The sequence below is a fragment of the Thermobia domestica genome, chromosome 5, assembly GCF_964235325.1.
Source record: "Thermobia domestica chromosome 5, izTheDome1.hap1.1, whole genome shotgun sequence".
NCBI lineage: Eukaryota > Metazoa > Arthropoda > Insecta > Zygentoma > Lepismatidae > Thermobia > Thermobia domestica.
Window position 1 is genome coordinate 225418856 of NC_137458.1, and position 72089 is coordinate 225490944.

The window sequence follows — 72089 nt, forward strand, 5'->3', positions numbered from 1 at the left end:
TTACGCAACCCGGCTAATCAAAACCAAAAAAGAAAGTGCTTTGCAACACAATTTTCTTCATAGTGTCGTGTGGATTCCATAATCTGAGCAATAAAAATCTTCAGGTCCAATGATGCAAAGGAAGGGATTGACCCCAAAAAATCCAAATTTTCTGTGTTGACTACCACTAACAAAAGGCAACTTTCCAGCAACCTGGTCAATCGAAATTTAAAAAAAAATCGGCCCACCCTAGTACTTATTCTTAGGACGCTAAATCCATTCCAGGAAAAATGCCTCAGATTGGCAACGAAAGGCATACGTTACAGCACCATAAAATTTCAGTTTTCTAAAGATTATCAAGTGCCTCGGATTGGTAACGAACGACATACATTTTAGCACCATAAAATTTCAGTTTTCTCGAGACTATCAACTGCCTCAGATTGGCAACGAACGGCATACCTTTTAGCACCATAAAATTTCAGTTTTCTCGAGACATCAACTGCCTCAGATTGGCAACGAACGGCATAACTTTTAGCGCCATAAAATTTCAGTTTTCTCGATTTTCTCGAAAACTACGCACAAGTTATTTCATATTCATGTATGTCATTTTGTTATGCTTATACATGACATTTTTTTAAATGTTAATAATATTGTAGAATTGAGACAAGGTATGTGTGTATTGAGTTCTACAAAGCTATAAATTTACTACTATAATGCTGGACCTTCGTGGTTAAGTTGTAGCTAATACGCTTTCTCTGTGTACGTGTAGGCTCGGGTTTGATTTCTGGTACGTTAGCCTATATGATTGGAATACATACACGAATAGAGGTTTGGGTCCAACTATAAACAGCAAGCCCACTTTCTGAGTAACTTCGATGTGTGTCCGTCACCAATCAATCAATCAATGTATTTCTAGTTCCATGTATATGTATAGATCAAATGAAGAGAAGTGTTCCACAGATCCATTGTGTAACTGCGTGCTACTTTAACGCAATTTTCTTTGAATGCAAACCATATTTTATACCAATTGAGGCTCGAATTTAGAGACTCAAGAGTTCGAGATAGTTAGCACAGTCGAGGACACTTTCTTTATCATATAAGGATAAGCAAATTACTTTTATTTATTTATTTTACGAACTTTGACTTAAGCAAATAGAAAAGCAAACTTATGAAGAAACAGATAGGTTCAAATTATACTTTATTAACACATTATAACTTTTATATTTATAATTACAAGTTCATATTGCCATGACAATCTCTCTTCTCTCCAAAAAAAAATAATGAACTCAGCATAGTCCACTGCCTGCATTATTTCTGACCTGATGCACAGCGCAGAGAGTTAATCAAGCTTGCTCTATTACGCTCTGTTAAGCTTGATCTTGAATAATTCTTTACTATCTTTGGCGCTGAGAAACTAAGCCCTGCGGAGTATGCAGAAATTGGATGCTTTATCTAATATACTTCCTAACTCAACATACATTTGTACACTTTCTCAATATTACCACATTTGTTTAACAGAGAAATGATTGATGTAGCATGAAAATTTGATCTTACACTTCATATGTACTCTTTCCCTTATAAATACAATTTAGTTGTCCTTTTTTCATGAAAAAATAGGTGGAAGTATTTTACAATTACTTGTTGGCTTCTCAAATGCAAAATGATATCCGTTCAATATTACATAGACGTAGTGTCTTGTAGTGTTGGACCCCTCCCCCAAAGCTTAAACCTGTCCCAACAAACATTTCTTTCGATTCCCGACGGGAGCTCATGTGGTTCGTGTTCCACGTTAATCAGTAGGCCCACGTCTCATATAGGCTCAAAATCAACTCAACTCAAACAAAAATTTCTGTGAGCGCCATGGCAGATTAGAATTTGAGAATGAAATGTTGAAATTGACTAAGAAAATAAATTTCTCTCTTGATTTTCTTACTAGTTACTATTCTATTACAAGTGTGACACAATCTGATATTTTGAATAACACAATGGAAAGAAACTTCATTTACACATTCTTAAGCATCTAAGTGTAGATTTCTTCCGTGTTTACCGATTTAATTACATGTTGGAAAGCCCACTTTCATTTACGCCATTCCAAGCGTGGCAATGAACCTGCAACTGGGCTGCCAACTGCAGGCAGACAATACAAATGTCGTGTGCATCGACAGCCATACAAGAAGGTCCTTCCCATCATCACGCACGTGTGTTGAGATGTAGTGTTTCTAACTAACCCTCATGGTCGATGCAAACGATGATACACCACCCACCTTGACATAAATTGTCACCTTGAATCTAACGAGAGGAAGCCTTATGTAACAATAGGTGTCCCAATCGCCCAGCCCGACCCTCAAAACTGAAGAAAAGTGTAGCATTCACTTATGTATAGCCATGTCTGCACATAGTAATTAGCCATTAGAATCTTGTCTTGGTATAAATACAACCCACCCAGATTAAGATCATTACATATTCAAAACAGATCTTGTGGGTTAATCATCTTTCTCCATCACAAAAATAATTAACTAGTGTTGTATATGAGCCTGAAGTGAGAACAGCATTTCGGATAATTACAAAAAAATGCCTTCGCTTCTAGAATTACTTTTAGGATGTCTGCTCATTATAAATATTGCTGCAGCTCCGGTAAGTATGATTTCAGATAGTTAATTTTTATTTTAATACCTAATAATTACGGGATGTAAAAGTAAAGATATCAGAACATTTCAATAGAAGATGGATCAAAGAGTTTCAGGGTGGCTAAGCTGTTAACATACGCACCTTTGGCCTGGAAGACCCGTATTCGATTCCCGGTAGGAGTTCATGTTGTTCGGAACCATGTTAAACTAGGTCCACGTCTCATATAACCTCTCTGCTGAAGGGACGCTAAACTTCAAATCAAATCAAATCAAAATGAATAAGGAAAAAAAGTTTTTTTTGGAAATGAAGTATTGAGGACAATGATGGGAAAATAGAAAAAAACAAGCTGATTAGTAGTGAAAGTTACATAACAGAGAGCTTTAGATTGTATAATTATAACCGAATATAGTGCGGATAGTTAAACTAAAACACCAATAATGGGCGGAACATTCGACTTCCATGATGGTGTCTGGCAGCATACAATATAGCTCGAGAGATTCAGTGAAAGTTGGGAAAAGTTTAGGAAAATACAATATAGATGCATAAGGAAACAAAGAGAAACGTTAATAACACAAGTATTGCAGAGAACTTCTGTCCAGGCCCCAACTTTCAAGGGTCCCAAAATAATTGACAAAATTACAGACGTTTAGGACACAACAAACGTTTCGAGTGCTAAAGAAAGTATAGAATTATGTAAGATCTACCGCACAAGAACAGGCATAGTTCACTCTCTGTGATCTATATAGAGTCTGAAATGACGCATGCAGTGCATAAGGGAATTAAGACGACCTTTTGGTCATTTTGGACATCTTGCATCTCTGAGGTCTATATCTAAAGGTCATCTCAGAGTTCAAAAGACTCATAGCCATATATTCTACGTACAATGTTAAATATTTTCCACTTATCTAAGAGAATCATAAGAACTTTATGACTCTTTTTCTCAAAGCTTTGGTAATTGGATTTGATTTCCTTGAGCTCTGAATGCTCTCCCCTCCCAAAAAGTGCATTATGTGGACTATAGCGAGGTCATTCGTTTCCTTACGAAGAAGGGAGTTTGTCCCATGCCAATATAATCTTGTAATCATAAATGTAAACATGGTATATGTAGAAAAGTGTGATTAACACCTGTCTAATTCATATCTGTGTCTGTGTGCATAATTTCTAAAATCAAAATAAGTTAAGCAAATAAAAAGTAAATATAGAAGTTTGTCTTTATTTTTTCTAAATTACGAAAATTTAGCCATTGTCTAACTTTGAGTCTGTAGCTTTGTTTAATATTGTAGTTCAGCAGGGATAGAATTCATTGTTGACTATTACTTTCTGCATAAATTGCTTATCAAGTATCTTTAATACAGACTTAATTTATTGTATAACACTAAGAATTTCATTTGTGAGAAAGTAAATTCAAAATTTCCCAATCATTTTATCTTAAAATGTTTATTACTTCATTTCCATGTACGTATATTGATACTTAGCTCAATAGTACTGCTATTTCCTCGAGGGACTAATGGTGTACGGTAGAAGATACTAAGTGGTAGAGACGTTACCTTTTGGTGCGTGGAGTCTTGTTCGTCTCCCGATAAGGACGTCCATGGTGGAAATCGTGTCCAGGGGCTTTCTAGGGTTACTTCCGTTCTCTCTCACATTCTCATTCCATCGATTCTTCTATCATCATTTTTTTTTTTTTTTTTTTTTTGCCTTAATCATCTTAAAGAGCATAACAAACTAAAAGATTTCATTTTATTTTCCTCGAGAGACTTGAATTCCTTGAATTGCTCTCATGAATATGCACTTCTTCTGGAGCATGTAGAGTTACTGAGAAAACTTCATTCTTTAAGATCAAGAGGAAAATTTCACAAAGCTTCCCGACCTTTTTCTGAGTGATAGTTATTAAGATGACGCTAATGAGCTTTATAAGACTGTAATGGTGGTTAGCTGCAATGCTCCCTTTTTCTCTTCTTTATCGAAAGGATAATGTCTTCTGTAATCTGACTCCACTAAACTTATTTTATATAAATCTCTTTCGATAGCACACTATAATAAAAGCTCGCATGGACGGGTTAATTCGTTTGTATGTTAAATTAGTGCTCATTAATATACTATATAAGTATATTTTGGCGTTAGATATTACAATTGCTACAATGTCGCACGGACGTCTTAACATTAGGGTCGTACCTCTCCAACTAACTTATTGAACTCCCTTTTCACACTCAGTGGTAGAGCGTTCACCTCTGGTGCTTGGGGTCCCGGGTTCGATCCCAGCCCCCGCCAAGTGAACTTTGTGGTGGACAAACACCGCGCTCGTGGGTTTTCTCGGGGTTCTCCCGTTTCCTCCCACTTTCTTCATTCCACCATTTTCACTCATCTCTCATTATCACCGTCTCCTTTAGCCTAACCGGCATAACCGTGGGACGTAAAACTTAAAGATTTCATTTCATTTTTTTTCCTTTTCACACTCAGTGTATCCAACTACAATATAATACCACTAATTCAATTCTTTTTTTCTTATTTGTATACAAAATAATTCAAGTGATCTTTAGAAAATACTAAACACTAGATAGCATCACTCTAATGGAAATTATAAGATTGTATCTGTACTGCGTCCGTTCTTTACTCCACACGATAATTCTTGAACGATAGCGAATTTTTGAATCCTGTTTTCTGCAATAGATAGCTAGAATGATTATTTCGGCCGAGTTCGTTAATGTACTTAATCCATAAAGATCTTCGTGTAAACATCCAGTAACATTGACTTTAATGTGGTTATCAATATGCTATTTATGTACGTTTCATATAACGCTAGTATGCAAACCTCAAAACTCTTAGTTAGAGGTTGCATACATATCTAGGCGAAAATATTTACCTAGATAGCTATTCTTAATTCCTATTATAAACTCAAATAAATTCATTCATAAATGTACGTTTCGAGTCATCGTTTTTACTGCCTTTAGCAGAGTATATTTATTTATTTTCTATTTATTTATTAACAAATTCCAAATATTGTCAGTTGCATCTATTTTCCTCTAAAGACATCAACGATAACAGATATCATAGAATTTTATGGGAGTACGTTCGATAGGACTTTTGCAGTATTTGAAGGTACTATCCGAGAATTTCCCTTTGAAAGAACTTGAATCAGCCTTTGCATGTGTTTTCTAGGGGTTCTACCGTTTCCTTCCACTCCTTCATTCTACTAATATCATTCATCTCATCATCACCGCCTCCGTTATCCTCAGAGCATAATCGTGGGACGTTCAAATAAACAAAAGCAGTAACATCACATCAATAAAATTCGCATTCATTAAAAAAAGGAAAATATTTCAGTATATAATTAATTGGCTAAGAAGTAGAAATGGAATAGGTTATCTACACCACTAAAGGTGGGTACAATATATTTATTAAAAAGAAAGAAGTGTCTTTTTTTGTTAATGGCATTAGAAAAAATATAATGTGCGTATTGGAAAGAATTATTTCTTTAAAATCTTAATAGTGTACACGAAGAGGGCATATCATTAAATGTAAATCTTGAAAATATTACTCAGATTCATCTCTTTAGCTGTACCTCCTTTCTTATCGACACTTCTTTAACATTATGTCTACGCATTCAGGAAGAAGCAGGACAACGATATATATCTTGTGCTGTGTGAGTGTTCTTCCCGAATTCATTTTCTAGCCCATTTACCTAGTACAGAAGATGATGTGACTAATTCAGTAGAGTGAAGTAGGGGGACTAGTTTGTTTCAGACATATAATTCCACAAAATTTACGGAAAGTTCGAAATTAGAGTTGGACTAAAGGAATAGATTGAAAACTAGAGCTATGGATATAAAATATTGAAGAACTGAATGTTATGACTCCATATATATGGTTCGAATCTCATGCTAAGCGGTAGATCCCAATTAAATAATCTTGATATTAACTATAGGTATGTCATTCTAATCAACTAATATTTTCAGTCATTTACATTAATACAGACATGTTGTACAGGTCAACCGCAGTTCTCATACCAAAAATTTCGTACTTCTGAACTACATAAAACGATGAAACGATTACAGCGCTGTATTTATGAAGAAGTATAATGCTTTTCGCTTCTGTTGCAGTCGGATGACACTGATGTCGCTCAAGGAGAAAATAAGGAGAAGTGGTTTCTGGAGTGGTTGTTTGGTACTGGAGAAGAAGAAGAGGATGAATCAATTCAGCCACAAAGTTGCGAAAAAGAATGCAGTAAGTACCGTGTAGAGATCGTACTCTTCAATTCGATAATTTGTCGTATACTTTTAAGTATCAAAGTGTAAACATGATAGTCATTACGCCAAAAAGGTGAAGCTAGGCAGTATTGAAATGTTGTCATATTCTTACTTTTATTACTGTTTCTAACTATTATTATATTTTTATTGAAATGAAAACTAAAAAGAGAATTATAGCTGTTTCTTATTAAAGACGAGTAAATGAATCTAAAAGAGTTAGATTTCTTATGAACAGGAAAAGTAATTTTATGTAAATACATGTCTATGTAAAATTAAGTTGAACTAGACTCAATGCTTTATCTTTACATATCACAATACAGATTTCAAAAACGTTAATTTCATTTTCCACATCATTTTTGAAAATGGTTAAGCACATTTTTACTATAGTTACTCATAATTTTTAAGTTTTAGAACGCACCTAACATGTAATCTATATTCATGGCATTGCTATTCTTCCATTCTGTTAAACACTAATAGAGATGTTCTGAATAGAGATTTCAATATTTTACATCTCAGGTTGTTTCAGCTATTATCATAAACTCAATAACAGAAGAAAAAATTGCTTTTCTTTTATACAATGCTTATTAACAAAAGGGAATGCGATGTAACAAATACATTTGGGAAGTTTCTATTCAGTTTCCATCCTAACTAATTTCGCGGGAGACATGGAAAATCGATTCTTCTAAAATTACAAAGTTGAAAGCAACAAGATTGCTAAGATTATTTCTTAATATCAGGGCCTGAAAATGTCAATGTTCTCATATAGAAATTTTTATTTACCGACAATGAATGTTTTCATGTCTTCGGTAAAATTTGTATGATCAGATGTTGCTTTCTCGAAAATATGCTTCTCAATTTGCGCTCGTGATTTAGAATAAAATTATGGAAACGGAATGCAACACAATACATGCAATTTAGCTATCTTAATGAATAAATGAATGAACATTGCAAATTTCAGGAAATTTTAAGTTTATATTTAATTCTATATTTTCAGATTATTTTGATAAGTACAATGTAAATATGTTAGATAGTATTACGTATCTAACATAGTCATTCTTGCTAGAGCATTGAACGCATTACGAAAATGTGACTTCCACATTAAACTGCAGGCCCACGTCTCATATATCCTTGGTGATGAAAAGAAACTCTAAACATCAACAAACAAAATAACAATCATAACTAATATTTAAAATACATTTCAAGTATTCAAGCAGTTTCCCAATTGCATCATAATTATAGGTTAACATCTCCACCATTGATCGAAACATCACAAGCACCAAAGGCATAAACGCTAACTATTAGATAGCACAAAATAAACACTTCATATATTATCACATGGCATAAGTTTCAATTTAATCCTTCAATTACGCTCTGTCAGCTAAGAAAAATAGATAATAAATGAAAGTGAACGATAGTGAAAACATTGTTCAAGTCAGAAAATTCACCACATTGTGTTTCATATGCATAAACTCACATGCAATGGAATCAAACCAACAACCGTTCATACCACAGATAAGCGATTTACAAGTAGGCCACATATGGGGAAAATTTTAATGATAAACTAAATTGAGTGTATAATCGAGACAAAATATGACTCTCATGTTACATATTTTTTCATTTATTGCTCACTGTTTCTAGTTCAACCAGTGGCGGATCCATGATAATGGTGTTGGGTGCAACCTCCCCCAAACACTACTTTTTTATAGGTTATATGTGATTATTGCACTACATTGTCTTGATTTGAGGTATAACTTCGTATTCCTAGTGTATATTAATCATCCAGGAGGAAATCCGCCCCTCCAAAAGACTCTTCTGAATACCCTAGTGGGTCTAACTTAGCATGCTTTACAAATTTTCCTCCGAATCAGAGAAAAAAGTTAAAGGAGACTTTACATACATTTCATTAAAGTACACACGAAAATAGTAAACAGTCCAATGCCTTCCAGCATATAGACAAGTAAGGAATTATTTAACAACAATGTTCTATACATATGATGTTTCTGATCTAATAATACCAAGGTATTACCCTCGTAGATATCAGCATCAGATTGAATACTTAAATATTTGCAGAAAGGACTTGAAGGCAACAAGTTTTGCAAATAGATATATACTAGAATATGAATTTTGAACCTAACCTAACCAAAATAATTCCTATTTTATCGTGTTCTAAATAAATGATTCGCAATCATGTAAGAAATTATATGTTGTTAAACTCAAGGGACTAAGACCCTCTGAACTGAACTATATTTCTTCTTTCTTTCTTCTATTTCAGGCTGTGGAGATGTAAACTCCTACGTTCGTATAGTAGGAGGCAAAGAAACTCTAGTCAACCAATATCCATGGATGGCTGCTTTATACTACAATAACCAGTTTTATTGTGGAGGAAGTCTTATCAATAATCTCTACGTAGCAACTGCTGCACATTGTGTTGATGGGTAAGTTGGATTTTCCTAGCAATTACTAATTACATTTCAATACTTAGTCAACATTAGGACCAACTTTTTTCACTTTATTAATTGAGAAGTGTGATGTAATAAGGGCATAAGTGAGTTTACGCCCTTTTTGCATCAAACGCATTTGTGGCTTTTTCCATGCTTGTTTAGTCTCCTGATAACATTTCAATGCAATATCGGAATAACATGCTGCATATTACATTGTTTTATGTAAGAAAAAAACACTATTTAAATTTTCAACATCGTTTTTCTTCAACTGCATGTTTCAGACTTGCGCCCTTATTGCACCAAACTCCTCAATTATTTTTTATCGGTTATGTATACTTTTTTTAAATTAAGATGATAACATGTTTATCAATGGTATTAGAATTGATAAACCTTGATTTTCAATCTGAATTCTTAGTTGAACCGATTATTATAAAACTGTACCAGTTCCTTTACATTTGCTTTGCAGTTACTTTACATTCGTAAATATGCAAACATAATATTTCTGACCATTTATTCACTTATTTCTTTACTAGCTTTCATTGTTTTCAAACAAATACTAGTTTTTGTTGCAATCAATTTTTATAGATAATTTAATAAAAGTTAATCAGAAATAAATCAAAACTACGTAACTATAACATGATGAAGAAATTGCACTACCAATTTCTAGTAATAAGTACTAAATTCAATTATTCCATACACAAATTTGCAAATTGACAAACATTCAGATACCTAATACAGTACTTTGTGATTAATTAGACTTTCTTTATGCATTGTGATATATTTTTTAAGACAGTACTTCAGTATTCGTTTCAAAACAATCGACATAGAACATATTGATTTCCATATAGATAGTATATTAAATTTCGATCATTTACATGATCGCTTGAAATTCTTCAGAACTGTGAACTTGCATGTATATCAATTGATTCGCAAACAATGTCATTTCTTATTAATTCTTACAAACTTATCTTCTATATTATTATTGTTTCCTTAGAAATACGTTGGAATTAAAACATATATCTTATTTAGTTGTAAGATTTTTGGCGAGAACCGAAGCATAAATGAAACTTTATTAACTGCATTATCTAAATCTTATCCTTAGTTAATCGCTACAACTACAATTTGAGGAATGAGAAAAAGTCGTTTACTTCTATACCTAAAAACATTCAGGAAAAAGAAATACGCTGATTCTTTGATTTGAACCGCGATACATTCAATTACAAAGTGTCGTCTTCTCAAATGAAATTTAAGTGGTATGACAGTGCTAGTAAAACATGTTCCATCACCAAGGCTAACTTCAGTTGTAGCATTTCAAAAAATATGAAAACACTAAAAATCCTTATCTTACTCTTCCAGATTTTCTCGCAACAAGATAAAAGTTCAACTCATGGACCACGATCGTAGTTCCAGCTCAGAGACCGAGATTATCGTAAGAAGTGCTGCCAAAATCATCAAACACGGGAGATATAGCAACATCAACTATAACAACGACATTGCGCTCATCAAGTTAGACTCTCCTATTGATATTAAAGACAGATTGCGACCCGTTTGCATGCCCACAAGAGGTAAGTATTGTATAATACTCATATTACGGAATAAGGAACGATCTACAGTTGTGGAAACTAGTAAAATAAGTAAAATCAAGTGTTTATTACAGTTAAACATATTATAATTATACAAATAAAATGCACTAAAGGTTGGAGAACGTAAAGACTACATAACAAGAGCAAATTCAACGACTGCAATATTTATGTTGTATATCAAAGCAAAATAGCGGAACTACAGCTTCAAGTAATAATTCAGAGCCTCTAAAACCGGAGAATCACGTACACTTACATTTCTCATTCTCAATTAGAAATATAAGTGTACGTGACTCTCCGCTTTCAGATTCAGAGGCTCTGAATGAAAAATTAAACAGACTAAACAAGATGCTACGTTCAGTCTCTAAGTAAACTGTTGTGGTCCTAACCCAGCTTTCTTGGAGACTACGTAGTGTAATGTGGAACAGTTTATGTGTAAGAGGTTATCTTTCTTGATGTTCTTCGCACCTTGATCTTTCTCGATAAATAAGTATATTAATCGTAAACATCTGTGAAAGAAGTCAAAACAATTTCGGCATTGCAGTGCAAATAAATATCAATGTATGAGGATTTTTTTGTAAGTTGTTACCATTCTCACATAATTGTGTAATATTTACACAAAATATTCCAAACTTTCAAAGCTAATACAGTCTGTAGTTTATATTATAATAAACTCTAGAAGTCACTATAATGGCAAGTAAATTCCCATTTATTTTCTCTTATAATATTTCTTCTACCAATGACTTCGGATAAACTCACAAATTTATATTAACTATTTCCCATGTTAATTATGCAATTATTGGAAACTACGGTACACATTCTCCAATTGTTCTAAAGTTATTAGATAAAAGACAATTTATTTAAATGTGTAACTGCAGACTGACACAAGCAGAACCATGATAGTTTTGAAAAGAAGAATAATTTTCTATAATAAACTTTCAACAGACACATTGAAATCATCTATCATCTAAATGCAAGCATTTAGAATATGTTTGAAGTCTATGAAGCGTAAAATGTATAGTTAATCTCGAAACGTCGTTTTGTAGGTAAACACTTCGCTGGACAAGACGGAATCGTTACCGGCTGGGGAAAGACCTCTGAACAAGGTTCTCCATCCAACACTCTTCGAGAAGTAACTGTTCCTATTATGTCCAACAAAGACTGTAGAAAAACCGCGTACGGAAGTAGGATTACGGACAATATGCTCTGCGCTGGCTTTCCCGAAGGACAGAAAGATTCCTGCCAGGTAAGTGGTTCTAAAATCGTGACTGGCAAATGTGAAACCAAGAAGAAAATTACTTTGCGTTTTGTCACCAATCAAATTTCTTCAATAAATTCAAAATTAAATTTATCAGACTGCTATGAAATAAATGTCTAGAAGTTACATTATATATTTGTATTATCTATTCTTACATCGTATTACACATACACATTGTATTATATTATACATATCGTATTAAAATTCTTACATTCTTACTCATATTTTTGTCTCAAAACTAAAGAAGATGTAAACGCTTCCGTGTTAACGCTTTCCGGCTTGAAAATTTCTTAATGCTCTCATATTTTATTCCAAACGTAAATTCATTTGGTACAGTTTGTCATCTTTTCAGCTTTTTACTTGATGCTTAGCTATAATGTACCCAAGAAACACAATTATATTAGAGTTTACGTTCAGATGAAACTAAGTTTTATAAAAAGTTACAGAAGTAAAGAGTTATAGAGATAATAAGGGGTTTTATAGAGGTCTTTCTTAGCATAAATGACCTAGTTTGACCAGTCAAAGCATTTCTTAATTTAAAATTGATATATTAACTGTTACTCATAGACAAAATCAAGTGATTGTTGAAGATGGATATATCTTACTAAAATTGTTCAAATGTATACTATAAAGTGTATGGCATTTACAGGGTGATAGCGGTGGCGCACTCCATGTCAAGAATGGAACTAAACACGAATTAGCAGGTACGTTTTGTACATACTTGTTTCTCATTTAGAATATCATTTCAATATATTTTCTTATTTATAGAAAATTAATGCAGATACAGAAATCAGAAATTGTATTGTTTATTACGATATAAACAAATGTTTCTAACATCTCGTTTAAATATCATACTGCATATAGCACTTATTATGTATGGACTGTTAGCAATTTAATATTTCTAAGGTACTCTAACCTTTAACCACTCTAGTTTTCTTTAGTAAAAAGCTGCATGATGCTCGTATTAGCATCTGGTAATCTAGTATTTCTAGCAGTTCTCCTACTTCTTTCGGAGTAACGGTCTTTTCTACTATTTGTGTGATTTTGTTTGATTCTTTATAGGCACGTCTATTGCTTTAAGTTCTTTGTTTAATACTTTCTCCTCATTTATACCAAATAAATAATGCAGTATTTTTATTTAGTAACACAATTGCTTTCCTCTGTTCTAATTTCGAGATATACTTAATCAAGGGGGTAAAAGTAAACCGTTCTAAACTCAAATGCAATTTCACGAATCTCTAAAATTATAAAATTTTCGTAAAACTTTGAGAAGTTATTTAAGATCTTCAACAAATTAAATAATGGTCTACACATTTAGAATTAATTTTACATTTCAATAGCACGTATTGAATAACGTTAGGAACAAACTTATCATTGGACGTTAATTTGCTTTAAACTCAGTGTTATCCCGTGGACGAGTAAGTTTATTATCTGATATCGAATCTAGAATCACGTGCATCAGAGATTAATTTTTAAAAAAACTGGATTCTTAGCTGATTTTGATAGAATTTCTGAATCAGAGACCAGGAAATACGACTTTCTTCGCGTTTGAACCGATAAACCAAAATTCGAAAATAATTTTAATTAAAATAACATTAATTTATTATCAATGATTTCGTATGCAAGTAATTATTGTACTCTAAGTTAAAAATGTTCTACTGATTAAATAGCATATTAAATACATGTATGTTTAGGGAGTCGTTTAAAGTGAGTTAAATCAATAAAGTAATCACAAGCATGCAACGTTGAAGAATTGTAAGTAAATGAAACTTGAATACCTGTCTGCAGAATCTTTGAATATCATCTCTGAGTTGTCCTTAATGGATCACAGATATTTTCTTAATTTGTAATACAAATATTAATCATTCTGCAGGTATTGTATCTTGGGGTGAAGGATGCGCAAGACCTGACCGTCCAGGAGTTTACACCAGAGTGAACAGATACCTCACATGGATATTCTCCAACACAAAGGATGGGTGCTACTGTTAACAAAGCTCGGGTTACTGTACAGCACAACAATATAATGGTCACAATTGAAGTAAAACAACAAGAAGATCAATCTATGCTTCGACTTAAATTATTTAATTCTTATTTATTATAAACCTATTTATTGTACAGTAAGAGTTGTTGTTAATAAAATTATATTTAATTAAAACATAATGTTAATTAAATTAGAAAGATTTCCTCATATTCGTTTATCCATTCATTATTTTCTCTCTTTATATAGATTCCTAATTATGTACTGAAATTAATTTATATCTATATAAATAGAAGTGAAGGCATTGGAGTTCCTAACAACATCTAGCAAAGTCCACTGATGGAATGTTAAAAATTGTTGGTGTTTAGTCTGGTGATTGGATTATAAAAATTTTGTTAATGCAGCCTTAATCTTCTAACACTATATATTGAAACATGTCTTACTTGGGAACCAATGTTTTCATCAAGAAAATCAATTTTACAGGTAGCAACTTAAAGAAGCAAAACTATAATATATTACATTTACCTAGGTAAATAGTCCCGTATATATTCAGCCAAGATAAGCCTGTGACCAAAGCATAAAGCTCCAAACTTATTTCATTCCGCTGTATTATGTTTCCTAGTTATTGTTTGGTTAGTTCAGGGTTTAACGCACCTATTTCAGCTGGGCGATAGGAGACGCGAATATACTACAGCTATATGATGCTCAAAGACATAAACTCTCACCGAGAATCGAATTTGGACCTCCCACACCGGTGACATGTATGTTACTATATAACGCCGACGGAGATTGCTTGTTAATTTTTCTTAATACAGACGTTTCTCAGTTATATTTCATAAATAGTTTAATATTTGTACCTAGTAAATTCTGCGCGTGAAAGGGCCAGTGACACATCTACAAGGTGTATGGGCCACAAAACCGATTTTGATGAATCTTGGCAGACAAATAGGACAGCTTGCAAAACTAATGTAACTAGCAGGAATTTGTCGAAAAAGGTGTAGTTTCTTAGATACAGTCGATTCATTGAAGATGACATTTCTCGTGGTATCTCGGGAACGGCTCCACCGAGATCAAGCAAACTTTGCAAGCCATAGTAGATACATGATAGCCTTAAAACGAAATTGAAACGAATTGTCTGCACCTGCACAGAACTGCGCATAATGCTCAAATAATTGTGCGCATGTGCATATCTCGAAAACGTGAAGACTGCGATATATTTTTCTCTTGCTTAGTTTGAATTACATTACGAATATAACATAATGCAAGAAAAAAATAGACTCAAAGGTGAGCGTTTTCAAGCGACTGAGATGAGATGTTGTGGGTGGTCTGCCCCCGGATACCCCATCTAGTTACGGCACTCTGTCTGGCTTCTCAGTCATACATTTCAATTACCCCTCTGTAAAAATCATAAAGTTAACGTTAATAGTGGCCATATTCGGGTCGTAGTGATATCAAGTAATGTAAGGCATTAATGTTGCACAACAATAACACAGTATTAAGAGAGCGTAAGGACAAACTATGAGGCCTATAGTCACAATCTATTGGAACTAGTGGTAGGCACAAAAACCAGTTTGGTTTTTAGGAAAATCGAAGACGGGTTTTGAAAAGTTTCAAAAACTTATTTTTCACCGAAACCGGTTTTTCGTTTTCTCCAAAGCAGGCTCGGTTTTTGACCGGATCCTGTTTCGGTTTTCTTCAAACCCGATTCCAGTTTTTTTCTTAAATTGGTTCTATTTCTGACCAGAATAGTGTACCGTTGCTCTCCGGAAATCAATTCCGTTTCCACAGAAATAGTTTTATTTTTTCCAAAAGTTTTCACAGAAACCAGTTTTGGTGAAAAACCGAACCGGTTTTTGGAGAAAACCGAAAATGGTTTCGGTGAAAATACCGGTTCTGGAGAAAACGAACCCGGTTTCGGTGAAAACCGAACCAGTTTAGGTGAAAAACCGAATCGGTTTTGATGGGAAACCAGACCGGTTTTGGGGAAAAACCGAATGTCGGTTTTCGGATTTCGTGTTTTTAGAAACCGGTCTCCGGTTTTATAAAAACCGGTTTTCCCCATCCCTAATTTGAACCAGGCTATACTTTTAGCGACGAGACTGTTTCATGAGACGAGATGAGACAACCCCAAAGGTCTCGTCCCATGGCCATACTAACTATATATAGGTAACCGTATGGCTATGGTTTTGCAAGTTTCTTTGAAGCATAGATGCTTGCATTTGATTGATGTGTTCCAATAGACCGCGACTATATTACTGATAGTTTATCCTTACGCTCTCTTAATACTGTGTTACTGTTGTGCAACATTGATGACTTAGAGTACTTGATATCACTATAACCCGAATATGGCGTAATTTAAGGTGTAATTTAAATGTATGCCTGAAAAGCCAGACAGAGTGTCATAACTAGAGGGTGGTATGTGGGGGCAGACCACCCTCAACATTTTCTCATCTCAGTTGCTTGAAAATGCTCATCTTCGAGTCTAGTTTTTTTCTTGCAATAATGTTATACTCGTCATGTAGTTCAAAGTAAGCAAGAGAAAAATATATCGCAGTCTTCACTTTTTCGAGATATGCGTATGCGTTCAATTATTTGCGCATTATGCGCAGTTCTGCGCTGGTGCAGGCAATTCGTTTTAATTTTGTTTTAATGTATCAGCTCTCATGTATCTACTATGGCTTAAAAAGTTTGCTTGATCTCGATGGAGCCGTTCCCGAGATATCGCGACAAATATCATCTTCAATGAATCGACTGTATCTCTGAAATTACAGCTTTTTCGACAAATTCCTGCTAGTTACGTTAGTTTTGCAAAGTGTTCTATTAGTCTACCAAGTTTCCCCAAAATGGACTGATGTGGCCCAGACACCTTATAGATGTGTCACATGCCCTTTTTTCCCTTAGGATGTAGCAATAAAATTTAAACGTTTCCCAATGCAACTTTTCTCAAGAACCGCCATTGGTAAGATTATATTAAGCAAAACTAAAGAAAAAACACTGAATGTTACTTTGTATATACAATTCAAACAAATTAACATAGAAATATTATGTTCTTGTTTCTACTTGATGTTGACACATAATTCCTTATATCATTAGCGTTCCATTCACTCTAACTTAAACCAAGAACCACACTTTGCAGATTGAGGGTCATTGTAGTATACTGCATATGACAAAACAAAGAGTACACTGTAATCAAATTTATCCACATACTTTCTTGGCATATTAACGGAATCATATAATTATCCACTGAGGAAAATGATAATCAGTGCAAATATGGCTTAGGTTTTTGACCATTTAAACTTGAATCTTCTATACGTATTCCACAAAACTATAATTTCAAGGAAAGAAGAATATTTAGCAGCAAATTACCTTTTTCCTAGATACTCTACTTGACAACAATGTCTTATATTGGTTATCTTGATAATTTAATTAATATTTTTTGAATATATAAGTCTTGTTCTACCCGAATCATTTGAATTAATTGAAGAAAATGTACGGTGGTACTAGCTGCAATAATGAGACACAAGATAGTTTGGTAACATGCGATTGAAGTTGCGTAGCTTTGCTTTTCTAAATTTCATTCAGACTTCAATGGAAGAAGCTGAAGACTCGAAAATTCTAGCCCATTATCGATCTGGCACTAAAGCACAAGTTGAAAGTTGTCATAGGCGATTTTAAGAGCAAAAAAGAAAGAGAAAATGCCCCCATCTGTAATCAGATGATTAGTAAAGTCAAATAAGTAAGAACAATAATATCGGCATTCAAAAATATGGTGGTTAGTGCTTCGTAATTCGAATACAAAAATAAACACAAATACCTAGACTTCACTGGACGTTCTAAAGAATCTAAACTGATCTAGTTTCAATCGACAGATACCATGAAAGCCAGATTTTGATTCTGCTCAGAAACTCGTACTAAGAACAAAAATTATCGGTTCGGAAAATAATTAAAAAATTATAACGCAGAACCCATATTTTTGGAAAATATTAAAATGTTAAAAATAAATATCACTTCAAAGTCAGAAACATTTGCTTCAGTTTGTGTTTTCAGCACTTCGTTTTTTCTCTTTTCTTACTTTTCACATGACAAGGTATCTGTTGTTACTGCATATTGTTAATGTTATTTTTTGGTAATGTATTCCAAATATTAAAACAGAAACATTAAATTATTCGGGATTGATATGGCGGGAGTTCGGAGCTCCTAAATGTTAAATGATTCAATGTACCGTCATTTTCATTATGCATAAATGTCGGAAGTATAATAGAACGGCTTTGTCCGTTAGTCCGGCTGTAGACAGGTATCAGAGCAAAAAACGTACGAGATATCGAGATACAATTTTCTTGCAAACGATTTAGCATCCCAAGGTAATGTGCCATGACTATCCTGAACACTTTACCAAAACTGGAGGTGGTTAAAATTTGCTACTTTTTTTGGTTTCAATTGTGATTTTCACAAAGCAAAAACTGTAAGCGATATCGAGATGTAAGAGATTCTCTAATTGATTCATCGTCCCAAGAAGAGGTTCTACTTACTGTTTTTTTGTTTTATGATGTTGAAGTTTGAAACGGAAAATAGTTAGTTTGAACCACTTCCGGTTCTACTACTGCCCGTTAACTCTCTCTTCAATCTGGAAGTGTTTCAAATCAACAATTTCCGGTTTTAACGTTTATCGTCATAAAACGAAAACCTTAACAGATAAAGAGATGCGTTTTTTATACGATTCAGGCTGTCAAGAGACACATACCACCACAACCTTCAACACACGATCAAAACTGGCAATACTGATTTAAATAGAGCAATATCGAGAGATATTGAGATGCTGTTTTTGCAATTGATTCAGTTTTCTAAGGACAGGTTCCACCTTCTCCAGTAAAACTCTATTCAGACCGGAATTTATTCAAATTAACATTTCTGTTTTCAACATTTATCGTCACAGAACAAAAATGGTAATAGATAAAGACAAACTGTTTCTTACAACCTATTTAGGGTGTCAAGAGAACATATCGTCACAACCCATAACACTCAACCGAAACCAGAAGTGGTTAGAATTACTACTATTAATAGTTTCGATACTGATTTCCGTAGAGCAAAACGGTAAGGTAAGAGATAAAGTTTTTTTGCAATCGATTCTGGTTTACAAGAGTAGGTTCTATCTCCTTTCTTAACCATCTACTCAGACCGGAAGTGGTTCAAACCAACGATTTCCGGTTTCATCATCATAAAACAAAAATAGTAAAGCATAGCATGTAATGGCTTTCTAATATGGATTCAGTGTTCAAGGAGCATGTTCTATCTGATCTTATTAATCTATTTCAACCAACAATTATAGATATACTACTTGTAGTTTGAGTATCAAATTGTCATAGTTTGGAAGTTTACTGTAGTTTCACTGTGAGAGTGTGTGTGTGTGTGTGTGTGTGTGTGTGTGTGTGTGTGTGTGTGTGTTTTACGGTGAAACGACTCACTTGTTGAGTTTTTCGTCGCTACAAAACCAGTTACTTTATTGTAGAAATGTAAGAGGTTTTCTATTACTTTTAGAACTCCTATAATTCTACCATTTGTTGTGGTACTTGCTTTCCGATTATCTCTGGTTCCTTGAAGGAGTATATTTCAAAAGTTTTATCTTCAAAAGGATATTTTTGAAATCGCCTTTAGATTATACAATCTTGGATGATTTAGAAAGAATCATACACATAAGGAAGCATAATTTCCATTTCCATTTTCTAATTCAATTTCCTACGTTTTGAAGTGTACCGTAAGTCCACGCAGCTTGAATTAAAGTTTAATTGTACCAAATTGTTAAAAATGTTTTTTTAATAGTTACAGAATATACTAAAACTGAAGTGGCATGGGCATTTGTCCGAGATTGCCTTTTCCGAGTAATATGTTTAAATACTTCAACTGTTATAAATAGGTCCTGGAACTGCAGTTTGTTATATTTTATGTAAACTACATATTATTAAAAAAATCTAACAAATCACGTCGAGTCTAAAATATATTTGCTCGAAAGTATAAAATATGTATTAAAATTAAGTCAAAACTCTACTACTTAACTGTGCATGTTCTTACCAGTATCCTCCAAGCATAATTTCGTCGAAATCTACTTTACTGTAAAGAGTATATAAATTTCTGTTTATTAAGAGGTTTGGTACTATTATCAGGGTTTGACATTGAATTTTCCAGAGAGTAATTTTTACAAGCACATACCACAAGTATGTATTTTGAACAAGCTGATTACTCCATGCCACATAGCATCAACAAAACAAATAATAATAACAACGACAATATACAAAATTAAACAAAATTAAGCAAATAAAAGTGAACAAACATATATACTGTAATGCATTTCACTTCAATGGAGCAACACAATCACTCACGAAACTACGCGTTTTCACCATAAAGATAGATATTAGAGAACTCCGCAGGTGTAAAAAACAAATCGATTCGTCCCATAAACAAGGATTCTGTTGTAGTAGCGTCCATTACGAAAGAGATAAAAATATTAGCATATACAATTTAATATACACTATGTTAATAAAATGAAATGTTATTTTATAAAGATATACAAGTAGAGTTCCACGGTTTTATTATAAATTGAACAAGATTTCACTAAAAGAAAAATTTACTTGCTGTGCCGTGAACGGCGCCGCGACGTGTGTACTATAGCCGTGTCCTGAAACATAAGGCTTTTGTCGTGAACATCACGGCAGCTTTTTTACCAGTCAAACTGATTTGTCGTTTTTATGATACAGATAATATGGATGATTGAAACGGATTGTTATTGGCAGTGTTGCCAATTGCACATTATAAAAATTTAGTGTATACACTTTTTACTGATTATTTTTTGGCACCTAAATATTTTATTTTCTATTAGGTTATTTGAATATTAATTCCGGGATTTTGTCTTGGATACTGGGATCTGTGAGTGTAATGAATGTGATACGTATCTAAGAGGTCGTCCACATATTACGTAACGTGACAAAGGGGGAGAGGGCGTTGGACTTTGCGTTACGAAGTGTGACGCGTGGGAGAAGAGGGTTAACGTCTTCGTTAGGTAACATGTTTTTTTTCTGTAATATTTATTTTTATTCTCAGGTTTAAATGCAATCTTTTAAGCAAATAATTTTATTCAGTTTTTCATTTTTATAAATAAATATTTATATTGGTTTGGAAAATTTAGAACATACAGTCTGTATAAATTGAATCATGCAGAAAGGATTTGAAGACGCTACTAGACACCAACATGGCTGATGATGAACCTTGCGTGTACTGCAATACAATAAAGCTCTGTTTTGAGGCTATCGCCGCAATCTATGTACACCCTTTTCTGGAGTTAGTTGTTTCCGATCATAACTACCGCTTGAAAATGCCCTTGCATTCCCACTCGTATCGCTATTTCTGAGAATAGATTTAAAACTTTAGATTTGAATCATTGCCCACTCTATTCTTCCAAGGAGTTTCACATATGAAACAGAAGAAACTCTCTTTCGTGAAATAATATTTTCCGCGATGAAACGATTCAAGCAAATAAAATATTAAACACCAAATTCGTCGGATATTCATCTCATACTAAATTTTATTCTTAGATTTGAATTTCCCCAGAGAAATCGAGTTTATTCGCATGAGCTTGTTCATAAATAAGATGTCCCTGTTCCTTCAAGTGTGCAGCCACGTCGAATCTGTGTTCTATGGGGAGGAGAATTTCTTTGTATTGCTGACACCGGGAAATTTCAAATACAGGAAGCATAATGGATTCCAGAAAAAAGAGATCAATGTCAATTCTCTATCCTGTTTCACCTGCATCTTCTTGCAGCACTTCCTCCTTGCTACTCATTGGTGAGCTAAGAGGTTGGGTGTGATCTCCTTGGAAAAACGACAGAATGGAATTTCGTAGAATTAAGACTGGTTGATTAAACAATCTTATAAGGTTAAAATATTATTACGGTGCTACCATTTTCTAATACTTTGATTGTTGGCGAAAGAACACTACCAATATATTCAAAATACAAGCATTTTGTAATGAAATGTTCTGCCATTAACCTTACTATTTTATATTGTGACAACCTTCAAAATGAGCAAAATTGGTATTTTAAAAAAATCAAAAAGCTTTACGTAACAAAGGCATTCAGCCTTACATTACAAAGTGTGACAAGGGAGAGAGAGGGGGTAAAATTGATCAAAAGCAGCGTTACGTAATATGTAAGTGGCCCCTAATGCCTATTACATGTGCTACCTATCTGTAATACGTTTTTGAATGATCCCAATGTCTTCGTTAGTTCTCGAGATATGTACTCCCATGCGCAAAAAAATTGCTCGTATACTGTAACTGAAGAGTTTTCGTATTTATTCCATTTTCCTTACGTTTATAGGTAAAATTCAGTTATTAGTATGTGGAGATAATAGAAAGCAATCCATCTAAGGAGATATTTCCAAAAAATATAATAAAATAATAAAAATATAAGCAAAAAACAAAATTATGCTCGGTTTTGTGTATACTGGCAACGATGATTTCTAGGGATTTTTTCAGTAGCAGAGCATGATTGCGGAGGGAATTCAGTAGGGGACTCGAGGAGTTGGATCAAGGAACTGGATAGTGGACTAAAACGTTGCATTTATTGGTTAAAACCTAGTGTGTAGATTGCCTGCCAAATATAAATTAGCTTCTATAACTAAGATGTCGTACGAAAATATAGAATTAAACAGAAAAACTCTTATCTTAAGGTTCGAAGCAATACGCACCATGGCTATGAAGATTATTTCTTTAAAAAAAAAGAGCCAATACAACGTAACCTCAGTGGTTAGGTGGATAGAGTGGCGGACTTATAGTTTCTTTTATTATTTTGACACCACATCGAATCCCATCCCATCCCATTCCTTTTTTTTACAAAACATTATAATTTTGATGTTAATAAGAACAGAAGCAATATAATAAGGACAACTTACTGATATTTTGCTGTAATGACGTATTTATCCAGGATTAGAGAACTATTGTTAATAGCTATTGTTTTCTGTTCATGCTGTTGTATAGCTTCTCTCATCCTGTTTTCTTGGGGAAAGAACAATTTTGTCTCCAACAAAGTGTGAAGGATATATATGGACAGAAAAAGACATCTTAGTACCAAAAGTGATTTATCGTGATGAAATGGACTAGTTTGCCATTATTATTTAAAAAAACTAAATTATTGAATTTGGCTTTTGTTTTGGTTTTAGCTAAAAAAATTTTTTCCTTATAAGACTATACTTTATGAGGCAAGGTGTGTGATCATACCCACAAATTTAGCTAGGGAGTGAAACATGATTATTTATACAAACATTTTACAGGTTTAGGTGCTTGAAACACCAATACACCATGGTCTCGCTTATCCGACTATCCTTTGTTCCACATACCGTATGATCCGATATATCATTGCAAATAGCACCAATCGGCAAGAAGATATGCAAGTTGTGGTCTTAATCTATTTTTCATGCTCTGGAGTCTATCGCCTAGCGCGCCCTCTACACCTTGACTCATACGTCTATCATTCAGTGCAGACACGTATCCAGGTTTTCTATTCGGAGTGGGCCCAACACGTATGATTCTAATTACGTAGAATTACGTCCTCGTAAGCCCGTAATTCTAATGTTTTAAAAATATCAATATCAATAATAATAATAATAATAATAATAATAATAATAATAATAATAATAATAATAATAATAATAATAATAATGCAACAGTTCTGTACTTCTCTTAAACTTTTTCCTACTTTTCATTTATAAACCGCATTTACTTTACATTTACTTTGTAAACTGCATTATAGCACAAACAAAATGAAACATATTTTCGAGAAAAATGTAACTAAAGAAAACTGTCTGCTACGTATATCGCATAACAAAAATAGCAACAAGACATTGAGTGTATCAATATATTAAAGTTAAAAACAGAACGGAAAAGAAATGTTAATCCTATTTAAAACTGTTCTTTAATTCCACCTGGTATAATGGTTATGGTATGTTCTTAGAATTATAACAAGACAACAGCATATTGCCCAAAGTTTGGACTACTAGTAAACTGATATAAAAGAACCTAAAAAGGGTAAAAAAAAGTTTATTAAAAAGTGCTTGAGTTTCGGAGAGTGACAGCCCTCAGGCTCTCACGCTGGATACGTCCCTGATTCAGTGCAGTGCAGTTATTTGTTATAAAACATTATTATTAGATGCGTAATATGTAAACTTATATCATAAGTTTTACTTTTGATAGGTCTTTTCTTAACACATCCATATTATCCAGCGTTCTGACTGCCTGTTTATGTCGGATAAGCGAAACTCTACTGTATTTCCAAAGTTAGCATATACATGAACTAGAATTGTATCATCCTAGAACAGACAATAGTGTGAAATGCTTATATTAAAAGGCTAGAATAAAAAAAGCGTAAATACTGTTTTGGTAGCGTGAGAACAAATTAAAAACAATTGAATATATTTCCTAGGTATCAGATTATCATCTTATTGTGTCGATGTGTATTCTTTTTTAAACATTGTTTGAAGTCATACCATTCGCAATATTCCTAAGGAAATCGAAAGAAAAACTCCTATGTGCCTCTAGGGCAAAGCGGCTTAAGTGCATGGTCCGAAACCGATTCCCACGTTAAGGTATAGATAAAGTTCCCGTACTTCAAAAATGCAAATCCGGGACGCTACTAAATTACGAGAATCTTTGAAATGCTTAAAATTGAAAGAAGTGTTGAATACTAATTTACTTTCCTCCATTAGATAGAGTTAATCAAGCATTACGTTATCACATTTTTATTCATTTCACTAGACCTTCCAAGGACGCCAATTTTTCTGTAAATTTGGGGGGGGGCATTCAAATGCATAAGATATATATATATATATATATATATATATATATATATATATATATATATATATATATGAGGATTTTAAGACAAATTACACTCAAATTATGCCAAATATTGTATATTCATAAATACAAAGGTGGCCTACATGAGCTTTGGGCGGGTCCGGCCCCCCAGGATCGACGCCCTTGCCTTCTTCCTAGTTAAGAAAACGTATGCAGATGATTTACTCCCTCCCCTGGTAAGCAAAATTGTTTTTTTTTTTTTTTTCCTCAAGATCTGTTGTGTTTCCTGAAATAACAGCAGGAATTTTCTGATTACTTAACCATCTAAATGAATGTTTTCACTTAGAGCCATCCCGTCGATTAGCGTTGCCTAGGACTAAAATAAATTAAGGGTCAATAATGAAGATGAGACTTCCATATCAAACATGAAGAGACATGTGGATCGAAGATCTTTCTTTGTTCCAACTTTGGTTTTCTCAAATCCATGATGGGAAATTATATTATGAGTACAATTTTCGAAATTAATAGTATACAATCGTAAAAATATCTTACAAAACGATGGTTTATTGTAAAATACTTTGACTCAAAGAATGAATTACAAGTAATAAACTTGTTACTTTTCCTGAAGAGTCTAAGTCTTGAATGAAACGGAAGCTCTCGAGCGTAGTGCTTGGAACGATTGCCTCACTTGTTCTACCTTCCCGTGGCGCAGCCTTGATTCGACTTGATCCTAAACGTATTATTCAGAAGTCGAAGTCGGAAGATGTTTCCCATTTTTCCAAAACACTCTTGGTCGATTACAATCTGCCTCACTCGTGAGGGGAAAATCCCATGCCGTAAGCGTCGGTGGACCACTGATAGGCAACTAGTGACATGTCCCCCAAAATTGGCGGTTACGCAGCCAAAAATTGGTAACACTTCCGTTTTGAAAATTATACCACCACCGGCAGAGAAGCGACGGGACGCCAACGAACCACAAAATTATTCCCCTAAAATACGTTAAATCGCCTATATGCGTAATTTCTTTGCATCAAGGTGTCTAAAAACATATTTTTAAAAAATAAAACAAAAGTGCCGTGAGCTGGGCGTGAACCATCAACCTTAGGGTTACTAGTTGCGTAATCTTCCGAACTCGCCACGGAAGCGACTATGAAGACGATAAATCGTTGAAGTCTTTTTAATATTTCTAATCAGAGTGCTCCTTTAACCGTGTATATTTGAAGATAACTGTTTGGAATCAGATCAAATGCACTCGTCATGTAATTTTATAACAAAATGGCAAGCGTCTATTTACTTTTTTCATAGTTCTCCCATATTCACTTGCTAGTGATCGGCGACAGTTGCCAACTAAATTCATACAATTATACGCACCCATCTCAAGATTTTTCACTTCATGATGTAAAGGCAGGAGTTACTCTTGACCCCCGGAGTTCAAGTATTCTCCTTATAATAACAATTCGTCAGCGAAAAATAATATATAATCTATATCTCCGAATACTATATATCCTACTCTACGCTATATCTACGAAACTTATTTACATATTTTTCCAATCATATATTGCTGTAAATTACTGTTTGATGCAAATGTATAATATTGTGTAATATATTATTTCAGCTCTTAAAAATATATATAATAACCGCATGCACATGACTGGTGATAGTTCATGTTGGCCCCTTTACGATTCTCCGTGACAAATCAAACGAGCGCGCACCAAAATGAAGTCCTCGTTCTTACGTGGTGGTAACTTCAATACCCCCGATTTTTTTCTCAGATCTGCCTCTTCAGTTTCGGCATCTGAAGACTTTAACCGAAACGGGCTATCATCATCGCATTTTGTTTTTCTTTAGCCTTTTTCATCATCCTTTATTTGCAATAATTGGAAAGAAGACAGGGAACAAGGAAAACGGTGGGAAGGACCACAGGGAACAAGGAAAACGGACCACAACACTCAACATCCAACAACAATGAACAACAAATAAAACAAAACAAAATTTTAAAAACAAAAAGAAAAACGAAAAGAAAAACAAAAGGACTTGAACTATCTAATCAATATTAACTAACTAAATAAGAATTAAATTACTATCTAATTCCTATCTAATTTTATTATCGTATTACGTAACAAATTTGATTGCTATCTAGCTACTACCTAAATTGTCATATATAGTAAGTTGACAATTGTTTAATATTTCCGAAACATACATTTTCTATTTTCGTCTTATTGATTTTAAGAGTTTATTAAATAACACGAAAAATTCCTGTTATCACAGTCTGATAACTTCGGTGTCTGCTTACTGCTGACTGCTGATACTCTTCCTAATCTTGGTTTCTCACCTAAATGATTTTCACCTGTATGTGCGTTCCTCTCCTGTGTCACGGTTTCCGCTGTGTGGTTAATAATCACTATATACACATCACTTCATTAATACACCACTTTTCTATAATGCATTTAAGTGTCTTATCGATAAAGTTGGTTCACTGATTTTTAAAAAATTTTGATTATGGCTGTATTTGTTGATGTAGCTGTATTATTCATTGATCTCGGTTCATCCTACACATCAGAAACGGACTGTGAGTATCGACATGAGGCCCAGGACACACTCGGAGCACTTAGTGCGGGCCCTGGTCAGTTGTGTCCCGCCGCCGCGTACCCACGGACCGAAAGTCGCACGCTATCGTAACCGAATCGCGAAGCGGCTTCGAGATGATGCTCTATTTCCGAGTCTTCATGTCAAAATTGGGATATTTTTATATGATTGTTTCTATTACATATTAGTGTATATTTATTCCCACGGCTCTAGATTTAACACTCATTCCGTCACCATCGCATCACACATACGCTCCCAGAGCATCCGGAGTTCCTTACCAGTCAAAGACCGAGAATGCTCTAGGCACTCACACACCATCACTCAACCTCCTTCCTGGGGGCGCGGAGATCCAGCGCTTCCAGAAGTTTCCTTCGGTCCAGGAGGGAGGAATCCTCATTCATTCTGTTTTCCATATTTTATGTTCATTTAGTTTGTGTTTTGTCTGTAAAATGTTTTCTGCATAGTTCTGAGTATTCCTCTGTTACATGTGCCATGATTCTACAATCCTCTTCATCTTCCAAGATAGCTTTTATATCTTTCTGTCTAATTTGGTCACGAATTCGCAAGTACTCCTCCAGGAACGGGCACCACAGAACACTGTGTTCAGGTGTCCCTTGTTCTCCATATTCACAGCTATCATGTTCTTTTTTGTTGATTCTATAAAGATGGGTTGGAAAGGGACCATGTCCTGTTAGGAAATGAATTAGTCCTTTGTTGGGATTGAAGTAATTCCATTTGAGTCGCGTTCCAACGTCTGGAATAAACGTGAATAATCTTCTTGATGTTTTGTCTACTTGCCAGTCCTGTATCCATTTTTGTTGAATTTGTCTTTCTATTTCATCGAGTTTTTGTGCTTTGGTCCCTAAAAGTTCTTTCGTCTTATTTAAATTTCCTTTTTTATACCAATATGTTGCCGCTCTCTGGATTACTGTTAAATACATTGGTTTAAAACCCATCAAAATACACAACGCGCTGTGCGGTGTCGTGCTGAAGGCACCAATGAGCCGAATTAAAAGGTTTCTTTGTGGGCGATTTATTTTTGCTTTTAAGGAGTTATTCTCTAATAATCAACGTGCCCATACGCTGGAAGCATAGTTCATCGAGGCGCTTAGGATTACCTCCTGATAAGTCTTAATTAATTTTCTCGGTAGCCTATAATTTGTTTGAGCCAATGAAATGAGTTTATTAGTTACTTTATGACCTTTTAAGTAACATAATTAATATGCTCTCCAAAACTCAGTTTATCGTCTATCATAATCCCTAAATATTTAAATACTGATACCCTCTCGATCTTACTGTTGCCTATTTTAATTATTGGTCCTCTTAATAATTCCAAAAATCATGTATTTCGTTTTCCTCTCAGATATTTTAGCTTAGACTTTCCACACCAATCAAGTAATTCGTTTATAATTCGTGCTGATTTTCTTTCCAATTCTATTCTAGAGTTTGCTGAGATTATTACAGCCAAATCATCAGCAAAAACAATTACTCGTTCACTTTCCTCTAATTGGTTTAGTCTTTCTAAACACGGCTGGTATTCCAAATCCCACATCAATGGTCCTAAGATCGATCCTTGCGGACATCCCTTTTGTGCAGTAACTTTGATATTTCCCAGGTTTTCATGGATGATGATCTGTCTATTCAAGAAGTAATCCCTAACTATATTTACTAAATATTGTGATAAATTTAGCTCTTTTAACCTTTCAATGAGAGACGGTGTCCATAAGTTATCAAACGCTCCCTCTATGTCAAAAAACAGGGCCAGTGCATATTTTCTTTCCATGCTACTTTAATTAACTTGATACACATATGCATTTAAGGCATCTTCCGTAGATTTGCCCTTTCTGAAGCCATATTGTAAACTATCTTCTTCGATATTTCTATGCTTTCGTCGAATTCTATTTCCTATTATCCTTTCTAATAATTTTGAGATGTTTCTCAAAAGGCAGATTGGACGGTAAGAACTCACTTCTGTTAAATCTTTATCCTGACTTTTTAACAAAATTAGCAATTTCGATTCTTTCCACAACGAGGGAAATATCTGCTTCTTAAGTAGGGTGTTGAACAATTTTGTTAGATATGGAGTCCAAATATCCTTTTTATTTTTGTAGATCTCATTTACTATACCATCCAATCCTGGAGCTTTTTTAGTTTTTAGTTTCTTAATTATTGTTTCAACTTCCTCGTTGTCCGTTAGTTCGATATCTTCCTCTGCTGTCAATGCGATGGGTTGCAAATATTTTCTTCCCGATACCCCCGATTCTAGATATCTGCTTTGACTCGACGAAACCCTGCCACTAGTGGCACACTAGCGGCAATCCTTCGACGCGTCGCTATATCGACGATCGCCATTTACCGGCAAGTGGGCCACTAGGAGTTGGCGACGTTTACGGCATGGGGAAGCTAATAAACAAACAAAAAAATAAATCTAAAAAATTATTTAAAAAATTTTCCGAAAATTTACATCTAGCAAAATCATTTGTTGGTATTCCAGAACTGTGAATTCACCTTTATTCATAATTTATTTCTATCGTAGTTTTGATATGAGAATGATATGTCTGAAACTGTAACACAGGTCATTAATACTTTTTTTTTTTTTTTTTGGCTTTACTCAGATTTAGCAGTTTTACTTAGTCAGTCAACTTGGATCTGTGATATCAGAGTTTTAGAGATTTCCTTAAATTTTTCATTTCTAAAACAGTTTGCAACTAACACCATTAACGTATCTCTTTCGATATTTCCATATGTAATGGCTTGGTCACTCCCAGTATATTTCAAACAATAAACTATTTACGGTGTCTTACTCCATTAATCCGAACTACATTTTATATCCAACAACTCTGTGCATTTTCCCTTAAATCTGCAAACTTTCTATTAGGTTAAAACTCAGTATTTTCTATTTTCTTCCTTTCTTGCTAAAACGAAAGTGTTCTTTAGGCAACCTGAAATGATGACTCTATACTACATTATGTTGCATAGGTCATTTTATGTAGCATATCATTTGAAAGTTGGACACTTTCTTCGTATATTGAAAGCAACAGGGATTAAGTCCTTCTACACTTACATGAGAAGTAAACACATTCTTTTTAATTCGTGGAATTGTGCCAATGCACTAGGTCCAGAGAGTTTTTAACTTAAGCTAATTAATAATAATAATAATAATAATAATAATAATAATAATAATAATAATAATAATAATAATAATAATAGTTATTATTGTTATTATTATTATTATTATTTTATTGACAGGTTTTTCTGAATATTAAGCAATATTTCTCAAAAAGCTGGTATTTTTAAACAAATGTGTTCGATATCAAGTTTTCATAAAGTAGTCACTCTCTCCTATAAATAATTTCAGAGGGGCCGCGGTAGCTCAGTGATAAAGCGTTCACCTTTGGTGCATGGGATCCTTGGGTCGACCCCAGCTCGCACCAAGTGAATTTTGTGGTGGAGAAACACCATGTGCATGGGTTTTCTCTGGGTTCTCCCGTTTTCTCCCACTTTTTTCATTCCACCATTGCATTCATTTCTCATCACCTTTAGCCTAGCCGATATAACCGTGGGTCGTAAAACTTAAAGATTTGACTTCAAATAATTCCAACCCAAACAGTTGCAGGAAGTATGTCATTTCGAATAAAACAAACTACTCTATAAAATTCTGAGTATTATTATTTTTTATATATACAATTCTAGCGGATCTTATTTCTAAATCGAAGGGTAAGAAGATTAAATTCACTCTCTTATTATTATAAATTCATTTCAATTGAAGCAGTTAAAATAGTTGGGAAAAATTAGAAATCCATACCCTATATTCCAGTGTGCCACAACCGGATAACAGGGCACACTGGCGTGCCCAGCAAAATGAACAGTGTGACGCAAACTTTTACCTATTATTTACAAGAATATTTGTCGAGTTTATTTTATTTATTATTATGAACGATTCTTCCACGGATCAGCTGTCTGTATACAGTTAAACAAACAAGTGTCACATTGAGGGAATGAGTGTAATTATTTACTTTAATAGTAATAGAAATGTATATTTTCTTGTATTTTCTACCGGGAATAACTGCATCCGGTCTTGAAAGCTGCGACTAACAACAAAGGAACCCGATGTGCCAAACACACACCACCTACGCACTTCAATACACCAACAAAAGGTGCAGACTATTCATGAGTTAAAGTCTCTCACCCAATGTATGCTCCTAACATGTCTCTCAGCGATTACAACATTTTTTGGTAATTCAATCACTTCCTAGTAGGATAGCTTTACCTAGAGACCACTGATTAACCTGGTATTGGATGTTTCACTTTTTTACCTTTGGAGTTGACAGTCATCGTTTGGATATCTCACACGCAAATATCTAATATTAACAACGTTTCTTCTATAATTTCGTAATATTGTATTATTTCTTTGTATTATTCATTAGCTTGGTTAAGCTTATTTAAACACTTTTCTCTTTGCACCTACTTATTACGTATACCTTAACGTTGTATAAAAATACACTAACTCTCACCGGGAATCAAATCCAGAACCAATGCACTTGAACCATTTGGCCACAACAAGGCACATTTAAATAGAAGTTTCGATTTTGTTTGGAAAATTGTGATTAGGTGTAACATTTAAAAATATATTTAAGAATGAAAATTAAATGAAATCTTTGAGTTTTACGTCCCACGGTTATGCCGATTAGGCTAAAGGAGACGGTGATAATGAGAGATGAGTGAAATGGTGGAATGAAGAAAGTGGGAGAACCCCGAGAAAACCCACGAGCACGGTGTTTGTCCACCACAAAGTTCACTTGGCGGGGATCGAACCCGGGACCCCAAGCACCAGAGGTGAACACTCTACCACTTTTTTGTTTAAACTTCCTGACTATTTTTTTCTATTTTAACCACTTCTCAGGACTACTGGACACGACAGGGACACGAACACAGAAACATCGAGGACAGTTAAAATTCCACCCTTGCTCTTCAGAGGGACTCGAACCCCCAATGGGCTTCACCTTACGATCATCAGCCTAACTCCTCAGACCGTTCGGCTACACACACCACCTACCACTGAGCCACCGCGCCCCCCATATTTAAGAATGGGTACGGATGAAACGCACTGATTTTTCTCGCTCGAATTTCTTAAACTGACTCGTGTTAGGCTGCAGCTATTACTGAAACATTTATTTGGAAAATGCGAATAAAATAATGTGTTTTGGAAAACTTTGTTCAAAGCAACTTATGTCCAAAAGTAAAGTACCCATTGGTCATATTTCTGTTAGAAATAACATCTGCCATATATTAGAATTATTAAGGAAATAATTGTATGTGAACTATGAGCAAAAGCGTCTGAGTACTTTCTGCGAAATCGTCAAAAAGGTCATCCCGAAGAATAAAATATCCCTTGTGTATCTTTTCAGGACAAACGAGTTATGCTATTTATGAAATACGAACAAAATTGCCAGAGTATTCTCGACAAAATCGTAGGGTAATCGTAGGGTAATTACTTGTTCCGAAAAGTAATATACCACTTCTAGCTTTTAGGATGATGGAATTATACCATATCGTTAGGTTATTTATGTAACATTTATTTATGAAATATGAACAAAATTGCGTCAGGCGTTAATGGGAAAATCGTCGGAGAAGAGTAAACTACCCCTTCTGAATGTTTACAGGACGAACGAGTTGTGTCATATTGTTAGGTTATTAATGATACAATTATTTATGAAATGTGATTGAGAAAATTGTTCGAAAACACGCATCCCATACAGTAAATTACACCTTATGTATTTTTTTTTTTCAGAGCAATGATTCATACTATACTTGTAAAAAAATAAGCAAAATCTTTACAGCTGTTTTTGAAACAATTTAATTATTTTAAATTTTCATTCATCAGTAAACTACCCTTATTTTTAGGTGTCGGAGGATATAGAATTCGGAACGATAAAGTGTTATAAAAAATTCGTCTAGAATTCGGTCCAGATACGTCGAACAGTATGGCCTCTATTTGAATGCATGTAAAAGCGTGACGAACCGCAAACGAACAGATGGACAGACATCAAAATAACTTTTTCGATATGTGGGGACGTGAAACTTGAAGTCATTGAAATCTCGAATTCAATTTTTATCACTATTACTACAATTTCTTCTTTCGTCGCTTGAACGTGAAAAAGAATAGGAATACAACGACACGTAAAGTGATAATTTGTAATTCCCAAAATTTAATGAGTTACGTTTAATGTGTTGCCACGCTAGAAAAAAAGCTTATGCCTGTTTGTTACATCATTTTAATATCAATTTTTCACGCTACTATATAATGTTGAAATATGGTATGATTATCGTTCATATTCATGCTATCTTTTGGAAATATTCGTGTTCCGCATACATAGATCTGTATAATTTAGTTACGTTCAACGAAAGCATTCTTGCACTTATGGATATGGAAAAAAAAGAGATAGAGAAAGTCAATACTCTAAAAAGCAAAAAACACAAGCACACACACACACAAACGATAATTTAACATCAGGTCGATGTAACAAGGGGTAAGACTGGATAGGCTGTCAAGGTCGCGTATGTTCTTTTTCCTGTTCCAAACACACAAACCCGAAGTGAGTTGTCTGCTGTTCAAGAACGGGAAGTAACATACAAGACTATAAACTGAAATCAATAACTGTTTCCAATAGTACACGTATTCTAATACAGAATAAATACGTCGATTAAAGGATACTATCAATAAATTATTTCCTTATTATATTGTTTCGGTTCTTATTAATATCAAAATTATACACTTCCTATAATCTTTTGTTTTAAAAAATGGGATGGGATGGGATGGGATTCGATGTGGATTCAAAATAATGAAATAACTACAAGTCCGCCACTCTATCCACCTAACCACGGAGGTTACGTGGTGTTGGCTCTTTTTTTTAAAGAAATAATCTTCATAACCATGGTCCGTATCGCTTCGAACCTTAAGATAAGAGTTTTTCTGTTTAATTCTATATTTTCGTACGACATCTTAGTTACAAAAGCTAATTTATATTTGGCAGGCAGTCTACACACTAGGTTTTAACCAATAAATGCAACATTTTAGTCCACTATCTAGTTCCTTGATCCAACTCCTCGAGTCCCCTACTGTATTCCCTCCGCAATCATGCTCTGCTACTGAAAAAATCCCTAGAAATCATCGTTGCCAGTATACACAAAACCGAGCATAATTTTGTTTTTTGCTTATATTTTTATTATTGTATTATATTTTTTTGGAAATATCTCCTTAGATGGATTGCTTTCTATTATCTCCACATACTAATAACTGAATTTTACCTATAAACGTAAGGAAAATGGAATAAATACGAAAAATCTTCAGTTACAGTATACGCGCATTTTTTTTGCGCATAGGAGTACCTTGTATACAAAATAAAGTGGTCTTTTCATCGATATCTCGATTGATTGGTTGTCATGACCAATAGTATCATTTTCAAAATATGGCACTTTCCTGGTGAGACACTAGATTGCTAGATAGATAGATAGATAGATAGAGAGAGAGAGAGAGAGAGAGAGAGAGAACTGATTGTTAAAAGATTAGAATGGCACCACTGTGTACATATATATATATATATATATATATATATATATATATATATATATATATAGTGATTGATCCGTTCCATGAGTCAAATGAATATAGGGCTTGGGAACTATGCCTCCAACATTCTATGTTAATATTTAATTTTCTCTTTTGACTTCATTTCTTAACAGAATGAAACCAAATTTACAGAGGATTAGTATGGGTTAAAAATTTGGTTCCTTTTGAAGATAGTCCAAATCTGCGGTGGGGTAGGGATGTTTCTACGTCTACTTAATCCACCTAAATATTGTATATTTAACTTACATTATCGGCTGCACTTCTTCACTGAATCAAACCAAACTTGTGCAAAAATTGTATTGGGCAAAAATGATGTTTCTTTCGAAGATAAAGGCAAAACCAGTGTAGAGCCGGGGAGCTATGCCCTCCAAAATATTTCTCATCATTAACATGGCTGCATTCCTTAACCGAGTCAACTTGATATCCTCACTACAATTAATGTTTGTACTGTATTGCCATTGCGAGTGAAGAGTCAAATGCCAGTGCTAATATTTGCTTGAATCTAAACAGACAGGGAAACAAGAATTTACTCGCTTTTTGTGCAAAGTATTAATTTTCCGTTTATTTGTATGTGGTTACTAGATGTAAGTTGAGCCACATAACTCGCCCACTAAAACAAACAAAAGCCTCCATTCTGTCATTTCACTACACGGACCTACATATTCTGTTTAGGTAGTATCAACACTTCCTTATTTCTTTGGATTTGCTTAAGTATTAGAATATGCATTATTAGGCGCATTGTTATTAGGAATGACTTAGAACCTTTCTAAATTTAATAATAACATGGAAGAGATCTCAATTGATTGCGTGCTTTTAAAAGAAAAATTGAATATTAAAATAGAATACTACAAAAGAATAAGTCCAAGTGTTAAATTTGTAAAGGCAACGGATTAAACGGAAGAACACAAACACATACATCACACACACAGAGAAAAATTAACAATAACTGTCTTGTTTAGAAATATGCCTATTAGCACTGAGTTTTGAACTAGAAATGTATGTTGCATTGAAGTTCATGACACTGTTATTTAGGAACGAGCCTTTTTTATTCGTGGAAAGAAAATCAGTTGTTTCGCATGTTCTGCACTAAGTGAAGTATGAACATCAGTTACGATATTGCATCAACAACTAAATACTCTGTCCGATAGAACGCTGGTAGCTACACAAACACTTACGAGCCAAAAGAGCTAATTTTGGAAAGTCACTGTCATGAGATTTCCTCCAGTGAAGGAGGTTTTCTTCCATATTTGTAGGCAGTGATGCTATTCTAATTTTTTAAGAACTGGTTATATATATGAGGGAGAGATAGTAGATGGATACATAGAAAGATATCTCTCTCGCTCTCTCTTAGGAAGCAAATCATACAAGATAGACAAAAGCATTTTTTTCACTGGATACCACAAGTAACAAGTAGAGACCTACACAGCAACCTAATATACGGTGTTGTGACGAAATTAGGTAGCACTGCGAATATCTTCGAAACGAATTATCCAAAATAGATGTTTGTCAAGAAGTATTGGAAACACCTTAACACAGCAATGGATCAACAATTGTTGATAATGGTATGTATGCCTTTCAAATGTAAATAACCCTCATCACTGCACTGATATGATCCGTTTTCATTCTTGATATCTAACCAGCCCATTTGAAATTAACAAAAAATCGCTTATATCTTGTTCTGAGAGATCATATATCTAACCCTGTAGCTGTAAGAATTTCTAAGAACAAAGCTAAACAAACTGAAACTTGCTCGTTCTTGGGTATAACTGGATAAAATTTACTGTTATGTCTGGGTATAACAAACTCGAAATATATTAACAACCGGTTCTGGCGAACCAATGCGAACCGGCTGAATAGCACCAGTGTCTGTAGATGGCACTGAAAGATGTGCATCGATTTCCTGTTGCAGTAAGGCATCAAATGATTAGCACAAAAAAGAAACGGTGATTCCCCGATTTTGCTTTTGTTGATCGGGTACGTCATTCGTCCATCTCTGAAATGAAATGAAATTTTTGAGTTTTACGTCCCACGATTATACCGGTTAGGCTAAAGAAGACGATGATAATGAGAAATGAATGAAAATGATGGAATGAAGAAAGTGGGCGGAAACAGAAGAACCCCGAAGAAACTCACGCAACGCTGTTTGTCCACTACAAAGTTCACTTGGCGAAAGCAGGGTTTGAAACCGGGACCTCATGCACCAGGGGTGAACGCTCTACCACTAAGCCACTGCGGCCCCTACCGCCCATATCTGGATCAAGTATTGTTTGTGCGTGAGCTTAAAATACAACACACGCACGTGTTATGTTATAGAAAGAACTTCTCTCTCTCAAACGCATACAGCCACACGTGCACATTCACAAATGCACATACATTAAATACAGGTAAACACCTACACACAAGTAAAACACGCATATTCTATGTCACCCTGTTTCCCTCTCATTATTTCCGCAATGATGACCAATATGATAGCTGGGAAAGAAATTAAATTACTATTTTTATTAACTTTTTCGGAGGAAACAGTGGTGGATTAGAAGGAACACAAGTCTGTTTTTTGTGACTAACAAGTATTCTCCATTGAAACGTTTTGAAACCAGATTGTCTATATCAACATGAATATTCAAGACCAATCAATATGTTTAATATCCATATTGGATGTTGTCGATATCGATATTCGATATTTTCGATATCGATATCAGAAAAATATTGAATGTCGATATCGAAATTTCGATATCGCACAGCCCTATTTGTAGGTAATGAAGGATTCGGCATCCACACTAATCTAATGCGACCATTTGCTGGAAAACAAATGAGTATAAGAAAAAAGATATTCAACTACCGTTTACGTAGAGCCAGGAGACACGTTGAGTGTGCTTATCGTATAATATCAAATAAGTGGAGAATTTTTCACCGACCCCTAAATGTTACAGTCTAATTAGCGGTGGAAATAGTTAAAGCTTGCTGCATTTTACATATGGTTGTCAGGGATGGAGATGGTTACAACGTTAATGACACTTTTATAGTGGTTGGTTTGGAAGATATTCCACTTTGTGTTACAGGATTGGAAAAGAAAGCAGATTAACTTATACGAAACATGTTTACACACTATTTCATTAGAAATGAAGGTCTCTCCCATGGCAGAACAGAATGGTGTAGAACAGTTTTGAATTCAGACATTTGTGCAACAGGGCTTTCACAATTCTAGAGGGGGCGCATATTTGCATAAGATATAGGAAATTAATCTGAATTCTGAGTTGATCAACTTAACAAAAGAAGTAATAAAAATAAATTTTACATTTACTATGTTGCATCTGGTACTTTGTATCTGAGTACTTTGCATCAATGTTCGTACAAAATAAATATAGAGAAATAAAACTATAAGCAAAATTTTATGTCTGGAGGGGCAGTGAATCGAAGGGGACTTACTTATCCCCTTGAGTACGCCTGAATTCAACACTGGTCTAGAATGAAGAGTGTTGAAAAGAGAGGCACATATTTACATTTGTAGACTTTAATTTAAAACTATATTTGTTCCTATGATTGCCTCAATGCAATCGTTGGCTGAATGTAATATAATGAGCAAATAATGACCTGAGTTTTGAGTCAATAATTAAGTGGGATAAAGATGAGAGTATATATATATGTATTTTCTTATCAGTATGTTGAACTCAATAATTCACATAGGTTAGATTTTCCAGTGGTTTTAGGCTTAAAGTTGCATCTTTTAATCTTAATCTTGTTGAGTTTTTGATTTTAGTTTAGCGTCCCTTTCAGCAGCGAGGATATATGAGACGTGGACCTACTGATTAACGTGGAATCCGAACCACATGAGCTCCCGCTGGGAATCGAACCCGGGTCTCCCACGCCAAAGGCGCGTACGCTAACCACTTAGCCACGAATGAATTCAATCTTAACCTTAATTCAATGCAAACACTTCTCTATAAAACTGATACAATATGTTTCCTTCTCCTTGAAGCTCTCCCCGTTTTCAATTTTGTTGTTTTTCTTAATACATAACAATGTAGGCATGTTAACAACACACACCACACAGACAACCATCATTTGGATGTGATAAGCAGGAAAAAAAATTTTTTTTGTAATATTTCCTTTTCCAAAATTTAACACTAATTTGCAAGCCTCATCCTAATTTCGTACATTAAATAATCAGTACTAAACGTTCCACAAAATATTATTAAGTTTACAAACGAATCGGAAATTTTAGAAACAGCATAACTCTCAGAACAAAATTTTTTCAGGAATGAACAAGAAACGTTTTTTGGTGAAAAAGCACATTTAATAATCGACGTTCTGTTATTTACTATATCAAGTAAAACAATTAACAAATAAAATGACATGAAATTAAAGCCCGAAACCTTTGATCTTCTTGCATAAATCAATGTTACGTTAAGCGCACTTGGAGTTTCGCTGTTTCTGAAATATCGATTCAAATATGATTTTACTCTTGTACTTTCTAAGTTGCAAACGTGCAGTACAGAAACTGGATTTCACAATCTTTAAACGATAACTACCTCTATTGTACTGGATCCACTACCCCTCCCACTCCGCTCTCTGAATAAGCCCATGATAAATTATCAATATCAACTACAAAAATCTTTACATTTACTTACCGTATTTGCTTTCCTCATTGGCGCTCAAATTCTCAAAATTGGAATTCAATCTGATGCAAACCTCCCTCCAAGCAGCTGTTGTTTCGTTTTTGGACTTGTACGAATCCAAAGATTTCTCCCACATTGTGGGCCTTTTCTCCACCAAACAAATTAATATTTTATATCTATATTTTCCATGGAATCCATTTATAGTCAAAAGTAACTCCCCCTAGCATATTTCAATATACTAGCAAACAGAATTTTGTCACGCTCACGCCGTCTAGTCTGCAGAGAACCCTAAGCGACAATAGTAATCAACATGCCCCGTGTACAGCGCAGCGCCGCACCGCGTCTTGAAGGGCGTCGTGATGTTTATGTTTTCCCGTGGCCAGATAGTCTGGAAAGCCTCATATATACTAATGGTAATCAAATAATCACAGTCGGCGCTCTGTCAAATGCGGCAAGCGGCAAACGCCGCATAATCTGAAATGGGCCTTAGATTACGTACGCAACTGCTTTCACACAACCAGGGATTCTCAACGAATGTGCTGCGAAACTTTCGAGATAAGGTGACAATGAGGGTGAAACATATATATATATATAAACAATAAATAATAAATGATATAATTCAATATAAATTTGAAAAATAAAAGGAAAAAGAAAACTTTTCAAAGTCGTAAAAATATTTATTTTCGAGAGATGTTCAAGAATGGACGCTAGTAATTAATGGAAAATTGGAGCTTGTTGTTTTCACAAAATAGTTCAATTCATGCTGAAATTGATAGCAAACTGCAGATGAGTCAGTCTGCCGTAGTGCTGTCAACCCATAGACTAGTGTGCCGAGGATACACTTAACAAAAGGGCAGTGCCATGATCAGAAAAAAGTTTGGAAGTCTCTAGATTCAACTTATTCGTTTTTTTAATAAACACAAAAAATTTTAAAATACAACATTGTCATGTGTCTGATATCATTTATAAACAACGAAAATGTTTCATAATCTTATCGTCTGCACAAATATCTGAGACAATAGTATTTTACTTTACAAATAATATATGTGTAACTAACTATAATAGTTCTATAGCCTATGGAACCCGGAGGTTCAATGCCGCGTTCACAAAATATCTCAATTTACTTCTATCCTTAGCCAGTTGCATCCAGTTTCTACTTTGTATTCCTATTTCTGTGAGATTCATCTTAATATAGTCCTCCCATTTGAGTCTAGACGTTCCTAATGTTCATTTTCCGATTGGATTTCCAGTGAAGACATTTCAAGCGTTTCATCTTCTTTTCATTTTGGCTACATGATATGCCATCCTAGACTTGATGATCCTAATAATGTTTGGTAAACGGTAGAAATTACATAGTTCCTGGTTACAAAATTTGCGCCATTCCCATTCCCGTTCTTCTTGGATTCAAATATTCGTCTCAGGATTTTACGTATGTCAATAAATAAATAAATTAAATTAAATTAAATTAAATTTGTTACTTTAAGGTCCCACAATTATACCCTTTAGACCTTACCCTTTAGAAACGGATTATTAACGTAAGTAAATTATTCTAAAATACAATTTTTTGTGGTCCGAGAATTGAAACAGGAACCACGTGCACCAAATGACACAACCTCTATCAACTAGAGCTGCAAGGATGGCTATTTATGTCAACATTAGAGGAAGAGAACCAAACATTCTATAGTTAACCCTGTGTCTTGCTACATACACAGTAAAACCAAAAATAAAAAGTGCTAATTATCATTTGCAAAGAATGACATGAATTAGCACCACAAAAGTTACATTTGTTTTCTTTTTTCTTCGATTAACTCAAAACCTATGCAATTTATCTGGAAACAAGTTATTTTGTTCAACTTCTGTTCTCTAGCCAATGATATAGGTTTTATTTTTAGTTAATTAAAAACTAAAATTTAAGAACTAATTAACTATTTAAGAGCTGTCAACTTGCAAGTGTCCTAACGAAGATCTTATGAAGGATATATATTTCAGTGTCACTTTTTGATTTCAATGAGTGGCACAATTCTTGTACAGGATAAATTTTAGGTTTACCAAGAAGTTCGTTTTTCTCCGTTTTCTTGAAAACTATAAAAACTAACCTTTCACACTTAGTGTCTTCTTCAGCTTAATTTTGATATAAGTGGTGTTAAGTCATACTTTCTTGTTTGACAATACACTTCTCTGATAAACAAGACAGTTGTTTTCTTTATCACTAGAACTTTCAAAGTTATCTGATGAAATTTCCCTCCTTTTAGAATGAAAATCTGACTTACTTCACATTTTCTGTTAACAAATTTACTTATCTACATTTGTTTGTGTGTGTGTGTGTGTGTGTGTGTGTGTGTGTGTGTGTGTGTGTGTGTCTTAAGTCATTTCAATTTGACAAATTGTCTTACACCACTGTAAGTTTCACCCGTCCATGTGTCTCATATTTGGGCTATTTTGCGATAAACACTAATAATATTGTAGAGTTAGCAGAAAAACTTGCAATATTAACGTTAGTATTTTAACAACATAATATTAAAGTATTTTAAACAACATACTAAACATCCTTCATCTATTAAAAGTATACCAAAGTTTTCCAAAAGGGAAAACGAAATGATCGTATCATTAACCAAAAATTGATGTTATTAACCCTCATCCTATTCATAAACGAATTACTTAAGTTATTCACCGAAAAGTTTCCAAGCCCTGAAACAAATGAAGAAAGAAGAATGATTAATGTTTCATTCTTCAAGCTATAATTTAGTTTATAATTACTTCCTGTATAGAGAGGAAGAATCCGGCATGAAAATATTTCTTAAATATTAGGTTAAAGCATGGCAACTGACCCTGACTGAGTTTTTTTTTTTTCTTGTTGTTGTTATCTAACTCTAAAAAAGATTAGCACATATCTGTCAACACTTCCGTATGATGCGAAGGCTACAAAATATAATAAACAAAGACAGAAGTTTTGTTTTTATTAATGATAGAGATGATATATTTTCAATCCACCTGCATAACAACCACATCACCTGCATAACAGCAGGGTGTCCAAAGACGTTCCCAATGACAGGTGTACTTGAGGGAAATGGGAGGATTCCATGCTTAACAAGAATTACTCCATTAATGTGACAAAGCAGAATACTGTCATGTCTTTTAGTAATTGAAAAATCTTGATTTAATTCCAAAGAGCTAAACCTACAAACCCACATATTTATGGAAGATGTACCTTGGCCTACTTCAAAGCGACCATCCCTTTTCTACTAGAGGGCTCCAGTATCCCATGCTATCACTAGTAGTGTCAAAAAAATAGCATCATATATCAAACACTGCATTATCAGAATCTTGTTTCCGGTTCCCCACAGATGAGGAATAACAGTTTTTACTGCCTGTATTTCCTTGGTACTCTTCTGATAATATTACTTCCAGTTAAAGCTTCTTTTAAAAAATATAAATAGAGAATATTTGCTTAAACTTTATACAGATCTATTTTATAGATCTTCAATACACAACTAATTAATTGTTTCGGGGATTTATATCAAATACCGAAGAAATATGGTAACAAGTCTCTACATTACATTATTTTTGTGTTTTACTGCAGTGAATATTATAAATGCTCAAGTAAGTATTTTTCTTTGTTTTTCAATATTATTTCTAACTTATTTTGAACGACAAAAGTAATATAATTTGAGAATTATAAGAACTAAACACACTGTGACAGTTCAGAATTAAGATAAAATATTCAGTAGTAATTACGGAATTCTTGAGTTTATTCATAAACTCTTCCAGAAACTGAACAAATCTTCAAGTTCAAGACGGGAGATGGTTGATTCTTTTAAAAATTACATTACTTCAACCTATACAGTATTACATTATTTTTTTGAAAAAACAATACAATCAAAGAAAGGAAAAAAATGTCTGTAGGAAATTTGTTAAGCGTACAGTTACCTACTTCATAAATATATTGGAAAGGAAGCCTCCATGATTCACAGGATTAAAATTTGGTAGGTTGGTTTCAGCACCAGTGGACCAACAGTGCAGTTTAAAATGGAATTCGAACCACATTAACTCCCACTGGATTTCCAGTATCAAAGGCTTTTATGCTAACCGTATAATTGTAGGAAGACTGAAGCTTCTTAATACAGTATTGTACATCTAACTCTTGTGTATCATTTACTTACCATTATTAGGAAAGGAATAGACATTTACAAGATCAATAATAAATCAATTTATTTTTAGCCTCGAGTTACAGTAGCTCATTGATTGAGCGTTTGTCTTCTAGTGTGAGGGAACCCTAGTTTGATCCCAGGCGATGTGAGTTTATAGTGGATAACATCGTATCCGTGTTCTTTCTCGAGGTTTTCCCTTCGAGGCTCTCATTCAACCAATTGTTTCAAAATCATTCACTTTCATGAGCCCTATGTCTCCTTTAGCTTAAAGGGCATAAGCGTGGTATGTTAAGCTTGAAATTTATTAATCGAATATAATAATTTATGAGTTGAATAATGTATTATGTATGATGTTTAAGTAGTAAAGAGCTCAACTCTGGTGGAAAGATCCATTGTCCGATTCTATATCATGTGATTGTGTGGGAACTCATACTTTTGGAAGGTTCTTCCGTTTTCTTCAATCATTCTTCTTTGAATAATTATTTCATCATTTGTATCGTCTCTCCAGTAGAAAATAAATCAATAATTGAATATGATTTGGGTATTTTTAGAAACTTTAATTCATTGTTAGAACCTATCTAAAAAAATCGGAAGTGTTATATCAGTGAAAAAAAATATCGGAATGCCTCCTTACACAGTATTAGACCTGTTAATCAATGACGGAAAGTTTTTTTTTTTTTTAATGTCCAAACGCTGATTTATTGTTTGTAATGTAACTGGGAGAAGTTGAACGTAAAGTAGAGTGACAATAATTTTAACAGCTAAAAACGGGACACTAAAAAATAGTAGTACTGGAAACACACGCATCCATACATATCTGCAATTTTTCACTAAATTCGGAGTGTAAACGAAAACAAAAGCAAAACTATAAATCATATTTGTATGCAAGATTTTCGGCTAACAAAAACTCAAAACTCGTTACACCACATAGAAATAAAACTACCGGTATATAATAAACTACCAAAATCTGTGAAACAAATACCAAATTTGCAGTTTGAAATCCATTTTAAAACATAATCACCTATTGAGAGGTCCAATGTTACCATCTCATCAAAGGGGTAGGGGATGAGGCAATTAATTTCAAGTGTACTAAGTGTAAATTAAGTATCAAGTCTGGGTTTATTATTTACTTCTTTCACTTGCTTAAAACGTGACAAATACAACTTTTTTTTTCATCTACTGATGGTATGGCCGAGATACACCCCGAAAACGGGACTGTCTCGGTCAAAACGGGGCGTATGGTCGTCCTAACTTAAAGCAAAGCTTTATTTCAATTTATTGCACTCAACATCGAAATTAAATAAATAAATAAATAAATAAATAAATAAATAAATAAATAAATAAATAAATTACAAACAACTAATTTTGCATGAATAAAATGTTGCATTCTCAGGGCCCAGTCGAACCAGTTGATCCAGTAGAAGCTGCTCAGGAGCAAAACAAAGGCGTAGTAGAATGGCTGTTGGGAACAAGCGAAGAGGAAGCGCCTATTGAAACTGAATATTGTGAATCATGCAGTAAGTATTAGCAAAACACTTTCAATTTATTACGAATAGAACACGAGTCACTGTTAGAAGTGTGTGTGAATGTTACCGTTAGATGAATGCAAAGAGTCTGTTACTTAGTAGTGAGTATTTTTCATATACGGTACATAAAAAAAATAATTAAATAATCTATTCGAGCAGAAAAGAATCTATGAATTGGACCAAATTACCAACGAATGACGTACTTGTTCATGCAGTAAAAAAATCGTTCTGCTTTTCCTCGAGTTTCCCAAAAGCTACCCTCAAAGTGTGTCATTTTATTCAGCTTGAAGGCATCCATCGATTGATATATATATATCCAAACTATGAACAATATTAGCCAATAGTTAAACAAAAATTAGACTTTTAAGAGTTCATCACAATTTTAGCCTTACCTTATTAACTATATTTCTACCGGATGTTTTCCCGTTCTCCCTAAAGACCCTTCAGCACTTTGTAAAACATATTTTCAATGATCTTATCTTTAAGCAGAGCAGGAATTCTCGTTCTGCTTATTTTTGAAACACGGAATTTTATGCAGGGCTGCTTTTTTTTTTTTTTAATGCAACTCCGAAAAGCACACCTCGTAGTGTCTGTTTATCAACACATCGGAACCCACATTTCTTTTTTCTAATGGCTGCAATAAGCTGTTTACTAATTATACCAGATTCTGTAAGAGAATAACTATTTCTTTAAGCTGTATATGATTTAAGCTGTATATGGTATGATTAAGATGTATATGATTTTTAAAAAAATATCTTCAGAGAAATTGAAAATTGGTAGATTTAGGTGCAAACAAAAGTCATTTGATATTACAACTGAAACAAACACAAAACAAACTTACTTCGATCTAATATCAAGTATTACACAACAAAATTTAATTTGCATTTCTAGTAATAAGTGTTTTTTCAGCAAACTAAAACTTGCAGTACTTAAAAAGGTGCCACCGTTTTCCATCATAATGAAGAGTTGATAAGGCTCTATTCAGTATCAATTTCGGCTTAATATATGACTTCTGCTTATTGTAAAACGTCAATTTTTAAGTTTACACAATGTTTTGATGAAATGTTTTCTGGAAAACTACCCACGAGAATTTATACTCACTTATGGGTCTGTCTTTCATGTATTTCAATGAGATCTTTAATTAGTGTAGGACCTATGACACATTTTTGAACAAACTTTCTTTTTCGTTAAGCGCTAGTACGAAAATCTTGTAGAGTTTTCAAATAAAATTAATTACATGAAAACATAATTTGAAATCAATCTTGAATCTTGAATTATAGGTTACTTTCATTTTTTATAAAACTCATAAAGAAAGAATTGTCTCAAACTGTAGGCTCAATTAGAAAGCGCTTACTTTCAGCAATTCAAGGTAGGCTATATCATGCTCATGGGTTTTCTCGCTGTTCTTCCGTTTGCTCATACATTTTCATTCCACCAATTCTTTCATATCCACTTTCATTCACTTTCATTAATTATTCTTCTCCCTTATCCTACAGGGTATAAATGCGGGCTGCTAAATGTTTTATTCCACTTGTTTCTCCGTAATCTATAATAATGCATTTTAATTAAAAGGAGTAGAAACAAGTACATCCTTTGAAATTTGTTTGGTACCGTTTATTGTGTTAGGGAGCATGCTAGCTCAGTGGTAGAGTGTTTGCTTTTGGTGAGTTGGGTTCTGTTTTTGCGTACGATTCACCGCTAATACTATAATACTTGTAGCCTATTATATTATAAATATCACAAATATGGGCCTATATATTTCCATGTTCTTACCTATCCCAATAATATCAAGTTTGAACAAAATATAAGTGTTTTGCACAGGTTGATTAGACGTGAAATGTCCCTCTATAATACTTAAACCTTACCCCCGAAACAAATACAAGTATTCTTTTACTATTATCATAACTACTCCGTCACCACTAGATTGATTTTTGTTTTATTTATCCACAGCATGTGGTAAAGTACTAAAAGTCTTGCCTGACGCAGACACCAAAATTGTTGGCGGGAAAGAAGCCCTTGTCAACATGTATCCATGGATGGTTGCATTGTTGTACGATGGACAATTTTACTGCGGAGGAAGTCTAATTAATTCTAAGTATGTTATTACAGCAGCACATTGCCTGGAGGGGTAAGTACGAAAATTTTCATATCGTGTCTTGACAAAAAGAATACAACATGAAAAGTAGTTGAATTGACATTTCTTTTCTGTCTAAAATTTTAAAATAATGATTCAGTTACATAGAACTAACCTTGAATATGTACTGTATCTTATAGTGAAAATCTCAGGACAATTTTTCTTAGTTTCAGAGATACCCCACCACAAACTCAAAGAAATTGACTGTTTTCTTAACAACTTTGAGTACCTATGCCATCGTTGTTAAATTTTTCAGCATATTGATTTATATGAAGAATAATTTATCTTATCTCTTTGGAATGGCTTTAGTTTACTGATTTTTTTAAAAAAAAAATCTTTTCAAACGTCCCTTACTTTCTGCTCATACATTTTCATTCCACCGATTCTTACATATCCACTTTCATTCACTTGCATTAATTATTCTTCTCTCTTATCCTACAGGGTATAAATGCGGGCTGCTAAATGTTTTATTCCACTTGTTTCTGCGTAATCTACAATAATGCATTTTAATTAAAAGGAGTAGAAACAGATACATCCTTTGAAATTTGTTATATTCAAATTGATATGTTGATATTGCCTATCTTTCTAAATATGATTTATTTCCCTTCTAGGTTCAGTGCGAGGAAAATAACTGTTGTTTTTATGGATCATGATCGTGCAAATAAGACAGAAACCAAACATTTTACAACTTTAAATATTCTTTTATATCATTGCAACATTTTAATTTAAGTAGTATGAAATTTATTCATAATAGAACTTCATTTTGAAAAAGGAAGGGAAGTTTAACTATATTTAACCCTTAATTACTCTGGTGAAAATAAGTTATACTTCGGTGAAATCTGACAGACCCCAATTGCTTCTTTCATGAATATAGAATTCTCGCTTTATTTATTTATTTATTTATTTTTAGTTCCACGGCTAAGTAAATGTTGCTTTGTTGATTTCTCGTATCAGAAAGTTACCAATTTGAATACACATGAATCTGTTGAACGATTGAATGCAAATCTGCTGAGAAAATATTAGTGTCCCATTGAGAAATATGAGGCTGGATATTTTTTTTTAACGAAAATAATGAATGTATTTTTTTCTGGCTCTTTTGCTATTTTCATCTCTAGATATGCAATATTAAATTACACTGAGAATAATTGTAGCCTCCCTTCAGACCATCGATGTCATGTATTCCCTCAAGACAAGATTCATCACTACGCACTGAGTGACTACTCTCTCCTAATTGATGTTCACTTACATTGCTTTCAATTTCTCCGTCTTTTTTCTCTTCAAACTGTTTTCAACACTATGAGCAACTTCCTTGACATTTAGTGCTTGTCTTGGTGTTTTTCAGTAAATCATATTCTCACATGTATATACTGCAACTGATATTTCTACAGTGTCATGCATTTTTTTAAAAAACGCACTTTTATTCCCATTTGAAAATAGGCTAGTCGCAGGAGCTAAGCCTGCTCTACTGCTAGTGACATTTGTTGTGTCGGTTTGAAGAGTTTATGTATAAAACAAAAATATATAAGAGTAAAGTAAAACTATATAAAATATATATAATTTACCATTTACGACATCCAATACAAAAACACCTACAGTTAAGTTTTCCAGCAGAGCGGTTTCGGACGGATGTATATGAGAAATTTATTAAGCATCTTTTGCTCTTTACATATCGCGAATACATCGAATTAAGTTTGAAATGACCAAATAAGTTGAGTTTCCTAAATGGTAAAATAGGAATGACCAAAGGAAAATGGTAATACGTACTTTGTCTTTTGAAAGATTGTGATGTTCAGACCTTAATTTGTCATTCGATTGAGATTTTTGTATCTTAAGGCTTAGTCTTAAAAATCCGCCTGAAATTGTCAAAGAAACAAAAAATATGTAATAATATGTCGATTATGCATAATATTTCATAAAATGTATTGTCAAATCCTTGAATCCAAGATATCTTTACACTGACATGCAAAGGTGCCGATTCTGAGGAGCCAGTGGACCCGGGACACAAAATGCTCATGTGGACCCCCATGTATTTTTATGAACATATATTTTGTATGTTTTTATTGTTATATGTATTTTTTATGAATATGCAATATTTGGAATAATTTGAATTCAATTTGTCTTAAAAGCCTCATATATGCCTTCCTAAACCCTTGTCTGCAATCAAACGCACATCTTAATGGGCTCCCCCTAAAGTTACAGAGAAATCGGCGCCCTTGGTGGCATAATAGTTTTCATTAGGTTATAGAATTTAATCTGCCGTAGCTACTATACACCGGAATAGATCAACTCAAGGAAGAAATCAACTGATTAAATAGATACTATATACATAAAACTTTCTAGTTTTATTATAAATCATGCACTAACTCTTTTCAGTACTGCTCATCTTTCTAAATATGATTTATTTCCCTTCTAGGTTCAGTGCGAGGAAAATAACTGTTGTTTTTATGGACCATGATCGTGCAAATGAGACAGAAACCAAACATTTTACTCGTCAAGCGGAGAGGGCATTGGTTCATCCTGGTTTCAATCCCTTAACCCTCAACAACGATGTTGGTCTCATAAAATTGGACAAAGAAGTAGAATTGGAAGATGGAATGAATCCTGTGTGTATGCCTCCACGTGGTAAGTCGTCAAATTACAAAATAACGTACTCCATGTTTTCACAAATTTACTAGTTTATATGAAAAATAACTTTGTAGGTTTGGTCGATGCTGCAAATAGAGGATCCATAAAACGAACACAGTGAATAATGACAAAGTAACTTCCTCTATTATTAAGTTGTTTCAGTAAACTATTTTCCTTCACTCTTAATAAGACTTCTGTTTCGGTGTGATCATAATTTGTTTATTTAAGTTCCATTTTAACCTGTAGGCCAACGTTCCAGAGCAGCATAGATAAAGGTGGATGTTAAACTCCAATTTATTATTAATCTTTTTAATGAATCGATAATTGCAAAAAGGACCTGAGTCCATTTTGTATAGCTTTGAGATATTAAAGAAAATATATTTATATCTCTTCAATGGCTATTCCACAGCACTCAGCCTATAAGTCAACATTCTTCTCTATATAGAAAGTTGCGTATTGTTCATAAACCAATTTCTTTTTTTTTTAAAAAAAAAAAATGCGTTCGGGTCCATTTTTCAATTATCGATTCTAATAAACTTGCAAGACCAATTTACATAGGCATCAGCAATAGCTAAAAATACCAAGTAGATAAAATGTTATTTAAATGTATACTATCCTAACATTTAGCTATTGCAACTAAGAGAAAATAAAGAAATCTCTCCGTTTCGACTCCCAAATCCTTGTATATGCAACACTACTGGGTAATATTAAGTCAATACGAGATGTGTATCTAAGCAAACAACGTCAGTATCTTTAGAATTAATAACATATTTGATTTACTAGTATTGCTTTAAATTTGCAATATTAACTCTTAACTACGCTGTTTTAAAAGGTTACACAGTCTACTTCGGTGTGGTCTGAGAGACTCCAATGTTTCTTTCGCAATTATTGACATTGAGTGATTTTTTTTTAATTCTACCGCGAAGTTAAAGTTATTCTGTTTCTTTCTAGTATTAGAAAGCTACCAATAAATATGAACTCGTTGAATAATTAAATGCAAATCTGCTGAGAAGTTACTAATGTCATGTTGAGAAATATGAAGCTGGCTAAGATATTTTTTTCACGAAGATAATGAATGTATTTTCTTCTGCTGTTTTTTTTATATTTTTAAATCCAGATACGTAATATAAAACTACACTGACAATAACTGTCAGGTCCTACTTCCACATCGTTACGGTCATGTATTTCGTCAAGACAAGATTCGTCACCAGTGATTGAGTGACCATTCTAAAAATAGATTGCTTCACCTTTCATTGCTTCAATTTCTTCGTTTGTTTCCTCTTCCAACTATTTTCAAGACTCTGAGCATTCTCCTTGACAGGCGTTTTCAAGCAAATCTTTGTCTCAAATACACACTCCAACAGATATTTGTGCAGTCACATGCATTTTTAAAAAAAGATGTAACTTAAATCCCTTTGAAAATGGGCTAACTAAAGAAGATAAGGCATTCTCTTACTGGCAGTGGTCGTTTTGAGAGTTTCATGTATAAAACACAAAATTTATAAAAGCCTATAAAGATAAATTGAGTTCACATTCACAACGTTCAATAAAAAATACTAACATTTATACTCTTGTGGGGTGATCTTAAGGAAGTCATATTGCGAAAAGCCTCAGTTCTTGTTTTTGTTCCTATGTTTACAATGATGGTAGTTTACGCTAAGTTATGAGGATAGACAAAAACATCAGAATCATCTATTGGACACCTTTAAATTTAGATAACAACTTGGATCTGTGAGATGCTACCAAAGTAGTTGGAGTAGTTGAAGTTTAAATTATTTAGAGAATTTGTTTCCAGTAGCTGCTAAAATGAATTATCTCAAGATTTTACGTTGAATTTGTGTATTATATTGTTATGGAGCGGTAACGAGTTTAATTCCTGAAGTTCTTAGTATGGTAAAAAATTCGATTTATTTACTAGATAATATGAAATTATTAGAAGCCAAGAAGAAAGTATTGTATCTGAATTATTAAATTAATTGTTGAAATAAGTAGCTTATCATTAAAATGCAAACAAAATCATGTTTTTATATTGATTTGCTCATGATATTAATATGGTTCATAACTATGATAGGTTTTCTGATAGAGAAACCTATATTTAAGTATTACGTCCATGCTTATTGGTGCCATGCACAAAAGAAGCAAGCGAAAGGTTTCTGCTTTCTGTTTTTCTTCTTTTTTAATCGGAACTATCCACCCTATTACGGATCGATTTCAATCACAAGCAACGAAGGTATTCCTTAAGTTATAAATTGCAAAGGAACACGCACTATATTTCAGGACAATTAGAAAACTTGTGAAAGTTAAACTTTTCTTAAATTTAGGATTAATTCTCCCTTATTCTTTAACGATTTCAGCACCAAATCATTTGGTAAAGATTTTTTATTCGTAAACGAAACATCTGCTATGTTTCACAAATTTGTACTAAATTTATTGCAGAACGGTTTCCCCGAGATGGTGAATAAATTGCCTCGCTTATTCTTGACACACTTGGATGATTGGAAAACCTCAAAGAAAACATTCTTCATATTTAATTAGAATCGGATCAAGTTACCGAACGTTATCATGGAATAGACTGACAGACACCCAAGTACAGGTTAATCCAACGATGAAAGCTCTCTTATGCTTGCTTCAACGAGAGTAAAGTTAATTTTACTTCGTTGAAATAGGCTTGCCCAGAACACGACACACACATGTTTCGTTTCTTTCAACAGAAACAGATGTACAGGGACGAATAATCACTTTCATTTCTTTTAGAGGCTAGATAGCCTAATCTCTCTTCTCATGGGTAACTCTAAATGAAAATGCTTCATATTTACGAATTTTCTTTTCAGATAACACATTTGCAGGAGAGACAGGTATCCTTGTTGGCTGGGGTAAAACTGCTGACAATGAAGATCCTTCTAATATACTCCTAGAATTGCCAATGCCTATATTTTCAAACGAGGAGTGCAAACAAACTGGATATGGGGATCATTTTCATCTTAGAATCACAGAAAAGATGTTATGTGCTGGATATCTTGATGGTCAAAAGAGTGCCTGCAACGTGAGTATTTTATCTAGTAATTGTAACGAAAGAATAAAAATCTTTGCACTGTTTCCTGGTTAGAAACATTTTAAATTCGATGTGTCATTTCGAAGCTTGATTCAGCGTTCGTTTCCTTACAGAGATGAGTATAGCATTTCTTGAAATAGATTCTATGTACATGTCATAAAGAAAGTCATAAGTAGCTATGTCAACACCAACCTAACATCTCATTTGCACCAACTTAATATTTTTATTTAGAGTTACTTCCCGTCGTAAAATTTCTCAATTAAGAATAAAATACATTTAACTTTTTTACTAAAAATTAAATATTTTTTTAATTTTTGCTTTAATTATTTGAATATAAAATAGTACATATTCAAATTATTTATTTATAAATCTTTACCAATGTATAGAATGAAAAGGTGAAAAGAAGTATTGATTTTTATTCTGAGTTATCTCTGGTTTCCAATGAACTGTTAGTTGTAATGAAATGTGACAACTGAAACAATAGTCTATGTAAAATAATTGTAAAATGTCTGTAGATTCTTACATAACATAATTCATTTCCATACTTCAATTTTCAACGCTGCAAAGTAAGGTAAAACAAATCAAGACTTTTACCCACGGAATCAACAGGAACTCGGTATCACGAATAATAAATACAAGAAATTTTGCACTTTCGGTCCTGTGATTATGTGGCAATTAAAATTCCAGTTTCGTGGCAGTTTAGTACATTTCTAGAAGACATACGTGTATATCAGGTAGTAAAGAAAAATATAGGGGTCCGAATTACATGGCAACTACATCTTTAGACATTGATTTTAAAACTAATACATTTCTTTATATATTGAAGGTGGAATTGCTGCAATATTACTTCAACAAACGCTCTTTTAGTTACATCAAAATATTTTTTACAACAAAAATATCAATTTAAAATAAAAAGTGCAAAATTTGTTTATTATTGATATTATTGACTTAAATTACTATCAGGTTGCATGAATTTAATGCATTTTGCTTCATGAAAAACATGCAGAAACAACACTGTTCAAAAAATATGTAAATAACTTGTAGGTAGTTCGTTTTCTATGGTTCAATTTGAAAGAATCTTGTACGTTGAGGTAGCTAAGTAAATAGGCAAAAAAGTTGTATATTCAAACTTGTATTTTACATCGTTTGGACATGTAATTGATGTTTACGAGTCTTTTATGTATTTTGTTTTTCAATTAATTTATTCTTATTTGTCTTCTGAAAATACGTAAATCATGATTCTGAGAACTGGAATACTCATCTAGGAATTATCAACCTTGCTATTAATCAACCACAATCAAGCATTACCTTATCCAGACGTTCGTTACTTGTTCTTCATACATTCATCGTTTGATTCATTTACATATAACTACTGAAAGAATGTAAAACAACTGAAGCACAAAATGTTCTGCGAATCTTCATTAACGAACTACTGCAAAGCAAGAAAATTCACAAATTTAAGTTGACAAGATCTTTACAATTTCATCGCTAGATGTCAAGCAAATAGCGTTTTCTTCTTAGGAAGAAACTCTATAAGTTTTCCACTCAACCGAGAACCGACCACCACTAGCGAAAAGTACCCTGAATCCTGCTTGGGCTTAGGACTGAAAGAGTTAATAGAGACACTTCAGCGGCTTTTCTGTACTTTAATTCTCGATCACTTATTGAGCAAAATATGCATCTAGAACGCCAATAGACGAGTTTTTACGGGATGGGTAAAAGAAACGGAAAGTTACTGCAACCGTGAAGTAATTCGGGATAAATGTATGACCAGAATTTTGAACTTGGTCTAAATTCTCAACAGTTTAACCAATATTACAAACAAAACCAATATTATAAATATATCTAAATAAGTTTTATCAGCGCTGAATTTAGATAAGCTAAATAATCGAGTATCATAATATTTGGTCATCTATAATCATATAATCATTTCCTGATCTACTAGTTAATGACCTACTAACATTTTTCCAAAAGATTAAAAATTTTAGAAACCTAACCTAATCCTTAAACTGATATATTAATTTCTGCACTTGATATATTAATTTCTCCGCAAATACAGTCATCAACTTTCACTAGGTATCAAACTAAAGAATATAGCCACACTACCAACTAATACTAAAAATATATATAAAAATGAAATGAAATCTTTGAGTTTTACGTCCCACGCTTATGTCGGCTAGGCTAAAGGAGACGGTGATGATGACAGATGAATGAAATTGTGGAATGAAGAAAGTGGGAGGGAACGGGAGAGCTCAGAGGAATCCATGCACACAGTGTTTGTCCACCATAAAGTTCACTTGTGGCGAGCTCGGATCGAACCAGAACCTCATGCACGAAAGGTCAGAGTTCCACCACTGAGCCACCGCGGCCCCTTCAAATATATAGGTTGGACTATCAGATAATACATTAACATCACTTTCAAAGTATTTTGATAGTAAAAGTGCAAAATTTGGTTGAAATCAGTTACTGTTGACTCCTAATATTTTTTCACTGATTCAAATTGTTTATATTTTTTTCGATGCATGTAACTTAGTTTTTATCGTAGATGTAATTGTCAACCGTTGTGTCATTCTTGTGGAGTAATTTCTGAAAATGCATTAAAAATAATGCATTTTTCAAAAGGCATTTTAATTGAAAATAAACTCTTGCAGGGAGACAGTGGCGGTCCATTGCACGTCGTAAATGGAACAAGATACGAATTGGCAGGTATGTCCTTTTCTATATATATATCTATATTTATATGGCACAAATAATTATTTTATGTCAGAAGTACTACATATAATTTTTGCTTCTTTAAGAACTTTACCTAAAAATAATTTTTTATCGTTATATTTTATCGAAATTTTTTTTTCTTTTCTCTATTTATTTAATCATTTATGCTCAGATTTTAACACTGTAGTTGTTACAGGAGACCGAAATTTAAACTATTATCTTCTATCATAACAGGAACAAGTAGCCTCTATGCTCATGATCTTATTATAGTCTCAAACAGAAGTATTACAATTTCGCATACATAGTCTAGGATCATAGAAACTAACTTTAGTTGATGGAAGACGAAGACGTATTTTAAAAAATAGTAACTTTAATCAATGGCAACATTTATCTTCTAGCAGAACAATGTTTTAATTTTAAATGATTTTACAGAATTGCCTTAGTGATACTTACATTATTTATAGGTACCACCTCGTGGGGTGTTGGATGTGAGAGACCGAATTATCCAACGGTGTTTGCCAGAGTAAGTAAGTTTCTCAACTGGATCAACAAGAATACTAAGGGATCCTGTTTCTGCCGAGGGGCATAATAAAATATTGCATTGAGAAGAATATTTTGTTATCTAATATAGTATAATATTTGAAACATATTGTTATTAGTAATTTGTTTTATTCTTGTTATTATTTATTGAAAACTGTTATCTAATTTTATTACATTTAACAACTAAGCAAATAAAAATATGAAAAAAAGGAAAATTGTGTTTCTATTCTTCTAACAAGGTGTCATGCTCCATGTGTAATGTATTTTAGGATCATTTATTAAATAGGAAATGGTTACATATTATTCGTTAGTATGTTTGTTGACAGTATCATGTAACGCGTTAAAGTGAATATTCATGAATGTGTTAGACGCGTGCTCAAATAATGTTATTAACAAATAGCCAATGGAAATAATAGTATTTCAGTAACATTGGTTTCACAGTTAAAAGTTATGCAATTATCACCAGAAAGAGATATCGAAGAAAAGGATAAAAATATCGGGGCCACGTGATCAAGAAAATGGATAACTCATCATCGAAATTTTAACTGGACACATGTGTCTCTACTTCTATTTATAAATTTATTCTATGACACCTGCATTCAAGAGAGAAATAAAAATAAATCTGCGTGTTTATGGAATAAATGATCATGCCAATTTTATACAAATGAATGGAGTGCCATATATGCAACACATTGTACATTTTGTAATACTGTCTCTCCCTAAGTTAAATTTAACCCAAAAGTGATAATTCATGTCAATCACAACATTAGATGAAATGTCTACCACAACGATTAGGAGGGGTATACAGGAAAGACTCAAAAATCTATCAAAACATCTTTCAACTATGTATAGTACTTAATTTGCAGCTTCTCAGCCAAATTGAAATTGCCCTACGGCTAAAAAGTATTGATAAAGATATAGAAGAATGTCAATTGCATTGCTGTTGTTTTAGACGTTATTCATATTTTGCAAAATATCTTTAAAAAGTTGTTAATGATAATTATAAACATGTAAAAGGATCGTAATATTTGCTTGAATCATCTCCAACTCCAATGAAAATGTTGCTTTTCTATTATTAGTTTATGTTCTTATGAAACAATTTTCACTCATACAAAAATTGTATTGACTTAATCTACTAGGAAATGAATCGAGGTGAACCGAACTCTAAAGCTCCCAGCGTGTCAAGCTGTGGAACACAACCTCTGTTATCGAGCCGAGCCTGGCCACCAAAAGAGCAATTCTTAGTTCTTAGATGATTCTTAGTTCCCGCCCACCGAGTTCTGTTCAGATTCGGCCAATAGTAACCAAAAAATGAAATGCTATATGCAAAACGAGTCGAGACTGTTCCTGAGAGAGCTCGGCCACCAAATACAACATTTTTTATTTATTTGGTCATGGGCTATTTTCCCACCAAATTTGGTTCAAACTCGATCAGTAGTTAGTGAGAAATAAAGTACCACATACACACCAACATACGCATGGAGTGAAAGTAGAGTATCCCGGGCCTGGAGCAAAATATCACTGCGGGGAGCGCATTGCAAAATAGACTGACATTATAGGTATGAACATTTGATCCATATAATATTCAATATGTCCCAGAATGGTAGAACTACGTCCACACACTTTTAAGATCTACTAAACATCACCTTCGAAAGTCCTAAATTATGTTGACCAAATATTAAAATTGTATAAGACTACTAATAAAAGGGCACAATTGAAGTGTTGAATTCAATGCAAGAGTATGGTGAAAACGGTAAAAACCTAAAAGTTTGCTTGTTTGTTTGCCCCGTATCGTTTGTCCATATCGATTTCATATTGGTCGTTGAACCACTTGAAATGAATTTTTGAAGCACAATTAGTACCTATTTCGAACTGGTTTTTATTATGTTACTTTCTAAATACGTATCTCCTGAGAGGCAGTGGTTTCAGGTTTTTGACAGAAATGGAGTATCTTATAAAACACATATCATAGTGTTTTCAAAAACTCCGCTTCTAAAGTGGTAAGGGGAATATGAACTATTGAGTAAAAGTGCTGCAACTTTTTGTACTTATTAGGAACACAAGATACTTCACCAGTTAGTAGATTATTACTAACGTTACATAGTGTTGCGCTGCTGAATGAATGCATGAGCTCCATAGAGGGAACGAAGTGTGACTGGTGCTTCTCAAATCTTGCCTATTATACTGCACAGTTGCAACAATTCACTTATTTAGTTTATAGCATAGGTATAATAAATAGTTAAATAGTATTAATTGTGAAGCAACATCACACCCACTATTCTCTTCTGGTTCATTGTTATAGATAAGTAAGTGTTTCCCAATCTGTGGCTCGAGAACCCCAGATGGTTTGATAAAGGTTGAAAGGGGGTCCGATGGGCCATTTGATTTTCATTAAACTTTATCTTAATATGTTTTACACCTGGAATATTTGTAAGTATAAATATATTACCAAGCTTTCAACCAATTGAAAAGAATAGAGTATAAAAAATAAAAGAAGAAATATCAATATTGCAAACCTAGGCTGAAAGATTTTCCATCTATCACAAAGTGAATATAGAATTCGTAATATTAAGTCTAACTGGTGGGATAACATTAAAAAAAATATTTCCATTTATAGTGGTACTTCATTGTCATAATTAACCCATCCAGTGCTGTAAAAATGTAATTTATCATATCATTTTTATATGTAAAACCATATTTGAACATTTTTTATTTCATGGAGGGCCGCAGAGAATTGACATGTATTACAAGGGGTTCACATCAGAAATAATGGGAAACGCTGGAATAGGCCGTTTAATTTGTTTTCTCTTTTATTTGAATTTGATTGTATGTAATTTAAAATTTTCCCTAATAATAAGAATTAAATACAAGTATTTATAAACAATATTCAAAATATCAGAAATGTATGCATGTACCTCTAAGTACCAAATAAAAAAGTCTAGTATTTATTTATTAATCTTATTTTAAGTAGCGAATTTATCTTTGGAATTGTCTTTAGAAACTTAAAGGGTGACTACTGGTAATCTACCTCAAGAAAATGTTTTAAATAGAGATACGGTTGTCCAGTTTCAAACTGTGTCAGGGATTTAATTCCATAGCCCATAGTGCCTACAGTAAAAGAATTCGAATAAAAAAGTTGTTTTATGCCGTGGAAGTTTTTGAGAAGACTCATGAGTATATATATGTCTGTATTGAGTGAAAGGTTTCTAACAAGTAAGAATTGACACTGATAATACAAGTGCCCAGATTGTCTTCAATTTCAGAGTTTTGTTTAATGCAGTTAAACTCTGGTAAGAACGAAATGTTCCCAGATTATCCTTTAAGAGTCCAAACTCGTTCCAATGTGTAATTCCCTTGGAACTCAAGCAACTTTTGGAACAAAATGAAATATTCATACAGTTACGAAATATTCATAGAGTATTTTTCAAATAGCAGTAGCTCATTTCATCATTGATCTAAAAACATGAAACAAGAACCAAAATACACAGAATAGATCAAAGACTTATAAAAGGTATTATTTATACTCGTTAAGCAAGTGTAGTTTAAAGAGATATCACACATTAAAATTTTCAGTATTTTTTCACTTTTTTACGAAAAACTGCATTTCTCCTCCAGTCTGAGTAAAGTATGACACATTGACGAAAACAAGTATCAACTTAAAATTATTTTTAAGAAAACTTAGAGGGAGTATTTACTAACAAATAAGGCCAATAACATGTAAAGAGGCATTTTGAAGATTGTAGCAATGTAAAACTTGAGCTTTAGGGGAGTTACAAGTGAGTTCATGGACTCCTAAAGATTAAGCCATTACAATTGTTTCTTCTAAGGAGTCGAGTGACTAAATGACTTCACATTAAATATAATCTATCAATGTAAATGAATATATTAAAATTTTGAATAATTTTCTTGCTGAATGACAACTTTATCACAATTATTCGTAGCGAGCACACAGAGATAATTGTCTACACATGAAATCGTAGATCAGCGTTACTGTTCTAAAAATAGTTCTCTGTTTAGGTTGTAGACGTTACGTTTGTTTTTATTTTTCTCATTCCCTTTTGCTACCACGAAATATGTCTGTTATACATAGAGTTAATCTTTTGAATATATTTCTAAGTTTTAAAGCTTTCAGGCCATCAGATCCCGATGAATAGCCTGGCTATATTTGAACGCAATTTTTGTATATCTTTACATAGCGTTACACTATAGCCCACACTTCGAATATGTCTAAAATCTAGTCTACTCTTCTACCAAAATCCACTTAAACACACCAACTTGATATTTCCTTTTATTATAATACGTAATGAAGGAAACATTTACACCTCTTAAATAACATACATGTAGATTATACAAGATGGATCCCTTGTTATATCTTATATCTCTTGTTGCTATAACGACCAACAACATATATCGTCAGACTATTACTATGTTAACAGAACATCAATTGTAATAACCGAAAGAAATTAATTCTATTTCTTTTTATATTTTCTTCTTCTTCTTTTAGCTAGCTTGTGCATATTTTATAACACATATTGTTCGTAAATACAAGTGAAGATGTTAAAAATAAAAGTAATGATATTAAAATACACAATATCGTTATATAATGTCGCCCGAAGAATAGGACTTTTGTTTACAATAAATAAAAAAGAACCCTGGACCGTTAGATGTTATATATTGATTACACAAATTTTTGAATAACCCTCGTATATATAAAAATTACATTTCATATAATAATATATCATATTCCTTTATATTAATATCATTTTCGTATTTATTCTAATTCTCATAATTAATTTTATTTTAAGTATTAATACAATTCATCGACGCAAAGGGAAGGTACATTCAAAATACGGTATAAAAGTTATTTATTTTTAAGTCCTTTTCGAGGCCATTAATACTTGTCATAAGTTAGAAGTTAAAGAAAATCTATATTATTTCCTCTGGCATGACTAAGAGGATTTTGAAAAAGATATTATTTTGACATTCATATAATTATTCTTTTAAACGAGACAGGATCAAATACATTATATATTTAAACAAAGTACAAATTATAAATGAAATACCGACAATATCTAGAACAAAACAAGTTAATTAATACCATAACAAAAATTAACACAAATAAAGAAAATATCATATTAAGAGTTAATTCAAAGATTAAATGTCATTCATGTTAACTTTGGATACAACTTCAGAAGAACCAATGTTTTAACTAACTGCATCCATTTACTTTTAGTATATTTTGAAGGGCGCCATAACTTAAATTCATCAATATTGCGTAAACCCAAAAGTTTACCAGTTTTTACATCTATTAGTTCGAAAACTTTAGGATTAATTTGCTTGATACATAAATATGGTCTCATACGCTGGATTTTTACCATATTAAGAATTAGTATAATTATCAGAACTTTCATAAGCATTATTCAAATGCTATGTATTTTGTTATATATTATGAAATTCTTGTCAGTGATATTTATTTATATTATCTCCACACAATTCAAACAGAGTACAAATAACAAACGAAATCATAACGGTATTTACAGTGAAATAAAACGAAAATGAATTGAATATATTCTTTCGGACGCCACAACATTAGGTTGTTACATGACCAACAAATTCATTTAAGTTGCATTGAAAGTCATAAACCGGAATACAGTCTTGTGCGTTATTTATTTCTATAGTTCTTTGTTTCTCATGTTGAGAAATTTTGCCATCTGTGAAATTTCTGTAAAATCCAATTCGAGGGAAATTAGATCTAATGATTACATGCTTCTGAATTGTAGTACGATTACTATTACTGTTGGTTGCTACTAAGATTAGGTTCGGTTACTTTATCGGTAAAGTTTAATTCATTTCTTCTGTCATTGTAAGGATATTTATTATTATTTCGCATATTTGACACACCTTCCTCTTTAATATTGATATTACGAACAGATACATAATTAACGTGGCTACGATTAGGACTGATCTGACCTCGATTATTGTTTTGGATCATAGATTGACTTTCAAAATTTCATAATAAGATGGTTAAAGTTAACACACTGAGCTGAAATTAACATTTGTTGTAACTTAAAGTGTAACAAAATACGAATGGACGCTATTATCCTTGATTCTGGTTGAAAAGGATTGATTGATTTCAACTCATTGTATGCCGATACTACAAAGTCAGTAATACTCCGGTCCAATTTAGGATGATAATGCATATTCCGGACTAATGCATCCCTTTAGCTGACATAAAGTCATTCTGAAAATTGGATAATAACGCAATCTTAAAATCAGAATAATTACGCAGATTGACTTTGACAGCCTTAAACCAAGTGGAACAGGGAGGTAATAAAACGTGCGGTAGAATTTTTAAGAATTTGGATTCATCCACCCTCATTAGGTCACATTCATCTTCGAACTTTTCTATAAATGTACTGGCAGGTATATCATCAGATCTTCCGCTAAATTTTGTAAGAGATTTGATCTCACTAACACGAAAAAATTTACCTCTGTTAATTTTCTTCATAAGTTGGGTTTTTACAGGATTGCTTCTTCTACGGTGAGATGAACGATTTGTTCTCCGATGTTCGCCCACATTAACCTCAATATCACTCTTTATAGAATATAAGGATGAATCGCTTCCTTACACATTCATTCGGTGTTGATACGGTGTCGGATCCATATTGTCAGTAAGAACTCTGTCACCATTCGCACAGGCATTGACATGATCACCACTGGCGATAACAAGTCTTTCCTTGATGGATTTTACTTCTTCCTGTAATTCCCTGATTTGGCTACTATGTTCACTTATTTGATTGGTATGTTCATTAATTACAGTTTCCACAACTTCAACAGAATTTTGTATTTCGGTGAACCTACACAAAATCTGTTCCATTTTGCGATCACTCAGTTCAATCCGTTGTGACAGATCTTGATTTGTCTGTGGAATCTGTTGTGATAAATCTTGTGATAACTGTTGATTTGTTTGCTCAATTCGTTGTGATAACTGTTGTGTTATTTGCTCACTCATTTGTTTGATAAGGTCAGCTAGGTCTGAGGATGTATTCATTTCTATAGTACCAGTTGATTCATGTGTATTTTCACTACCATTAACACTCATTTTAATATTTCTGTAAATTTTTCTTCCACTCCTTAACAAGGTATATACCATGTTGATGGATTTGATAAAAACGTAATCTTAAAATCAGTACGTTACGTAATCTGCTACATAATCTTAAAATCAACCTAAAGATAGTTATTTAGGAGATTGTTTACTTATTCTCTCACAAATCTCCAGAAATCTTAAGGCGGAAAACACCAAAATACATGTAACACAATTTTTGTATATCTTTATATAGCGTAACACTATAGCCCACACTTCGAATATGTCTAAAATCTAGTCTACTCTTCTACCAAAATCCACTTAAACACACCAACTTGATATTTCCTTTTATTATAATACGTAATGAAGGAAACATTTACACCTCTTAAATAACATACATGTAGATTATACAAGATGGATCCCTTGTTATATCTTATATCTCTTGTTGCTATAACGACCAACAACATATATCGTCAGACTATTACTATGTTAACAGAACATCAATTGTAATAACCGAAAGAAATTAATTCTATTTCTTTTTATATTTTCTTCTTCTTCTTTTAGCTAGCTTGTGCATATTTTAATAACACATATTGCCCGTAAATACAAGTGAAGATGTTAAAAATAGAGTTCCAGAAGACTCTATGATTGGATAATATGTAAGCAGAGATGAGAGTTTTAGTAATAAACGAATGTAATAATTGGCAAAAAAAAGTAATGATATTAAAATACACAATATCGTTATATATGAGACATAGCCGTATAGTTTGTAGTTAGATCTGATCATAACCTGTCGCTATGAGTCCAACATAAGTCTTCCACTTTCAAAGCGAGAACCATAGCAATTTATTTACAACTGAAGAATATTGTGCAATTGACAAATGCAGTAGAAGCTGCTAAACGTCGATCTTCTGATCTTCTCTCTGTGTTTGTTTTCTGGACATAGTGAAAAGGAAACAACATATTTCGGTTGACTAACTAATGGATAATTAATTAACTTTGGTTAATATCATTATTTGCCTTATGTCAATAAGAAAGAGAGAAAATTTAGAGGAAAGCAAGTAAAAGTTTTCAACAAGGATTGGATCCAGAATTTTCAAAATATAAAACTCGAAATCATTCATCTCTTAAATCATACAAGAAAAAAGTAGCTTTATTATTTGCTATCATTCGTTACGAAATATATTTTCTCTGGTTAACATACTTTATAACCAGTTGAAGCAGCCGGTTCTTCGTCAATACAATGTGACAAATCTAAGGTAAAACATCAAAAGAAACAATATTTTAGCACACACAGTTAGAGGCAGAGAGGATGAGATACAAAAGCCATACACAGTTCGTTGTAATTTTAGTTGGAAGGCAAGTACACAAAGCCAATGCAAAGTTGCCAAACTTATTTTGAGATGGAAAATATATGTTTCTTCTAATGTACTTATCTTAGATCAGTGGCGTAACTAAAGGCTTGGGGGCCCTTCCGCACACAGCCTGAAGCGAGGCCCCTTTTCAAAGTCCCACTTCATCATTTGGGGGCCCCTGATGGCTTGAGGCACCCTGCAATGCGGGGTCTGTGGGGCCCTTATTTACGCCCCTGCCTTAAGTCCATCACGGTTCAGAACTTCCAACGCTGCGCAAAAGCAAAGTCAGTACGTATTCAGTAACAAAACGCTCCAATAAAAAGGAGACATAATTCAAAAATATCCCTCATTGAAATATGATGCACAAAATGGTTCTAAAGGATAGGAGAATTTTGTGTGAAAATAATGCAGGTAAAGGTAAATATTCCCCTTTCTTTCTCAGGGAGCAATTGTATCATTTGTCTGTTCCTATTAAATGTAGTGAATGTTTGAGAAAAAGTGACAGTTGACTCAGAGGTATGTTGTGCTTAACTATGAATGCTCCTCAATTCATCGTTAAAAGCAAATACACATAGCCCCTCTGGTGATGTAACATATTTCAAAGCTGTATCTGTTAATGGGCATACATAACAAAGGTAAAATTTCAAGGTAAATTTCCATAACTTCAGATGTTCGTAAGTAATCTATGAGAAATTTGGACACACTTTAATGACTATTCATAAGTATTGTCATAATCTGTTGCTAACTTAATATTAACTTTTTTTTTTGTTGTTTAATTTTCAAATGACCATACTACGTATATAGGATAAGTGGATAACGTTAAACAATAATATATGCGTAATATGTAACAGTGTTGTAAACTATAAACATCAACTGCAAAATTACTGAAATACTTTTTTCTATTCTAACAATACTGTTCAGTCATTATATATATTGTATTTTTGTACTTGATATTACAATAGTCCTTTCTAAACTACTTAATCAATTTTCCTAAAATATTTTATAATCTTTGGATCAAGAGTGAGGCTATAAACCTCTTCAAATTATTCTTATTAAAGTTCAGGGTTCCTTTAGAGCGCCGAGGCTATATGAGTCGTGAACCTACAGTTTAAGATAAAATCCAAATCACCATGATACGTTCAATGCTTTCTTACGAGGAATCGAACCCCGGATCACTCGAAACTTAACTTTGTGATTACAAAGAGAATTGTTTTCAATTTAATACAACATATTTCAACATAAAAATATTTAAACTACACAAATCAACAGTGAATTAAACAAAATAATCACGAAGAATCAGGCCAGGAAGAGAGAATGACACGAGAGTCACTAATATGAATTCTGTTTGCCAGTATCTGCAGTGAATAAGTGGAGTGAGTGGCCTAAAAATAAATAAACAAACCAATAAAATTTAGAAATAACGAAAAATGGTCATGGGTGAGTGGCCTAAAAATACATAAGCAAATAAATTTTTAAAAATTTAAAAAGTGGTCACCTACAAAGTGCAATCCATCGTTCGTTCTGGCCCAATTGAAGAATATAGTCGTTTTTAATTGCTCTCAAATTCCCTGAATTTGTCATGTCGGCTTGGATTTCGTAAGTTGAAGTAGAAAGAGTTTGACACAAGTGTCCCGTTGTGTCGAACTCTTTTATTATACCAACAACAACAACTACTACTACTATTACTACTACTACTACTACTACTACTACTACTACTATAATAATAATAATAATAATAATAATAATAATAATAATAATAATAATAATAATAATAATAATAATAATGTCAGTGTAATGAACTTTCTTGGGCGGTTTAGGGTTAGAATCTTACGCTCCTCCCGATTGTTATTATTATTGTATGTTTGGTTTTGTCATTCGAGAAAAACCTTATTGGAAACAGTATAAAAAAGTCATACGTATGCAAGATATTGTCATATACTAATATGGAAAAATGTCAAGTTATGGAAGTAATAATTTGGCTATCTTGTTATGTAAATCTTACTATATACACCAATAAATGCCACTTTCAAATTGATTTTGTGATTTTTGCCTTATATTAATATAAGTCATTATATTTAGTCATATCGATCATTGATCAGATTGTATCTACAGTATTTCTATTTTCGTTTAATTAACTAAAATAATGTATTGTCACTAGCCAGCCACAAACCACTTTCGGTAATAAATAACTTTAAATAAAAACAGTCCTTCAGTCCCTCTTTCCGACATTTTTGTAAACATCATGGGCCTTATGCAGAGTCGTTTTAATGTCTGATTAACGTCATACTACGGAGTTGACTAACGGACGGTTATCAAAATTGTATTCAGAGTCTCTGATTAGGACGTAGTATTTGTCGAAGTTAATCACACGTGACTAATTAATCTAGAGCAGAAGCTAATCTTTTACCCACGGTTTAGCGTGCGACACAAAATTTCGTATTTCGTATTTCATATATTTTCATTTTTAGAGACTACGCATGCGCTCATCTACTTTTCCGTAGTTGCCACATTTATTTTCCTCACCCGATGCATTGGAGTTATATAAGTTAATCATACCAAAATCATCTTTTTAGTTGTATTCAAAGTAGACTCTGAATACCATAACGTGCACCTTCCTTAGTAAAGATTTAGTATGCTTACTAACTAGACTGTGACTAAACTTCGATTAACGAATTCTCTCTGAATTCCGCCCCATGTGTTTTACGCAAAAGAACAACTCCAAATTAAAACCAAATTTTAATTTAACATTATTGCGTCAGCTATGTTCAAAGTTTCAAAACAAATGATCCTAAGGACAAACATACACTGTAAAAAATCGTTGTGTTATTTCAACGACGTGCCTATGTGTTAACACAATTGTGTTAAAATATAACACTAACAGATGGTTAGAACAACTCACTCTCCATTTGGAGTTGTGTGTCAAATGTCGGTAGTTGAAATGACACACAGCCTGTGTGTTAAATTAACACAAGTGTAGAATCTTGGGAGGTTTTATTTCTGCGTGATTGCCAAATATGCTGGCCATCTAATTATAAACACTTATGTCTGAAGCTACAGACAAAACATAGTAGAAAGCAATACTTAAACAAATCCAGGTATACGCAAAATTTGAACGTGCAAACTGCACGATGTGTTCTCAATTGTTTTACATAATGTTTCTGAATAAATATGCCAACAGCGAGAATCAACACCGTATTACTGTGTCACTTCTATACTGCACTAGAACTCACCAGTCAACAGTAGGGACTGTGTTTCAAAAATGGCGGAAGGACATAGGTAAGAGTTTCCTATCATTCTTGAACAAGTTGTTGGTGAAGGTTGTGTTTCGAACTATCAAGAAATACTTCACAATAAGTGTTGGGGAAAACGACAAAAAAGTGTATGAAGATTTTCTAAATGAAGTGTTCTGTAGTTTATTATTCTTATTTTAAAAGTAGAATCTTCGGTAATCGTACGCATGTACATCACAAGCTTTTCCAACACAGAATAATGGTTCCATCAACACCGTACACGGAGTTATTTCAAAACCGAAATAGGTGTTATAGTAACACAGAACTGGAGTCGAAGTAACACAAAAAAGGGTGTTAATGTGGTGGTCTGACCATGAATTTTAACACTGAGAGTGTTAACACCAAAACTGTGTTACTTATACTGCTTTGACCTTAAATTATGACAAAGATTGTGTGTTGAAATAACAAGAAAATGACGAAATAACACAGGGACTCTGTTATATTAATACTTGAAATGGTGTAATATTAACACAAAATAATTAACACATTACACACTGTGTTACTTTCTTTGTGTTGGTGCAACACTGCCACAAGTAACACTCAACACTTTTCCTCACACTACCAACCCTGACATGGTGTCGAATCAACGCCGAAAATACTAACACAGATCCGAATTCAACACCTGTTGTGCGTTAAAAACATAACACACCGCCTGTGTTAAACGCTAACACCGCGGGATCTGTATAGAAATTAACACCGCATAGTGTTAGTCACGTTTGAACCACTGACCTGTGTTAAATTTGAGTTGAATTAACACAACTATTTTTTACTGTGCATAACCGAAATACAAAAGGGGCCGCGGTGGCTCAGTGGTGAATTCACCGTGAGTTCTCATGGTGTGTGGAGGTGTTTTTGAGCGTTCCGTGAAAGCATATCCTTCGTTTCTTTTGTTTTTTTCTTTAGTTTTTTTTTGTCCTGTGATTAGGACTGTATAGTGGTGTTAATTACTGAAAATTGTGTTAAGTAGTACTACGTTATGAATACCATTCGACAAAATACGTTAAAATTTGAGTTTGACAAGAATTTCAGACAATTACGACCGTCACCGGCTGAAATACACATATGGTTAAGTGAAAATTTTTCCGATCTGATGAACAAAGTGATTGCAATTCAATTACACAACGAAGACTTCTGTGTATATGTGAAACTGGATACAGCTCTGAATTTTGAACAAGCTTTACGTACTTTGCCAGACTCTGTTCCCTTCCGTCATTCGACTGGTGTTTCCTCTGTGGTGAATATATTGGATGCTACTACTAACTATACTAAAGTCCGTATTTTTGAATTGCCGTGTGAACTTAGTGATGATGTAGTACGTGATACCTTGCGTGAATATGGTGAGATTAAACAAATAGTACATGAAAAGTGGGGCACTCACTTAAAATACCCTGTGTTGAATGGTGTTCGCGCAGTTTATATAGAATTGGGGAAACATATACCCTCTAAACTCCACTTCATGGGTTATAAGGCTTCAATTGTGTATCCTGGACAGCTGCATACTTGTTTCCGCTGTTTGAGTACGGATCATCTTGTTTCCCAATGCAAGGTACCACCTCGTCAGTTACCTCGTCCTCAGCACAAACAGGACGACCTTCGTATGATAGCTTTATCCACTGGTAATCTCCCGAAAACCCCGCATTACTCGTTAAACTCACTGTCTCCTTCTTTACGGCCCAGTGTTTCCACGAGTGTTCGTGATGTGTCTCGAGCTCCCCCTCCTTTGGTGCAGGATCCTACAGAATTTCCTACTTTATGTCATGATGTCATAACAGAATCTGACCCAAGTACTACGGCCTTACAAGATTGTGTTGACCCGATTCAGTGGCCCTCGACCAACTCAGTGCTACAAACTGCCCCGCCCAATCTGGCAACGTCGCAAGATGATGTCCCATTGTCTACCTCTCATGGTCAGCTTACTAAGAAATCAGCCACAACTCTTGAAAATGCATCTGAATCTACTTTGCCCTTTACTAGTGCTCATGGAAATCAACTACGGCGATCGTTACGTAACAAACGAAAAGTGCTCTCAAATAAAACAGACAGTGTTAGCCAAGCAATCCAAGATAGTGTGAGTGACCCGGAAACACATAGCGGCGGTGGTGGTGACCTTGACTCTGACATGGTTTGTAACAACTTCTCTGCTACAGGCGAGTCTCGTGAAAAGAGTGGTGAAACATACCCTACTGCTTCGTAAGTTCTTGTGTATAGCTTCTCGTCAGCACCGCTCACGTGCCCTTGGGTTCTTATGCCATATATTTTATTTTCTGCTTTCCCTGCAGCGCAGTTCTCACGTGATGTTTACCGGATTGTTTCTATTTATGTTTTTATTTTTCTTTCTTTGCAAACTTCAGGACGAGTGGTGGCGATTGAGTTTCAGATGGATGCAATATTTCTCATCTGCCCCCTCTGTAGTGAGGTGTATTTTTGCACAACCTATCCAGTTTTTGGTGTTATTTTTTCAAATTTCAAATTGCTTTATTATTTTATGTATTTATTAACTTGATGGCAGGTTCTCCGTCTCCTACTAGACCTAACGTGCGCCGCCTATGTACAATAAATATCGCTGGCATTCACCATCCAGCGAAACAAAATAGTTTAAAAACTTTTGTTATGCTAAGTGGTTACGACATCATTCTTCTGCAAGAGGTCCGTTTTGAATGTTTTGAATTTCTGCCAATGTACAATGCAATTGTGAATATCGGACCCAACAATCGGGGTACTGCTATCTTAATCAAAAAGGGTATTGTCGTCGAACGCATTAAGCGACTTCCCTCTGGCCGTGGTATCAGTTTATTTTGTGATGGATTTAATATTGTGAACGTTTATGGTATTTCTGGAACAGTTAACAGGCGTTCTCGTGATCATTTTTATAACGAGGAAATAGTGCAGATTTTACCAGATAATTGTGCTCCTATTATTCTGGCTGGTGACTTTAATGTACTGGAACGGAAAATCGATACCACTGGCATCTTCAACCCTAGTGTCACTTTTACCCGCCTTATACAACAGTTGCGGCTCCGGGATGTGTGGTGGAATCATTAGACGGTGCCTAAATTTACTTTTAAGAATAGTCATATGATGTCCAGGTTAGATAGGTGGTACATAACGTCTTCTCACTGTTCAAATATCATTGAAACGAACATATGTCCAGTTTCATTTAGCGACCATGCAGCGGTTTATTGTGTTCTTAAAATTCCGACAGGTGTCTCGCATACGCATGGTAGAAGTTACTGGAAATTAAATGCTCAACTTCTCCATCCAGATACCATTAGGAATGATTTTCGTCAACGTTGGCAATTTTGGGTACGTCAACGACGTTACTTTTCAACTATTTCTGAATGGTGGACTTCTTACGTTAAACCTCACATAAAACGTTTTTTCCAATGGTACGGAAAAGAAATTAAGCGCGAGACTCATCAGACATTAGAATATTACTACGCTGTATTAAACGATCTCTGGTCTCAACCCAGCAGCCCTCAAAATCTCAGTCATATTCATAGGGTTAAAGCGCAGATTACACGCATACAACTTCGAGCTCTTGAACGATATCAGACGGCTTCCACATCTGCCTCATTTTGTAAATCTGAACGCATTTCCTTTTACCACTATATTCAATCGCAGAAGCGACGGCAACAGAACTACATTGAAGCTATTACGATGGATGGTGCTGGCGAAGTTACGGATCTTAATGATCTTAAGACTCATGTGTATGAACATTTTTCTTCCTTATATCGAACTGGTTTAATCAATGCTACGGCACTAGAGACATATTTCCCGGAGACAATGCCCCAACTGTCTCCCGACGTACACCAACAATTAATGGCGGACATTACTCCGACG

At 33.7% G+C, this 72089-nt stretch overlaps 1 protein-coding gene across 1 annotated transcript; it reads left to right on the forward strand.

The window, feature by feature from the left end:
• The first annotated feature begins 2436 nt into the window (after positions 1-2436).
• On the forward strand, positions 2437-56727 carry LOC145685413 (transmembrane protease serine 9-like). The gene is made up of 14 exons (XM_081757807.1): positions 2437-2613; positions 6708-6831; positions 9127-9289; positions 10652-10860; positions 11922-12121; positions 12783-12837; positions 14007-14117; positions 43364-43383; positions 45325-45448; positions 47408-47585; positions 50005-50213; positions 53048-53259; positions 55920-55974; positions 56445-56727. Exons 1-14 carry the CDS (start codon positions 2551-2553, stop codon positions 56567-56569), a joined length of 1848 nt encoding a protein of 615 aa, XP_081613933.1. The 5' UTR covers positions 2437-2550; the 3' UTR covers positions 56570-56727.
• The last annotated feature ends 15362 nt before the right edge of the window (positions 56728-72089 follow it).

Bases quoted from the DNA above. Each gene is read 5' to 3' on its own strand.
- LOC145685413 (XM_081757807.1), top strand. From the start codon at position 2,551: ATGCCTTCGCTTCTAGAATTACTTTTAGGATGTCTGCTCATTATAAAT. The intron at 6,832-9,126 runs GTAAGTACCGTG...CTTCTATTTCAG, and splicing joins AAGTTGCGAAAAAGAATGCA to GCTGTGGAGATGTAAACTCC. The intron at 12,838-14,006 runs GTACGTTTTGTA...ATCATTCTGCAG, and splicing joins AACTAAACACGAATTAGCAG to GTATTGTATCTTGGGGTGAA.